Source organism: Nuphar pumila, chromosome 9 (assembly GCF_984573655.1).
Source record: "Nuphar pumila chromosome 9, dmNupPumi1.hap1.1, whole genome shotgun sequence".
Classification (NCBI taxonomy): domain Eukaryota; kingdom Viridiplantae; phylum Streptophyta; class Magnoliopsida; order Nymphaeales; family Nymphaeaceae; genus Nuphar; species Nuphar pumila.
In genome coordinates, this window is record NC_143257.1 from 65,838,071 (window position 1) to 65,910,159 (window position 72,089).

The following is a 72,089-nucleotide window of genomic DNA, read 5'->3' on the forward strand; positions in this document are numbered from 1 at the left end:
GACTTCATGCACAAGATTCAAAAGAAAGAAATTGCAGAGGCTTTAAAGAAAATGAAATCAAGAAGGGCAGTTGGCCCAGATGGTATTCCTATTGAGGCTTGGAAATGCTTGGGAGAGAAAGGTTTAGAATGGTTGACAAATCTTTTTAACAAGATTTGGCGGACAAATAAGATGCCTAATGAGTGGAGGAAGAGTACTTTGGTGCCTCTATATAAAAATAAGGGTGATATACAAGATTGCATAAACTATTGTGGTATAAAACGCATGAGTCATACTATGAAACTTTGGGAGAGGGTGATTGAGTCTAGGTTGAGGAAGGTTGTCATGATATCGGAGAATCAATTTGGTTTTATGCCTGGAAGATCAACTATGGAAGCTATACATCTTCTTAGACAACTTATCGAGAGAAATAGAGAGAGGAATAAAGATTTGCATATGGTTTTTATTGATTTAGAGAAGGCATACGATAGAGTACCTAGGGACATTCTCTGGTGGACAATGATGAAGAAAGGTGTTTCTCTCAAGTACATTAAAATAATTAAAGATATGTATGAAGGAGTAGTAACCAATGTCCGCACTTGTGGAGGGGTGACAACCAATTTTCCTATAACGGTTGGGTTACATCAAGGATCTGCTTTAAGCCCTTTCCTATTTGCTATAGTGATGGATGAGCTTACGAGATCAATTCAAAAAAATGTGTCGTGGTGTATGTTGTTTGTTGATGATATTGTTTTGATTGATGAGTCTAGAGTTGGGGTTAATGCTAAGTTAGAATTATGGAGACAGACATTGGAAGCAAGAGGTTTTAAGTTGAGTAAGAGTAAGACAGAATACATGGAATGTCGGTTTAGTAAGCAACAAAGTAATGATGAGAGTGTAGTGAAGCTTGGTGAGCAAGAAATATCGGTGGATGATTGTTTCAAATATTTGAGATCTATCATTCAAAAGTATGGAGAAATTGATGGAGATGTAAATCATAGGATAAAGGTTGGGTGGATGAAATGGAAAAGTGCAACTGGAGTGTTGTGCGATCGTAGAATGCCATTGCGGTTGAAGGAAAAGTTTTATAGGACGACTATTAGGCCTGCTTTACTATATGGTACGGAATGTTGGGTTGCCAAGAGACATCATATTCAAAAAATGAGTGTAGCTGAGATGCGTATGCTGAGATGGATGTGTGGAAATACAACAAAAGATAAGATTCGGAACGAGGAGATACATAAGAAGGTAGGCGTTGCACCCATTGAAAATAAGATGAGAGAGAATCGTTTACGGTGGTTTGGACATATTCAGCGAAGGCCTAATGATGCTCCAGTTAGAAGGATGGAGAAATGGGAAAATATATTAGTTAAAAGAGGTCGGGGTAGGCCTAGGAAGACATGGATGGAGGTGATAGGAAAGGATATGAATGCTTTGAACCTCACCAAGGACATGGCATTGGATAGAAATGATTGGAGGAGAAGGATTCATGTGAAAGACCCATAATGATTTTCTTTTTTGGTTCATATCGCCGACCCCAGATATTTTGGGATGAAGGCATAGTTGTTGTTGTTGTTGTTGTGTGTGTGTGTGTATATATATATATATATATATATATATTAATGAGTTGCCATTTTCTTCTGGTGGCTCTCAAAAGTCCTAGATCCACCTGCGTGTAGATGGGCATCGGGCATCTTCGCTCGGTTTGTGCAGCCTTTGCTGAGCGATTTCGAAATTTATTGCTCGCCCACTTGTCGCACATGCCCTCTCAATAATCTCTCCTGATAGTAGAAGGCCCATGGCTCTTCTACTGCAGTGGATCATCTATCCCATCAGCTACTTTTTTTGTTGCAGTCTTCATATTATAAAACATGTTGGCAAATCGATTGGCAGTCACCTTATGCCACACTACCCTAGCATCTTTCTCCTCGTTCACAGTCGCAAAGCGATGAAAAACCTACAAATGCTTTCAAAAAGTTAGCACACATGAGTATAACAAAAAATTAAATATGAAACATATTAGTTATGATAAACGATTGCATACCATGAATGAGGACATTAATCTATTCAACGCCTTTGTCGGGTACTCTTTCCATTGCGCAATCGGACCTGGAAGATGATGTAGTAGTGACTTTTTAATTTTTCATATTACTTCTTGTTGCTCGAACCTCACACTGCACATGAATTGATACACATTAACAATGGACTGTCGATATACATTATTTATAAGATAAATATTTGATAAGTGACAATGAAATACTTACGGTCTACTATCAATATACACTACTTGAATGAGTCATCGTGTATCACACTGAGAAGACCATGCATCCGGCGTTGTCTCGTGATGTGTATGAGTAGTTGGTGTAGGTGGGTCATGTGTAGGCAAAACATCACCTACAGAACAATGAGTTAGAAATTTACACAATGCATATTTAAACTAATCAAGTATATAGTTATTTAAATGATATACCTATTGAAACATTGTGTGAAGACGAAGGCTGAGTCTGCCTATCACTGAGCTGAGATCCTATAAAAATGATTAACAAGTAACAATGTTTATATCAATATATAAGCAAAAATATAATGAATGCCTATATTTAAATATAACACAAAGATGCCCCACAGCCTCCACTTGGTCCTCGACCACTGTGACCTGCACGAACCATATTCTAACAAATAAAAATGTTATTTAGATCAGTTACATGATATGCAATTTCATGGATACATATTCAAATCTAAAATAACTTTATACAAGCATGGATACAGTCACATCAAATGTGACAATACATTCAAATCATTCATAGCATATCAATGTCAAACATGTACCTGCAGCAAACACACTCCAATATTCTGCTAACTACTACCTCATAACTACTACCTTATCAAACATGGCAGTACATTCAAATCCTTCATAGCACTTAAACATGTATTTCACTTGATCGAGTATGCTTCATCATCATTTGCTTCACTTTCATATTCTTCTTCTTCATCCTCCTCTTTGTCATCTTCGTCTTTTTCTACATTGTGTGCCCATCCACTTGGTATATCATTTGAATCACATTCTTCCATTGATATGCTATCGGATAATGGAGATGTGACATACAAACCATGTGTGACATCCTGACCATAAGAGAAGTCATATATATCATCTGATTGATAGTAATCACTCTCTTCAGTTAACTTATCTTCCTGTAACTAATCATACTTGGGGTATAGTTTAGACTTTACCTTACAAACTGCCCACCATTCATTTTTATCTGACTTTCTTATACTCGAATATGAAGTATAGTAAACTTGTTGAGCTTGCGAGACTAATATGAATGGTTTATATGTTCAAAACCTTGATTTATGATTCACCTCAACAATGTCTAAGGCTTTGTCAACTCTTGTTGCTATGGGATCAAACCAATGACACTTGAATAAAGTTACACTACTATTTGTACCTAAGTAAGTCAACTCCATTATTTCTTCTAGAACACCATAGTAGTCATGTTCATTTTCACCGTAACTGCTACCCTTAACACACACGCCACTATTCATCATTGACTTGTTGACACCGTAGTCTTTTATATGGAATCGATAACCATTTACAATGTACTCGTTGTAACATTACACAACTTTGGTCGGACCACTTTATAAATCACATATTCCTTAATCTTTAACATCACCATGGCAGACCTACAAGTATAAACAATAACTGTGATCATGACCAATTAAGTAACTTATTATTGTTTACATGGAAAGAATGTATGTCATCGTTCTTACCAACTCTTTCAACCATGCCACAAACTTATTTTCACGCTCTTTTTGTACTTCTCCCTCAGTGAGATGTGGAAGTTTTCTTCGCAACTCCAGATCAAATCGTCTGCACTTAACAAATACTTATATTACTGAACCATGTACGCACGTATTTAATGTTACATATTAAGTATACTTACTCGATGTATGGGTCGATTGCTGAGCAATTAAAAAGGATATAGATTTGTGTTGTGTCTTACTCTCGATCTTTCAAGAGTCTTGACCGGCAACTGTCAAATGCATGCCCAAGTGGTTGAAATATCGATAATTTGTCAGCTACAATAAATTGTTCTCCATCATCATTACGAGGTGAGCATGTGTAACATGTTGGAATGTGAGGTTCAAAGTACATAGATGAGAAATTTGAAATTTCTTCTTAAGTGTATGCTTCACAAATAGCGCCCTCTACTCTTGCTTTATGAGGTCAAACATGCATTTGTCAACAATATACATCTCGGATTATAATAAATTTCTCAATAGCATTGAAGAGAAAAATATAAAAAAATATATACCATTCAAATGAGTACATCCACCGATATTGCACAGGACCACCAACCCTTAGTTCATATGGCAAATGTATGATCATATGTTCCATAACATTGAAAAATGTTGGCGGAAAAAACTTCTCTAGATGACAAATAGTAGTGACGACAGAATCCTTGAGATTCTTTACCTCAGATACTACGACTTTTGATGCACACAATATTCTAAAAAATTTATTCAACTCAGACAATACCCCCCATATAGGTTTGTCTAACATATCATGGAATGCTATGGGCATCAACCATTGCATAATGACATAACAATCATGGCTTTTCAACCCATATAATTGTCACTCGTCTATCTTCACAGCCTAAGCAATGTTAGAGACGTATCCATCTGGAAGTCTCAACCATTGACATACCTGCTTTACTTGATCTGGTTCAAGCATGTACCTTGCCTTTGGTTTCAGTACTTTACCATTGTACTCTTTGAGTTCCAATTTTGGTCTTTTACATATTACTTTTAAATCCATACGGGCCTTCAGATTATCCTTCATTTTCTCTTTCACATTCATTACCATATTGAACACATTATCAAACACATTTTTCTCCACATGAATCATATCCAAATTATGTCGTATCAATAAGGTCGACCAATATGATAGTTACCAAAATACATATTTCTTTGTCCAATTGTGATCCTTCCCAAATCCAAGGAAGGGTGTCGGGCTACGAGCATCTGTTAGTCTACATGGAAAGTATCACAATCTTCTTAAAATCTCTATGCTAGACAACCCTGTGGGTGGACCTTTCATTTCAGTTGTGCCTGCTCGAAACACAAAACGGTTGGTCGCTGGGTAGAAATCGACGGTGACAATTAAACCAGCACGACTTCTTTCTATGCGTCAATCTAAAAGATTTTGTATCCTCCATGCAATACAGACATGTCAACCTCCCATGTGTGCTCCAACCAGATAACATACCATATGCAGAGAAGTCATTGATTGTCCATAGAACAACATCCTTCATATTGAAGTTTTATTTTTTGTGAGCATTGTACGTTTGAACACTGTCATCCCCAGTATTTTCAGTTCATCAATCAATGGCCTTAAATATACATCAAGATTTTGGCCCGGAGAAGTCGGACCAGGGATCAATAGAGACAAAAAAAGATTTTGATGCTTCATACACAACCTTGGAGGAAGATTGTATGGGGTGACAAATACCGACCAACACGAGTATGGGGTTGATCTACCCCCAAATGAATTAAATCCATCTATACATAAACCTAGCCTAACATTTCTCACTTCCATTATGAAATTCTGATGAGTACGATCAAAGTGCCTCAAAGCTTTCGCGTCAACAGGATGTGTGATCTTGTCTTCATCATGTCAAACTTTATTTGCATGCCATATTATTTGTTTGGCTGTCCTCACATATATATACAGTCGTTGCAATCTAGGGGTGAGAGGGAAGTAGCAGAGTGACTTGTATGACACTTTTTTTGACCTCGTGCTACCATTTTCTCTTGTCTTTGGCTTGAATCGAGGATGTCTATATGATGAACATGATTTGCTATTTTCTTGATCTTTGAAATACAACATGCAGTGATTTGGACAAGCATCTATCTTTTGATACCCCATACCTAGAGAATTGACCATAACCTTCGCACAGTAGAAATTTTCTGACAATTTCTCATCTTTGGGCAACATACTCTTCACAATAGAGCACAAACAATCAAAACATGATTGGCTCAAATTATACTTTGACTTCAAATTCAGTAGTTGAAGAACTGCAGACAAGATAGTGTGACTATTGCAACCATTCTACAATGGCTCATCAGCATCTCTAAGTAAGTCATAAAATCTACTAGTTGCATTGTTTGTTGCTTATTCCTCTACCCCAGCTGATGCATCACTATGTCCCATAGTAGAACCTATTTTTGGTCCTGCGACATCAAATATCAAATCCACATATGGATTATCGTGCATTATATCCACCAGTGCATCAAAATTATTTCAAAATTCTTTACCATGAAGCATCCAATTCTAATAATCACTAACAAAACCATTCCTGTATAGGTGATATCTAACACCATGAGGTTCTACAAATTGATTATTCTTACACATCATGTAGGGGCATCTGATCCGACCGGTGAGATCCACTGTACTGACACTTGCCGTTGCGAATTCAATAAAACTGTCAGCACCATCCATATATTCATGCAATACCTCATTATCAACTATCTTACGATACATTCATTCACGGTTTGCAGTCATTTTGTCCTATAATGTTACGGATATTATCAACACCAGTTAAAAAAGAATCATAATAATGCTATGATTAAAAAAAATATCTAATTAATCTATTAATTTTATTTGGTGATTGTTTGTGAGCATTTTTTTATTTTAGTTAATGCGTAAATTTTCTTCTCCTTTATACCACAAACATGCTTAACATAAAATGCAATTCCATGAACTATTATGCATGCATTGATAATTCAATATTTTTGTGTGTAAGACCATCACATCATATTTATACACATCACGAGGATATTTAGAAATATGAAATTACATTCCATAAAACGATACATTAATTTGAAGCATGTTTTCATGATACAATTTCACATGAAAGACATAATCAAATGGAAAATAACTTCATGCAAGCATGAATACAGACACATCAAACATTGCAATATATTCAAATCCTTTATATCAAAACAATGGCAAACATGTACTTGCAGTAAACACACTCCAATATCCCACTAACTACTATCATGCCTAGTATGAAATCCGGATTCCAAAAATAAGAACACTTCTATTTTCATACATTAAAATCATGCTCAACATGATCTCCAAACTCTATCAAAGCAGTCCTAGATATCCACAACTAAGTAAGTGTGTGAACAGAAAAGTGTTTCATCCAAGAAATTAAATAACATGTGATGCGCTTACATCACTTACTCACCACGGGTATTTACCCGATTTGCATTGCTTTTGCCTATGCATTTTTTTCTTATTTCTTTTTGCATTGCATTTTTAGTCGCATGCGATGCTTAGCACTAAGCATCACGCATTTAGCTCATCAACATACCTAAAAAGCATAAATATACAAAACAATACAGGGAAAATGCTCGACCCCTCGGCGAAAAAAGAAACATGGAGGGGTCAGAGTCCCTCCCTCGCATCTTGTAAGATAGGGAGGGGGCTTGGCCCCTCTCTGGCGAAAAAAAACCCAGGGAGGGGGCTCGACCACTCCCTCTCATCTTGTAAGACAGGGAGACAAAGAAGGGCACAACCCCTCCCTGGCGAAAAAAAGCAACGGGCAGCAGGCGATGGGTGGCGAGTGACTAGCAATGAGCAGTAGAGACGAAACAAAAAGGAAAAGAAAGGGACTCGAATTAGGGATTTACAGGAAAATTAGCGACGGATTCGCGAGGGAAAAATTTCGTCGCTACTTGGCGACGGAATAGCGACGAAAAATTTCTACCGTTGATCCATCGCTAAGTTGCGACAGAATAAATTCCATCGCTAATCTGTTGCTAATTAGTGACGAATTACCGATAGAATGGTTTTCATCGCTAATTTCGCAAATAGGTGAAATTTTAGCAATAAATAGCTTTTTCTCGCTAATTCGTCACAAATTTACGACAGAAAAAATTCATCACAAATTTCTGTCGCTAATTAACATTTTTCTTGTAGTGGGATAAGTTTTTTCAATCAAGTAAGGTGACATAGACATGTTTGGATCTAGTAATACATATTAGATATGCTTAAACCTGAATAGATCTGAATAAATCCAATTGAATGTTTTTTGGATCCAGGAAATACCATTGAACATGTTTGCACTATTATAGTATTTCAATAGGCCATCTTATGAGTTTTAAGGTTTTTTGGATGTTGAGTAAAATAACTCAACATGGATCAAAGAATTAAGCTCCAGTCTTAGAACTATTTTATGACTCAAAACTTATGGTGTGAAATTTATACATGATACAGGTAAGTTGGATCCACATGAGATCTGAGAACGGTTTATATAATTGCATTCCATGTGCTCATGGATATGCTTATCTGTTTTATTATATATGGATCTATTGTGGTTCCAAATTAGTATAATGACACTCAAGTTTATTTAACTTGATTATGTAGAATTGTATATGGTTTGATGTCTATATAATTTGGATAGTTTTTTATTGGGTCATCTAATTAGATAGATCTAGTGATGGATCCAAAAAAATATAATGTTGGATATGTTGTATGGATCCATATTTGATTCAGGTTTTATGATGGATCTAGATAATATCAAGCCTGGTATTTAGACCTAATAATACATTATGTATGGGTCCTGGTTTGACCCAGATAGATCTAGATAAGTATAATGTTGGATGTATGGTGTGGATCCATTTGAATTTGAAACCTAAAGATAAGGATTTGGACAATGGTCAAATATTCTATGATGCATGATTTTGCATAAGTTATTTAAACTTACATGAGATCAATTTTTCTTATAGATTATGTTGGACTTTATGACATTTCAAGTCGATTTTGGATATGGACTCATATAAATCCAATGGATTTATATATAGTTGTTTTGTTTGGATATGTTAATTGATCTGAATTTTATATGGTGACATAGTTATGGTCTGAGTGCTTATCATCATATTTGATATGATTAAAGCCTTGGAATTATTTTATCGAGTTTGACATATTCAAATGATAATGTAATAACTTACATTGAATATGGATCTGGTGTATATCCAAAATAGATTTGGATATGAGAACTTAAGTTTTATTACTTGTGCATATTGCTTTTAGTTTGTGATGGCTTAATGCACATATTGCTTAAATGCAATGCATTGGAAAAGTGAGAGTTGAATTATAATTTTACGCATAAATATGAATATATTTTATTTGCGTATAATGATAAATGATCATCACAAGTCATGCTTCTTATGATTTGTTGTATGAATACATGAAGAAATATTTTTCATGTGTTAGAAGCTTATGCATGGTATGCCACATGGCATTATTCATGTTTTAGTAATATTTATGATTATTTGGATATGGATCTCTCTCTCTCTCTCTCTCTCTCTATATATATATATATATATATATATATTGGATTCAAAATGATCATATGGTGGTTAACGATGATAATTTAAGGATGTTGCATGTAATAATTATGCATATACATAGTGAGAATATTAACTATAGTGAATGATTAAAAAAATAAGTATTTGTTATGTTTGACAAATCATATTTTATTATGGATCCATGAGTTGATGAAAATTTATAGTACTCTACTAGTGTGCACGTGGACATGATGTCTAATGATATGGTCATGAAAGAACCATAAGAACCTCATGACTAACTAAGAAAATGAGACCCACAATATAGTCTATTTATTTGAATGTGGTATTGTACACTAAAGGTTATAATTTAAATTATGACATGATGAGAAACTTATATGGTTATGTAAAATTAGTGTATGCAAGGATAATGTCATGGTTAAACTCATATCATATGTAAAAAAAATCATGACTCATATGATGATAGAAATATTATGTGATTATGTAGGAAATAACCTATAGCATGTGTGAAAAACATTATATTTAAAAATGAAATGGCTATGTGAAAAATAACCTATAACTTGTGTGAAAACCTCATACTTGAAGACTGAATGATGAAAAAGTTTATATGATCATGTGAAAAAAATATCATATTTAAATATTGATATAACCCAAGGAATTGTGTAAGTTTATTTGGTGCATGTTTTTGTGATGAAGTGTTATATACAATATATGATACACCGTTTGGGATACAATGTGGGTGTTAGCCCCATATGATCAAATGGGAGATGTCGGATCCTGGTATTGGATTCAGTGTGATCGTAAGGTCTCACATATGAAACCTATATTAGAAACGTATTTTAAATCTAGGTACTGAATCCAAAGTATAGATCTATGTATTGGATCCAGAGTTAATCATTAGATCTCACAAGACAATCTAATGATCCAAAATAGTGAGCCCTTGAAATGTAAGCCATAACTAAAATGGTGGGCCCACATCTCATTGGATTCTCAACATGTTCGAGAATCTAAGGAGACAATTATAGCAGGGTAAAAAAACAACTATACCGAGGAAGGCTTTAAGAGCCCAACACCTATGCACAGGAGATGTAGAATCTAAGTGTGAACCTCCCTTGACGTAGGCCGTTTTCTCTAATCTCCATCTTTTTCCCTCCTCCCTCACTGCTCACACCTAGATCCGAGAAACCCAACAAACAATAGATGTTTGGAAGGTCCCTCGTCATGACCACGTGACGACTGTATTTATTGGTTAGAGCTTCTTGACAGGTGCTTAATACATTGTGTCCCAAGAGAGTTCAATGCCTTGGCTAAAACCCTAGCCACTTTAGCCACCACCGAGTGGGACATGCTGTGGTGTAACTTGAACCCTGATTGGGTCCCTCCTATATCATTTTGTAAATTTTAGTCAAATATCAATAAACAGGTAGTGGTCCTCCTAACCCCAGCTTTCTATGTCGGAAAAAATAAAAAATAAAAAATAAAATAAAAAATACTAAGAAATAAATATCACCATTTTACACAGTTAAGTAACCGCTACATAGGCAAATCTAGTATCATAATAAAATAACAACTTTTTATGCAAACAATGATATCAGGATATTTTGAAATATCATTATATTCTGCTTGTCAAAAAAATCCAACCCAAATAGCATTTTTTCATGATATCTTCAAAATATCGCGATATATTTGAGTGATATTTCATAATCTGTCAGATTGGATAATCGAATGGGATTGAGTTCACATGAAATCTGCATATCCAATCCGAATCCAGTTATTATATTTGGTATATATCAGAACCAAAACCCGATCCTATTTTTTTTAGGAACAATCCGATCCTATTGACAGACAAGAGAGAGAGAGAGAGAGAGAGAGAGAGAGAGAGAGAGAGAATGACGCCCATACTCCATTCTCCACTCTGTTCCTTCAGTTGGGCACCTGCCCAACAAGCAACTTACCCTTCCCTTCTTCATCCTCCCAGAATTTCTTCTAAACCACCGTGGAAACAACGAACACCATTTCCATTGCGCGCTTCTCAAGCAACCCACATGCTCGAAAGTTCAGAAAAGAGGGTGACCTTCAAAGAGCTCTGCAGCGGCCGGGTCCCACAACACATCTTGCAGAGGTAACTCCTCTGTCCCCTGGCCCTTCTTTATCACAGTCGATGCTAAAGCCGGAAATCTGAAATGGGTGTTTCATTGCTTATGTTTTCTCCTACGTGTTATTGAAAACCATCAAACATAAGTGAGAGAAAACCTGAAAATTTGAAGAAAAGAGAAAATATTTTAGAACTGGAAATGCCACTCACCATAATCAGTAATTATGATAGTTTTAAGTTCTTCATAATCAGTTAATCTTTCTGTGTAAGGTTTTAGTTTGAATTTCCTGAAGACCAATATCTTATTCTTTCATAGTCATTCGAAGTGAGCTTTTAAGAATTAGGCCTATTAGTAAAAACTATACTTGATGCACCATCATGAATAGGTCAAAGAACTAGTTGGTTTGGTGCTAAGTTGAACATCGAGTATATATTTGTGGTGAAGAGTTCAATTCGGTACATGCTAATTATGCAGAGTCTTCTGGATGTCATGATTCAAAAACCATGCTAACACATTATCATTGAATTTGGGGAAAATTACCATGCATCAATCCTTGGTAAACAAATGCACTAGGTGACACCTGGGCGTTGGTTCTCCTAAGAAGTTTAAGAAACTTTAATATTCAAAGTAGCATTACTAAGACAGGTTTAGCATGTTTTAGAAAAATAAGAAACACATATAAAAAGGCCATTGTAGGTGCTTCCCAGCTATGCGTTCTTCTGGGCATCTAGGTGCTACTGGGCGTGTAGCCTGCACTAGGTCACCAATGATCTAGGTGTGATTTTAACTACTAAGCGTCCTTCATGACCACCGTGTTTAGAAATAATGGTCCACTGACTGGGTCATGGATTTAATGATTTGAGAATTTAGAAATTTTCATATGATGGATTAGGGAAACAGGGAGTAATTGGAAGTCTTTGAAAATAGTGAACAGAATAAATTATTGGAGAAAAGAGCAGAAATAAGAGAAAAAAAGGAGAGGATAATGTGATCAAGATGCATTAACAATGAGTTTGTCTTTATGTGAAGAATCACACTGGTTTGATAAATATGATGATAAATATGGATTTGAACTGATAAAAGCAGGAAACGTTTGAGCATACCGGTGTTTTCAGTCAATACAGTCATAACTACTGAGTTGCCCAAACTTTTGAATTGAATGTCCTTCACATTAGCCTATTAGAATACAGAGCCTGAAAAATGCCGTGTAGATAGCATTCAGTTTCATTGATGAGGTTATAACCATGCCTTTCTGTGTTACCTCTATGTTTTTCTTGTGTTATTCACGATCCCAGGAATGCTGATTTTAGAGTGATAACTCTTATCTGTTATGCTTGATTTAGCTAGTGACATCAATTGTTCAGAATGGTCTTTCTGGGTTATGCATTTAGCATTTTCTAAATGTATCTGTAGTCTTTTCCATGTTATTTTCTTGCCGTTCAATGGCGGCATGATATATTAAATTGGATAAATGATTCATAGAGTCAGTTCGCTTATTACAGGGCAGAGGAGATTGGATATGCTATTCCTACAGATATACAAGAACAAGCTTTACCAACACTCCTCTCTGGACGAGATTGCATACTTCATGCTCAGGTTGCTGTTAGTATTTTTCATGCTGGATCTATGTCTTTTAGTGATTCGAGTCGTAAATATCACCAATATACCTTCATCTGCGTATTTGTCTGTGCACGTATGTGTCTGTCTTTTTTCAAGCCAACTGAAGATTTTTAAGAAACAGTAGAAAAGAAAGAGTGAGGTTGATAGGGAAACCATTCAGGACCAAGATCTATGCAAATCTTCATCATAGAATAATTATGCCCTAGTCCAATATGTGAGACCTGGACGAACTGATGAACTCCTCCTTGTCTGTGATGGAGTGCTACAAGGAGACATTGACATGTAAACAACATGCATGTCTTTCAAGAAAAATGTATCACTGACTGGCAAGCCATCATCTTGAAAACTTCATCGGGTTTTCACTTACCTGCTAGTTGAGTGCTCCAAACGGAGGTCTGTAAAAGACCAATTCCATCATTAGAACCTGATATCTTCTAGCCAAGCGTCTGAAAAGATGAACTTCAATGTATCATGATTTCTGAAAGGTTAGCTTTGATAATTGGCCTACTGCAAGTTTTAGTCTGTTGGCTTCTTCTATTGCCAAATGGCTTTATATGGTATCACCTATACGAGGATCGAGAAGGGCAGGGGTAGGGTTGTATTGGTTTGGTACCTCTTATGTTACAAGACATCTATGTCTTTATTGACTTTGAGAGTTTTCATGCAACTAACAAGGTCTGGCATTTTCTAAATCCAGAAGTATGATAATTCCAAAAAGGTATTTGAGAACAAAAGAAAATTTCTAGATGTGGACTTATATATCTTTCCTAATCCTAACCATGAGAAGAAGATAGAGAAAGGGCAGGATAAGCTTATTTGAGTAACTAAGTAACATGAATGGGATGGCAGAAAACTATTATTAACCAGATCAAAAGTGTTTGTCATTAAAATAGAACCTGACAGACTGATTTTGCCAGTGCAGATGAGTACTATGTAACTAAGTTCCTTGCATTATATCACAGATGTGATATACAATAGAAGCTTGTTAAGATGCACATTTGCAACTGCCGACTAAATTTTGTCTCCAAACAAGTTGTTCATCTGTCTGCATCTTGTCAGTTGTCACCACTTATCTAATCAATATAGCATAAAAGCATCATTTGTAATGCACACTGATATATTAAAGCCCTTCAGACAGGCTCAGGGAAGACGTTGACATACTTATTGGGAATATTTTCGACTATTGATTTTCATAGATCAGCTGTGCAAGCACTTATTGTGGTGCCAACCAGAGAACTTGGTATACAAGTAAGATAATTGTGTTTGAATGAGATAATTAGTGGAGTTTCTAGATTGATACATGAAATTATTGGTTTATTCCTAACCATTGCACTTTTGGGTTAGGTTACTAAAGTTGCTCGAATTTTAGCGTCCAAACCATTGGATCGTGGATTGGAAGAGAAAAGTTGTACTGTCATGGCTCTTTTGGATGGGGGTACGTTGAGAAGGCATCAGAGTTGGTTAAAGGTTTTGTACGCAATGACTTCTGTACTTGAAAATCATCTGATCATTGAAATTTTAATTTGATCAGAAATTTATAGTTTTTGCTGACACAAAATATTTACTTTTAAGCCTTTGATTTCGTTGTCCTGCATTATACATAAATATACTCTAGAATGCGCTTAAATTTGTCATCAATCTTATAGGCAGAGCCTCCTCAAATAGTGGTTGCAACAATTGGAAGCTTATCCCAAATGCTTGAAAAGAAAATTTTTAAGCTTGAAGCATTACAAATTCTAGTTGTTGACGAGGTAATTGATTTGACATTACCTTCTCCCTTGCTAAGTATGGTTTACTCTGATTTTTTGGATGTAATTTCTCCTTTTTTTAAGAATATTTTATGTTTACTTAAATGAATTCATGAAACCACTTATAAATTTTTTATAGATGCTTGGTCTTTTTCTTCTATTTCATTTTTCTGAGGCTTGATTATTTTCCGGTGTGTAGGAGAAAAAGGAAAGGTGGGGATGAAAAATGGTTCTGAATAGCTGAGTAACTCATTTTAGTACTTAGCAGCAGTCTTTATCTGTGCTTGTTTGGTAGTTCTAGGTGACTCCTTACCATTTAGATTGATAAGATGGGACCCTGATTAGACTTGGTATTTTCTGAGCCCAGCTTGCTGTTAACTTATAGCTTGAGAAATTATACAATATTAGACCAACTTTTTTTGAGACTAGAAAAATTATTCACCAACAAAACTAAAATGGAAGTCATAGCTCTTTCTTCTTGTAATGAATAGAACACCAGCACCAATAGCAAGAGCTCAACAAGCACAATTAATCACCAAATCAGCCACCAAAGGTCACAAGCACAAGGGCCACTAAGGGCACAATCACAATAGCCCCTAATGGCGCCATAGAAACACTCCAAAGAGAGCATTCAATATAAAAGAATATTTTTTTATTACTAGCTGAACAATGCACAAAAAATGCACAACCTTTCAAGGGGGAAGAACCTCTATATATGCATATATACAAAAGATGGGTGCCATATAGCCGTTAGACTAGATCTAATAGTTAATCAACACAATGTTCACTACACCAAAAACAAAAATTTACAAAAAAATAAAGAGTACAAAAAAACAAAAAAAGAAATATATATACATGTATATACATATATACATACATGAGTATGTATACACACACACACACACACACACACATATATATATATATATATATATATATATATATATATATATATATATATATATATATATATATATATAACTTAACACTCCCCCTCAAACTTACGATATAATAACCGAAAATTTGCCAAGAAGTGAAACGTAGGAGCCGGGAGAGATTTGGTGAAGAAGTCTGCCAACTGGTATTCTGATGTGACATAGGGCATATCAATGTTCCCTTGAAGATACTCCTCTTGCATGTAGTGACAATCCATTTCGATGTGCTTTGTCCTTTCGTGAAAGATATAGTTGATGAAGATGTAAATAATACTTTTGTTGTCACAACACATCTTTGAAGCTCCTTTCACACGAACTCTCATGTGAGGCAGCAATATTCTTATCCAGACAATCTCCATCGTGGTGGTATCCATGACTTGGTATTCTGCTTCAGTTGATGAGAGCTAAACCTTTTGTTGCTTCTTGCATCTTCATGAGATCAATGATTCACCTAAAAAAACACAAAAACCTGTGGTTGAGTGCCTATTGTTGGGATCATCTCCCTAATCAACATCGATATAAGCAATTAAATCTAACATATAAGAAAAAGACAAGACAAGACCTCTAGAAATAGAGCATTTAATGTATCTAATAATTCGTAAAACGACTCCCATATGCACTGATGTAGGAGCATATAGAAATTCGTTGACGATATGAACAACATAAGCTATATCCGGTTTGGTGACAGATAAATAGAAAAGAGCTCCAATCAACTGTCGATAAGGTGTGTGATTCTCAAGAGGCTCCCCATCATCGATCCTTCTACTCTCTTATCATAAGAAATCCCTGACTTGGAAACAATACCAGAAGGAAATTCAGATTAGGACAAGTAACCTCTAAGTGAATAAACAACTTTTATTCCTAAAAAATATCTTAGAAAACCTAAATAAGTCATTTCAAAATTATTTTTAAGAAGCATTTTAATATGACCAACTCCCTGTTTGTCTCTGTCAGTAATGATCATGTCGTCCACGTGTAGAAGTAAGATAACAATATTTGCATCAATTTTCTTGACAAGTAGGACTGTGTCAATTAAACATAATCTAAATCCAATATCAAGCATAACAAAGCTAAACTCGTCATGCCAGGCTTTTGGTGCTTGCTTCAGACCATAAAGAGCCTTATACAGACGAAGAGTTTTCCCCCCGATGATGCTCATACTAGGAGGAGCCTCTATGTACACTTCTTTAATTAATTCTCCATTAAGAAAAGCATTCTTATTTTTTTTTACATATGGCTCAACTGTCATTGCTTTCTCAGGCTGCTTAATTGTTCTTAGCAATCTCGGCCCCATCTTACTAATGCTGCATTTTTTGTGAATTACATAAGAAACCCATGCTCTTGTCCATGTAGCAGGTTCCCTGTTGATTAAAAAATGAACCTTCTACCGTACAACAATGTATGAACCATAAACCATTGGGTATTTTTTATGAAAAAATCAATATTCAAGAGAGAGCCACTTTAGTATAGTGCACAAGGTTTATGGTAGAAAGAGCAATTTCAATCAGCCTTTTTATAGCCTAACTGTGGTTACTCTCGCAACAAATGCAAAGGTTTTTTCATAGTCTACCCTACACACTTGCAAGTATCCCTTGGCCACTAATCTAGCTTTATATCGCTCAAGGGTTCAATCACTTTTGGTCTTTACCAAGGTTGTACCTATCGTACTATATCGTACGATACAATATGATACATATCGTTACTATAAAGAAAATCGATATGATATCAGTATCATATCGTATCGTATGATACGTGCACGTATCGTATTGTATCGTACGATACAGGACTGTCACACTTAAAAAGGGTCAAATAGGGTTTTAAAACTCGCCGAGTCAACTCAGTGACTCAGCTGACTCGGCTCGGCTCGGCCCTTCAACGAGTCAACCCGGCAAGACTTGGCATGACTCGGCCTGACTCGGGCGAGTTTTGGGCACTTTTTTCTTTTTTCATTTTTCAAAGGCTATGGGCAATTTTTTCATATGTAAGTGTTCATTTTTCAAAGAACAAATAACATAATAACAATAGGCTTACCAACTTAATATAAAATCACAAAATTAGTAAAAGTCTATCAAATTTCACATGTCCATCATTCATTCCTTTTGGTAGCTCCAGGTAAGGAATCAAACCCAGTACCCTTCAATGAACATAGAGTGAATCCACTAATCCAGCTAACATAACTGATCCCTCATGCAACCATCTCTGCAACACTGACTTTGTGTGCATATTGATACTGCATACCAGGTAGTTGAAACTTGAAACACAAGATGAAAGTCATCGTTATTCTTCTATATCCTCCATCAGATCCCACTTGAAGTGGCTCCTGTCAAAACTCCAAATCCTCCTCCTAAAGGGTTTGAGTTTATTTCTTTCATTAAAAGTTCACCACGCCACTACTTACAAAGAACTATATAAGTACATAGGTATATAGAGCAAATGTCCATAAGGAAACTTTGTTGCTGTGAGACCTACACAATAGTTGGGAGCCTGTCAGCCTGTTCAAAACCAACAGCATAAAATGCCCACATTTATCATTATAATATATATACATCACAACATTCTCATTATCCAAAGCTTATATGCATTTATGTGCAGATATATAAGGCATGGTCCAATCAACTCTACATCAGACAAATGCTTACAAATATCAAGATAAAGTTCAATGCTCCCAAAATTTTGCATGGATTTTCTGAGGCCCTGCAATACAACAGCTATGTCCATATATTCAGGATGTAAACCATGATCGAGCATGGCTATTAAAGTTCTTGAAGCTAGTAATTAAGTCATTCTTTATATATTGTCTTGAAAGACTTGTTCCTGCTTGTGTAGTTTCTTTAGTAAATGTGAGATTTGAATTAAGAGCAGTTTTACTTGATGTTATTTTACTTATTAATCAATTAAACTAGTAATTAAGTCATTCTACAAACCTTTATATGTTTAAATGACAATTTATATATTGTCTTTCTTTTAAAATAAAAAATTAACAAAACCCGGTCCGAGTCACCGAGTTGACCCGCCGAGTCACGAGTCAATAAAGAACGAGTCGAGTCTCGAGTCACGGGTTTTAAAACCTTGGGGTCAAATCGTAAATTTTCAGTTTTGGATTTTAAAGACCGCTTGAAGGCCGACTCTGTCATTTGTGTAGAAGCAATTAGAGAGGTATCCACACATCCTAAGACTCGTGAGAACGATTTGGGGGCCGATCCATGCACAAGAGAGAGGGCTTTTGCGGTTTGTTAAAGAGTGCATTTTCACCATTTTTCTACTCAAGGAAGTGTGTTAAAGTAAAAAACCCTATTCTTTGCTTCTTATTGAGCTTTTTGGGAGAAAATGATATCAAATGATTCGGCATGACAATGGTACACGTTTAGTCAGGACACTATTGCCATACTGTTTTTTCTGGTGGTATCTCTCGATTAAAGCATCATTTAGTCGGGACACATTTAAATGTTGCGGCCTACATGTCAAGAAATTTGTCAAATGTCGTGAAGTGACAATGGCCACAATTACTTACTTTTTTGAGAGAAAAAAGACAAGAAAAAGAGATGAGTGAGGAAGAAATAAGGTATGCGCAATCCTGAGAGGATGAAGATGAACTCCTTACTTCTGATTCTATAATCCCTAGTATAGCATCAAAAGTAGGAAATTTTACAGCGAAAGAGAAAGGTGTGGCTGGTGCTAGTAGTAGTAGTGCTGCAGGCACAAAAATAAGAGTAGGAGAGAATTCTTTGAGAGGAGTTAGAGCTAAAGGCTCTATTAGGAGCTACTTCCCTCCTAGTATTGCTCTTTCCTTTCAATGCGGCAAATTATTTTCATTTTCAGGCCATGACAGATGTCATAACCAGTATCAGGCCTGAATATAAAATGCCTTTATATCATGCTTTGAGAGAACAAATTTTAGATACTAATGTGAATAAAGTGAAGGCATATTATGATGAGATGAGACAGTCATGGAGAGAAACTGGGTGTAGCATCATGGCAGATGGATGGACGGACAGAAAGTCAAGGACCTTGATAAATTTCTTTGTCTATTGCTCTAAAGAAATTATGTTTTTGAAGTCAATTGATTTGTCTGATATGCCCAAGACAACAGATGTATTGCTCAGGTTATTCGATCAGGTTGTGGAAGAGGTTCAACCTCAAAATATTGTTCAATTCATTACTGATAATGCATCAAATTATAGGGTTGCAAGTAAAAAATTAGCAAAAAATTATGGGTCATTTTTTTGGACCCTGTGTGCTGCCCATTGCATAGACCTCATGCTTGAGAACATCGACAACATGGATGAGATAAAGCACACAGTTGAATGTTGCCAAGAAATTACTAAATTTATTTACAATCATGCATGAATTTTGAACTTGACGAGAAAGTACACTAGTGGTGTTGAGTTGATTCATAGTATAATTACTAGATTTGTTACAATTTTTTTAACACTGCAAAGTCTAGTAAAGAATATATACTACACTAAAAAAATGTTTTCATCAGATGAGTAGAATGCATATCCCCCCGTGCACAAAAAAGAAAGCCAAGAAAAATTATAGATATTGTATTCAAAAGTGAATTATAGAATTCATGCATGAATTTGTTGAGAATAACTATACCTTTGGTAAATGTGCTTCAATTAGTTGACAATGAAGACAAACCAACTATGGGTTATCTCTATGAGGTCATGGATAAGACAAAAGTGACCATTAAAGATAATTTGAATGAGAAGAAAAAATTGTGTATCCCTATATGAAACATCATTGAGCATAGGTGGACTGGGCAAATTCATCAACCTCTTTATGTTGCACCGTATTATTTAAATTCTGCATATAGATACTCTCCTACATTTAAAATGGACAGGGAAGTCAACAAGGGACTTTTGGATTGCATTGAAAGGTTGAAAGGGATTATGACTTTCAAGATCAAATTCATAAGAAAATGAAGATTTATGATAATGCATTATATGATATGGGGAGACTTGCAGCAGTGTGCTGTGCCACGATACATCCAGGTAATTTATTTTATCTATTTTAATTTTAATTTCATATTGTTATTTAGTTATAATGTTTTATATGATTGTATCTATTATTGTCTTACTGATTTTTCATTTTTTTTCCAGATATGTGGTGGACCAGGTTTGGAAGTGATGTTTCAAACTTGAGAGTTTTTGCCATTCACATTCTTAGCTAAATGTGTAGTGCAAGTGGATGCGAGAGAAATTGGAATGTCTTTGAGTAAATACACACAAAACGAAGAAATAGATTGAAGCACAAAAGGCTCAATGACCTCATGTATGTTCGCTACAACTTACGACTGAGGCAAAGGTATATAAATTTATAAAGTTTATTTGTCATTTTCATGTGTTTATTTAAATTTTTTTATATCATGCAAAACCCAAATAATTTTAATTTTTTCATGTCATCTTTTTAGGCAAATAGAAAAGTTATCATTAGGGAGGCACAAAGACCAATTTGATCCCATTAGTTTGAAATTTTTTGATGTATTCGATGCATGGGTTTAAGAAGAAACAAACATTTCGAATAAAGAAGACATTCAGTGGATAAACGTGGAAGGAGCTCAGGACATAAATGATGAAAAGACCACGTATATTGGAGATGATGTGAATGTTGAAGGAGGAGAAGAAGAAGAAGATTATGATGATGATGATTGATGGTATATTTTTAAAGGACTTTGTTATTGTTTTATACAATATTATAAGTATTGTACCATATCGTACGATACAGTACGATACATATTGTTACTTTTGGGTTTTGCGATACGATATATACTCGTATCGCGATACGAGTATAGATCATATCTGTATCGGGTGTATTGTACGCTATACCCTTGTATCATGCCGTATCGTACGATACACCTTCAACACACTTTAAAAAGGTCGAAAGTTATTTTTTTCTTTTTTCATTTTGGGTTTTAAATACCTTTTGAGGGCCGACTTCTCCATTTGTTTAGAGGTCATTAGAAGTGCATTTCCACCGTTTTTCACCCAAAGAAGTGAGTTAAGGTAAAAAAAAATGCATTTCCACCATTTTTCCACTCAAGAAAATGAGTTAAGGTAAAAACTCTTTGTTATGAGCAAAATTACAAAGCTACTCTCCAAAATTTTTTTGCCTCGGGGGCACTGCCCCATTACAACCCCCGCCAACTTATCGCAAAGTTGGATCCGCAAAAATTAAAGATTTATATCAAGGTAGAAATCCGACTTCACACGCCTCCAACAAAGATGACATAAGATGATCCAGCATAGCAATGGGGCACTCAAGTAATAAGTGAAAATCGATTGAAAATAGAGTGTAACTATTGCCATAATATTTTTGTTTATGTAATATGAAAGTATGAGTCTTGTGGCATGTTCTTAATTGCAAGATATTTAATATTTTGCATTGTTCTTGTGAGATATGCATGCAATATTATATATGATTCAATATTAGTTGATGTTTGATGATGTCTTATGTGGCTCATAGAGACATAAATGCTTCATATGTGATTTTAGGGTTGTATTTTGAGCAATTCATCACTGTTTCATGTGATATGAGTTTTTTAGAATTTTTGCTATTTTTTTTCTGATTTTCTTGATTTTTTTTTTGGTTTTTTATTTTTTTTTATTAAAAATTTATGATATGATACAGTGTTACTTTCGGCTCGACCGATATGGGTAACGATATAATACTTACATCCTTGGTTTCATGTGTTATTTTTAGAAACTTGGTTATGAAGTCTTATGCAACTCATAGATATATAAATGGTTCATATGTGATTTTATGGTTGTAGTTTGTGCAATTCATCATTGTTTTATGTGTTATGATTTTTTTAGATTTTTTACAAAATTTTTCTGATTTTTCATGATTTTTTAGAATTTTTGAAATTTTTTTATTAAAAATTTACGATTTCTTACGATACGATACAATACGTATCTTATTTAGGACCTGACCAATATGGGTAACAATACGATGCCTAAAACCTTGGTCTTTATCTTATACACCCATCTACAACCTACAAGTTTCTTTCCTTAAGGTAGGTATTGAATCTTCTAAGTTTTTGCCTTTTATGAAGCTTCTAACTCTACTCTCGTGGCTTCTACCCACACTGGATGATCTTTGGCTTGCATATAAGTTGTGAGTTCTAAATGTGATTGAATAAGAGCAAAGCATGCCTTGTGATTAGGTGAGGACTCAAAAAGTTTTTTGGTGGCTTGGATACTCTAGATGATTGTCTAGTAGGTTTGTTACCTATAGTATCTTTGCTTAAATATTTTTTCATCCTTACGTCTAGAATATTGTAAGTCTTGTCACTACTAGGTTGGACCTCATTGTGTAGATCATCAACCTCATCACTGGAATGCTTAACATTATCAACATCATCATCATCAACATCATCATCATTATCATGCATCTCACAATCACATTTATCAATATATCATTTTTTGAAAGAAAATCAATCAAGAAAGAATATTTAGTAACTTCCTTAGGCTTATCCAAAATAAAGAAATTCTCATTTTCAAGAAAAGATACATTTTGGGAAATATATAGTTTGTCTTCTTGAGGATCAAAACATTTATATCAATTTTGGTTATCACCATATCCCCAAAAAACACGTATAGAGTTTGCCACCTTTTTTGGATAAAACAAAACACTTCATCCAAAGGTTCTAAGTCTTGAGTAATCGGGTGTCATTTTGAAAAGTTTTTCAACAGGGGTGACATTTTGTAAAGGGGATGAATGCATGTAGTTTATCAAATATACGATTGTTAATGCGGCTTCCGCCTAAAAACTTTTGGGAACATCACTCGAAATCAATAGGGTCATAGTGGTTTCTATGATATGTCTATGTTTTCTTTCCACTAGGCCATTTTGTTGAGGGGTGTGAAGACACGATTTTTAATGAGAATTTTCATGCAAATTGAGGTATCCTTTGAATTCATTTGATAAAAGTTCTTTACCTAAATTGGTAAAAAAAATAAATATTGCTATCAAACCTATTTTTGGCCATTTTATGAAAATGTTAAAAATTCATAAAGACTTTGGATTTATGCTTAAGTAAATCCAAGTATATCTAGAAAAATCATCAACAAATATAACATAGTAATGCATATCCTCCATTTGTTATGATCGATGTGAGACCCTAAACATATGATTGAACCAATTCAAAGAGTCTAGTAGAAACAAAAGTTCTTTCATTAAGGGGTACAATTTTCATTTACAATCACTACAATCAAAGTTTTCAATGTTGCAATTTTTTTTCAACATGAAAAAATAAGATAATTTTAAAATACTAGGATGTCCTAATCTTTTGTGCTATAAATTTACATCCATTTTTTTAACATTACACTAAAAAGTATCCTTAGAAATTTTCAAAAAATTCATGTAGTATAAGTTTCCTTCCCTAAGGCCATCTCCAATCAGCTTCCTTGACTGACGATCCTGCACCCAACAACCATTTAATGAGAAGAAAATATTACAACCATAGTTAAAAATTTGAGAAATGGATAAAAGATTTAAATTCAATTTTGGAATATATCTAACTTTAGGAATAATTTTTTTTTTGAATTTTCAAAGTTTTTCTCAAAAATGACCTATGCCTTTAATTTCAAGAAAGGTACCATCAACGGTAAAAAGCTTAGACACATTTGAGTTTTATTCACATTCAGATAATATGTCACAATTTGAGGTCATATGAAAAGATGTATCAGAATCTAAGAACCAAGGAGACATACCAGGATCCAAGAAAGAAGAAATTACAGCTCTGGTTTACGATGACACTCCTTTGAGAAGAGGTTGGAGAGCTTCCATTAGTTGCGATGAAAACAAATTTCCCATGAAAGTTTTTCCATTGCTTTCCACGTTTTTGGCTTCTTGAGGTGTCCCAACAAATGCTACATTCTTATCTTCCTTTCTCTTCAACTTAGAACACAAGGGTTTAACGTGTCCTGGTTTATTACAATGGTGACAAATTATTTTTCTTCTATTCCCATAATTACCTTTTTGTCTTGTGAAGTAGGGTGGTTTATATGTACGTATGTTGATTCCCGGCCTAAATACGACCAAAACTTACTCCTCTTCACTCTTAGCTCGTTGCCTCTTAAGTTTATTTTCTTCCATACTTAGTTCTTCAATAGTTTCAACAATGAAGGGTATCTTTCCCGTATGAAGGAGGGCCGATTTAGTTGCTTTAAATTGGGGTCTCAACTTGTTGACAAATTAGTAGAAGTGCTTGACCTATATTTGTTTTCGGCGAAGCTCTATATCCAAAGGGCAATGCCACTTTGGTTCCAAAATGGCAAACTTATCCCACAACTCGATTATAGCATTGTAGTATCTCTAATGCTCATTTCTCTTTGTTTCATGGTTCTTGTTTTATATTATAAATTGCACGTATGTGCAATATCTTTAAGGGAATACATGTGCTTGAGGTAATTTCAAGCGTCATGTGCATTCTCAAACTTAGCCAAACTAGAGCATTTTTTATTGTCAACGCTATTAATAAGCTGTGACATTATTTTTGAATGCTCGATCCTCCATTCTTTCCACTTTCTCTCATACTCGACTATTGCCTTGGTTTTCTCTTCTCTTAAAAGCTCAACACTCTTCCCATTTCCATTTTGGTAAGAATAAGCTTTGGCTCTACATCGATACCATCTACCAAGCCCCATAGGCGTTTTCTCCATATGTGGTGCTTCATGATTGACCACCACATTAAATAGTTTGTGTCATTAAGCTTGATGGGTACATTAGTGATGATATTTTTATTATCCATAATGGAGATTAGACGATAGAATATATATATATATATATATATATATATATATATATATATATATATATATATATATATATATATATATATATGAGAGAGAGAGAGAGAGAGACTCTTGAGTCACAAACACTTGGAGCACACAAACCACAACCTCTTCACTTGAGCCACTTAAGATCTTCAATTTCAAGGATCAAGAATTGATGGCTCTGAAACCATGTAATGAATAAAACACCCACAAGTGTAAATCCACTAGCACCAATAGCACGAGCGTAACATGCACAATCAATCACCAAATTAGCCACCAAAGATCACGAGCACAAGGGCCACTAAGGGCATAATAGAAACACTCCAAAGAGAGCACTCAATATAAAAAAAATATTATTTGGTTAATGGCTGAACAATGCACAAATAATGCATAATGTTACAAGGGGGAAAGAACTAGAGTTTCCAGTTGAAGAATCGGGAGCAGAAAGTGAGGCACTTCTAAAATTTTAAGAAGTGGTAAGCGCAAAACGACTTAAAAGGTAACCAGAATTCGTCTTGGAAATGAGAAGAGAAGCGAACCGAAAGTGACCTAGGAATCGAACCGGAAGCAAATCAGGATTCGAAGGGGAAACGAAGATGGAACGATGTAGGATTCGAGTGGGAAGCGAATATAAATTGAAAGGGAAGTGAAAATGTAATTATATTTTTTCTAATTTACTAAAATATAATATTTATATTATCATTGACAAAATAAAATATGAGTTAATAACATTAAAGCTGATCTATTAATCTCAAAACTGAATTATATATGCAAGTGAAACCATTTAACAATTTCATCCTGTTGCAAGCATTTAATAAATAATACATCAAGAAAAAATCATAATTCATATTCATATTGCAACCATTTAACAAATGCATCTTATTGCAATCATTTAATAAATAATTCATCAAGAAAAAATCATAATTCATATTCCTGTTGCAACCATTGAACAAATGCATCATGTTGCAATCATTTAATAAATAATACATCAAGATGACATTGTTCCTTTTCATAAGAAACTAATAGCATAAATGAACAAATATCGTATTTTTTTCTGTCAAAAAGAGAACACAATAATGATTATATGACAGTTCAAAATACAAGCAAATAACTATATAAGTTAAATATTTGTTTTTTAACTATAAATGCACAATGATATTTAACAATTCTTTTTGAAAAAATGATTTAATTTTCAAGCATAAATGTATTATGCAAATTGAAAGAAATGAGTAGCCACTGAAGAATACATGGAGACAACCACATAATTGAGAGAGAGAGAGAGTAGGGTTTGGCAATCGAAAACCCCAAACCTTATTCATTTTCGTTTTTCTTATTTCACGAGATTTTAAAATGACTATTTTACCCTTAAAAAAACAAAGTTTCATTTATTTTTAGGTAATTTTTTTTGCTAAAGGCTAAAACTGTCCAAGCCTCCTTCCCAGTAATGGGAAACATGCTTCCCATTTAAAAGGGTTGCTTCCCTGCGCGTTTCGGAAGCACCAGGTTTTGCACTTCCGAAATGCATTTCGGGGAAGCACGCTTCCCTCGCTTCCCTGAGTCATATAGCATTTTCGGTAACCCTGAGAAGAACCCCTATATATATATACAAAAGATAGAGGCCATATAACCGTTAGACTAGTCGACACAATGTTGGTTACACACAAAAAAAAAGAATAAAAAATAAAGAATACAAAAAATAAATATATATACATACATGAGTATGTACACACACACACACACACACACACACACACACACACACACATATATATATATATATATATATATATATACAACTTAACACTTTTTTTCATTTTTTTTGAGATAATTGACATTGCCTGGAAGATCTACTAAATCTATAGTTTTCATTGAATGAAACTCAAGTATGAAAAGGTCCTTGTTTTATCTTTCCCAAAGGAAGACTTCATGGTTGGTGGCAACACTGTTCAAAATGGTGGGCACATGTGTAATATAATCAATCACCACCTAGCAGTCAAATGAACTCAGTTTCCAAGAAGAGAAACAACTATTCTATAATTTTCAACATGTGAAGTCTTAAGAATTTAATGGTCCTTGTTTTGTCTTCCCCAAACTAAGGTTGCATGGTAGCTTGGAGCATTGCTCGAAAATGTTGCACACATGCGCTTGGTTAATTTAAACAATCACCACCTAGCAACCACAGGAACTCAATTTTCAAGAAGGGAAACAAAGATGTCTATGTACAGAATGAACACTATAGTTATTCCTTTTCTTCCTGTGTAACTAGTACTTTTCTGGTCTGCTTCCTGAAAATGGTATTTTGGTTTTCTTTGGATATATTTCAATGCTGTTGCATTCATGTTTTTCCTTGCTCTTGTTTCATGCAAAGCCACAAACTAAAATACAATGTTTAACTGGTAAATGCCCTTGTCCTGGAATCTCATGCGATCTGATAATCGGGTTTTTCTTAAAGTTTTAAATCTCATTCAATATTATATCTGCTATCTTTCAATTTTGCCAACCTGGGTCAACAGTCTCTCATAAGTTCAGAACCATTTCTCTCAACTTGTTAAATGATATATTTTCTATTTTGATAGGTTGATTTCATGTTTAATTCATCAAAACAAGTATTTTCTCTTCGAAAGCTCTTGACATCATACTCAACAATCTACAATCGTCAGACTATCTTTGCAAGTGCATCTATTCCCCAACATAATCATTTTTTGTCTGAATGTATTCAGCAAAAGTGGACCAAGGTTTGTTAAGAAATTTTATTGCTTCTCATCTCAATGCTAACTGTTTATCTAAGAATCTTTATATTGATATCCGAGTATTTTTTGGTTGTGGCAGTGTGATGTGGTCCACGTGCATGTGCATCCTGTTGAGCCCATGCCTTTACGTATCTGTCATAGATTTGTGGTGAGCAAAAATTAGAAAACACAAGCTGCGAAATTTTCCCATCTTAAATGGTTCCTTTTGATTTTCCTTCTGTAAATTTTGGTGGGTAGACATTTTTTTGAATTCTTAGGATACTTTTACAGATGATCTGCTAATACTTTGTTTTATTGTTTAGTGTTGTGGGAAGGATGCCAGGCTTCATATATTGCTACTCTTGTTAAAGGCTGACACACCCAGATCTTGCATCATCTTCGTTGCTGAGCAGGTAGATGCCTCACATTTTTTTATTGAGGCAAGTGATTTACAAGTTTATTTTGCAAACACATTTATATGTTCATGTTCCAGACTTTTTAACATTCAAGAGTTGTATGCTTGATCTTGAATTATGTGCTTACCTTTTTCTCATACCACATTGGGAGATAGCCATTGTAGTATTCATGTCATCTCCACCCTCACATACACACTTGCACTCATTCTTTTAAAGGTGTTCCTAGTGTTTCCATCAGAATGCTGGCTTGATTTTAGATTCTAACAGTGGTTGGCTTACCTCTGCTTTAGTTTTATATGATACAGAATGTAATGAAGTACGCGGAAATAGATATAAGGAATGCTAAAGCATACACCAATGTCCTATAACGGACAACCACAAGTGCAATCACAATGAACAAGTCCACAAGGGACAAATACGAAAGCCAACAAAGGGCTTACAATTAAAAAGAGAATGTTATTGAGCATAATTGCTTGGAAGAGCCTATTTTACAAAGGGGTGAACACCCCTATTTATACAACTAAGAAGGGAGGCCATTGGGGGGCTCCCACTAAGAGTCGTTGGGAGCCCCCCACTACTCTTAGTTGGGACCCCCAATGCAATCCAATAAATATAAAAGAAAAAAGGAAAAAGTACAAGAAAAATAAAAATAAAAAAGAAAAAGAAAAGGAAAAAGAGAAAGAAACTAAGAAAAATGCCCATATTGGGCAGAAATACAATAATACCCTTTATCGGTTATGACATGTTTCAACACCCTCCCTCAAGCTTTACGGGGAGATGACCGAAAGCTTGTTAAGTAGAAAGATAAAGCGAGGAGCAGCAAGAGCTTTGGTGAAGAAGTCTGTCAACTGGTACTCGGATGTAACGTATGGCAATGTAATAGTCCCTCTTAGATATTCATCACGTACATAGTGACAGTCCATCTCAATGTGTTTAGTACGCTCGTGAAAGGTGTGGTTGCTTGCGATATAAATGACGCTTTTATTGTCACAACACATCTTCGAAGGTGTAGAGATGACTATGCTCATATCGCTAAGAAGGCTGCGAAACCATACTAGCTCCATGGTTGTAGTGGCCATTGCACGATATTCAGCTTCTATTGAGGACAAAGATACTCTGTGCTGCTTCTTGCATCTCCAGGAAATCAGTCACCTAAAAACACACAGAACCCTGTAGTTGAGACTTTATTATTGGGATTTCCTCCCCAATCAACATCAGTATAAACAATTAAATTAAATGACGAAGATGAGGAAAGAAAAACTCCTTTGGTTATAGTGTTTTTAATGTATCTGATGATTCTTAAGACTGCACTCATGTGTACCGATGTAGGTGCATATTGAAACTGACTGAATGAACTGCATAAGCAATGTCTGGCCGAGTGATGGATAAGTATGTCAGAGACTCAACAAGTTGACGATAGGGAGTAGGATCTTTAAGAAGAGTTTCATCTTCCAATCTTAATTTGGCATTGATAACTTCAGGGGTTTCTGTCTTCTTGTCGTCGGAAATGCCGGACTTTGAACAAATGTCAGCTGCAAGTTTCATTTGAGAAAGAATGTACCCTCTGGGGGAGTAAGCCACTTCAATACCTAAAAAATATCTTAAGAATCCAAGATCAGATATGTCAAAATTTTCTTTTAAAACTTTCTTGATATCATTAATTCCCTGCTTATCACTTCGAGTGATAATCATTGAAAAGAAGTCATCACGGTGTAAATGTCTGACCCGATCCATTTATATATTGGATCGGGTCCAGACCCAATTAGTGTATATGTATATTAACATGTTCAAAGGGGTATTTTCGTACCCTAGTTTTTATTTTCTTAATACATTAAATAGATCGATAGGGTCAGCCGATGATCGACTGAACCCCTTTCTCTAAAACCTCTCTCTTCTCTCTCTCTCTCTCCCTCTCTCTCCTCTCTCTCTTTCTCTGTGACAGGCAAGGTGAGATCGAAGGCTCCTCGAAGGCTCTTTTCTTTCATGGTATCAGAGCGGCGTGACGACTGTGCCTGAAGAACTGTTTCCGTTTCTCGGTGGCTCGATCTCATGGTAAAAGACAAAAGCTTTTTTCAAGGTGAGTTCGTGATATCGACCCTCTTCATGGTGAGTTCGTGATATCGACCCTCTTCACGGTGAGTTCGTGATTTTAAATTGATCCTCTCTGGAAATATTCACGGTGAGTTCGTGATTCTGAAATATACATCTCCGAGTTCGTGATTCTGAAACTGCTGTTTCGTGGGTTCTGGAAATCGACCCTTTTTGGAAGTACTCACGCCGAGTTCGTGATTCTGAAAAAGGATATTTCTGAGTTCGTGATTCTGAAATTGCTGTTTCGTGACTTCTGGAAGTATTTCTGCTGTGTGAAAATTTTTGTTTTCTCTGAGTTCGTGATTCTGAAATATATGTCTCTGAGTTCGTGATTCTGAAAAGTTTGTGGCTTCTGGGAATCGACCTTTTCTGGAAGTATTCACGCCGAGTGCCCTGTCAACCGAGATCTCGGCTGTGGTTATTATAAAAAAAAAAAAAACTGCTCGTGATTCTGAAACTGGTGTTTTCGTGGGTTTTGGAACTGCTGTATCTCCCATTTCTGCTGATCTATACCTAAGTGTCAGACCAAGTTTTCCATGGATTCCTCTTATGGACAGTCATGCCTGTCCTCAAGCTTTCTCGGTCAGCTAGTCTCTGAAAAATTGAATAACTCCAATTTCTTAACCTGGAAAAGACAGATCATTCCATTTATAAAGAGTCAGGACCTCTCTGGTCATCTGGATGGATCTGTTCCACCGCCTCCGGAATTCCTCTCACAGGAAAAGGCGGACGATAAAGGAGAACAATCTGTTGTTCTTCTTAAGAACCCATCATATGTTACTTGGATGAAGAGGGATCAATCGTTAGTGGCCTACATCACTTCAACTCTCTCACAGGAAGTCCTCATTGCTCTTCCTGATGATTGTTCGGCCAATGAACTGTGGGATGAGTTAGTTCGGACGTATTCACAAATTTCTGAGGCAAGAATTATGTATCTTAAGCGAGAGTTCCAAATGCTGAAGAAAGATTCCATGTCTGTTATGGAATACTTAAACAAAATGAAAGGCATCACGGACCAGCTGGCTGTTGTTGGGTGTCTTGTCAGTGAAAAGGATAAAGTACAACAAACCTTGAGTGGATTGGGGTCACACTATCATGTTATGACGACTACCTTATTATGTTTACCAGAACTTCCAAAGTTTGAAGATCTTCGTGCGAAATTATTGCAATATGAGATGACTCTGAAAGGATCTTCTGAAGATTCTCATGGGAATTCAGGAACACAAGATGTGCTGGCCATGGGAATGAATTATGGCCGAGGAAGAGGAAGTTCTTTTCGAGGAAAAGGAGGCCAAGGGAGAAACACCTATGGAGGTCGTGGCATACTTCCGACACCCAATATACAAGGACAAAGACCCATTCCCACTTGTTTTCTATGCAACAAGAAAGGACACATTAAAGCAAATTGTTGGTTTAATCCTCAAAACAAAGGGAAAACTCCACAAGCAGAGTCTAGGAAGGATGGCGAAGTAAAGGAGTTGCTGCTGGCAGCCTTGGCAGGATTGAATATGAAGCAAAATGATAAAGGAATTTGGTATGTCGACTCTGGAGCAGCTACTTATGTCACAGGTGATGCAGGTAAACTCTTGACTCTTACACCTTATGTTGGTAAGAATAACATAGTCACAGGAGATGGATCTCATCACTCAATCTCACATACTGGAAATGCCATTATACCAATGTCAAAGTCGTCTCTTAAACTTCCAAGTGTCATCCATGCACCTAATATTCAAAAGAACATTGTTTCTGTCTCAAAACTTGTTGATGATGCCAATGCTTCAGTTGAATTTACTCCCTCTTCTGTTTATGTCAAGGATCTTTGCACGAGGAAGACATTTGCTGAAGGAAAACGATGGGGCAACATGTATATCTTTCAAGAAGATCCTTCCTCCATTCATTCCGACTATTCATCCTTGAAGCCTCACCAACGTGAATTTTTTTATTCTGATTTCATATTTAATATTTCTGAATGTAATAAGCCAAGACTTTGGCATAGTCGTCTTGGCCATTGTGGTCGTCATTTTATTGAAAAACTTGTCTTGAATAATTTTATTCCTAAGTTCAGTCTCAGTTCAGAGGTCGTTGACACAAAGTGTTCTAGTTGTCTTTTATGTAAGAGTCATGTCTTACCATTTGCTTCCATCAATAAAAGAGCTTCAAGGCCATTTGAGGTCATTTGTTCAGATGTCTGGGGTTCTGCCCCAGTTACTTCCCTTTCTGGCAGTAAATACTATCTTATTTTCATTGATAGTTACTCACGTTATACTTGGATATTTTTTATGAAGCACAAATTAGAAGTTTTTGGATTGTTCCAAAGATTTCATTCTTTTGTTCAAAATCATTTCTCTACCAACATTCTCAATTTCCAGTGTGATGGAGGAGGTGAATTCTCCTCGAATGACTTTGTTGGTTTCCTTCAACATAATGGGATAAAGAGAAGAGTGTCTTGCCCGCATACACCTCAAAAAAATGGGATTGCTGAGAGGAAGCATCGACATATTATAGAGACTGCAATGAGCATGATGCACGGGAGCAATCTTCCTGTATCATTATGGACTGAGGCCTTTCACTCCACAGTCCATGTGATAAATCGATTGCCCATGAGTATCTTAGAAAATAAGTCACCATATTTCTCTCTTTTTGGCATACAACCTGATTACCATGCATTACGTGTGTTTGGGTCTGTTTGCTATGTTCACATTGACAGCTCACTCAGACACAAGTTCCAAGATAAAGCCTTAAAATGCAGGTTTATAGGATATGCAGAAGACTACAAAGGGTACAGGTGCTATGATCCTCTGAGTAGGCGTGTCAAGGTATCAAGGAATGTAATTTTCGATGAGATGAACTTTGATGCTCAGGATGCTAATTCAACCCTTCATACTGATAACTCAAGCCCCAACATTGAGATATACTACCCATGGTTAAGCTCAGAACTCTTTTCAAATGGTAAAGTAGACTGTCCAGAAAATTGCAGTCAGAAGGAAACCCATGAGGAATCAGCAAATGGAACTCAAACGGAAGAAACTGTTCCACATGTCTTGGAACCAACAAGGTATAAAGGTATTGTGTACACCCGGCGAGAGAAAGAGCCCTCATTCTGTTAAAATATGATGTATATTTATATATATATCTATATATATCGATTACGACACATATACATATATATGATATATATATATATGTCTACGTGTCTATCTATATATATAAATATATATATATATATATATATATATATATATATATATATATATATATATATATATATATATATATATATATATATATATATTGTAAAACCCCACAGGGGTATTTCTGTCATTTCACCTGTACACGCATATCCTTGATATGCTTTTTCCTTTCTTTCTTTTTCCTTTTTTCTTTTTCCTTTTTGTATTTTTTACTTTTTCCTTTTTTACATTAGAGAGGGGTCCACATAGAGTCGTTGGACCCCTCCAACGGTCATAAATATGACCGTTGGAGGGGCTCCAACGACTCTATGGGAGCCCCTCCTTGGGTCCCTTGCTGTGTATAAATAAGGGGCTCAGCCCCATGTATTCCTTAAGCTTCTTTTGAAGCATTCTATGAAGTGAGATATATTTTTTTATCTTCTTTTTGTGCTTGACCACTTTTGTGGTTTATTTTGCCCTTTAGTGGCATCTTGTGTATGTGCGTGCTTCCGTGCTTTCACTTGGAGACGTTGCTCTTTTCATTTGGCACTTCATTACATGGTATCAGAGCATTGGCTAAGAAGGCTTCATTGGATCCTCCATTGACAAGTAATACCTCTCCTCTCTCTTGTCTTATAAATTTTTCTTCTAATGGCCAACAAAGATGCAAAAATCGATCTCTCATTCAAATTGGATGGGACCAATTATCGTATGTGGGCGGCCGCTATGGAGAATAATCTCAAAGGTAAAAGGCTTTGGGGTTATGTATGTGGAACCATTCCGGAACCACAACTTAAGTTAACTAAATTTGAAGGAGGTGAAGAAAAGGCCTTAATTGAAGAAGAAAAAGAAAAGGCTATTCTTGATTACTCTTCTAAAATGGAAGATTGGGAAAGTGAACATGCTAAAATCTTAGCGTGGTTCATGAATAACGTCGAATTGAAGATTTGTGCAAATCTTGCTAAATTCAAGAAGGCTAATGAAGCATGGTTTTTCATGAAAGGTATGTACACTCAAAGAGACCTTGCTAGGCATTTTTTTCTTCAAGAAAAGGTAAGAGCTACCAAGCAAGGTGATATGAGCATTAGAGACTACTATAGTGCTCTATCCTCTTTATGGGATGAACTTGTCCTTCTCGAACCTCAATGGGAAGGAAGTGCTATTGCTATGAGACAAGAGCAAATGGAAAAAGAGAGGTTCTTTCAATTTATTCATGGGCTTCGTCCCGAATTTGAACAACTTAGAGGATCTCTACTTCATAGAGCCTCTACTCCTCTAAGTGATATTTTGGCCGATTTATGTCAAGAAGAAACCCGTTTGGCCTTAAAAAGGGATGTTGATGAAGTACATGCCGTGTCTAGACCCGGCAACAATGTAAGATCATATAAACCACCACATTTTTGGAAGAACAATGGTGGAGGAAGGAAAATCATTTGTCATAATTGTAATGAACCGGGCCACATTCGTCCCGATTGCCCTAAATTCAAGAAGAAGGTAGCTTCTGTGGGAGAAACTCCTTCAAACATCAATGAAGATTCAAAGAAGGATGGTGACATAAAGGATTCCATCGCTCATCTAACCGAAACTCTCCAACAATTTATGAAGATGAACGCCTCTACATCATCATCCTCACCTTCCACTTCCGGTGCCGCCATCTCTTCATTCCCAGGTATGTCTTCTTGGATTCTTGATTCGGGTGCCTCTTTCCATATGACTCCAAATGCATCACTTTTGTCAAAACCAAGTCTCAATAAGTTTAAATCATATGTATCCACCGCCGATGGAACTTCTTTAAATGTTGAGGGTATTGGAAACCTTGAGAAAATTTATGACCAAAACAAAGAATTTTTTGTTCCCAAAATCCGAATCATCCCAAAACTTAATCTAAATCTTTTCTCCGTCTCTCAAATCACCGATTTTGAGTGTAATGTCTCTTTTTCACCAACCCATTGCTATGTGCAGGATCTCCGGTCCGGGAAGCGGATTGGGCAAGGCCATAGAAGAGGGGACCTTTACTATATGGATTTTTTGTCTTTGCCATCCAAATCATTTTGTAATCATGTTCAATCCAAAGATATTGAGACTTGGCATAAGAGACTTGGGCACCCTAGTATTTCCAAATTGTACCTTTTTCCATTTTTGGAAAAATTTTGTAATACAAATACAATTACATGCAATGATTGTATTCTTGGGAAAATTCACTCTCTTCCATATTCTCATAGCAATTTTGTGTCAAAAAGGCCTTTTGAACTTGTGCATTCTGATGTATGGGGACCGGCACCCATTATGTCCAAATGAGGCTTCTCTTATTATGTTTCTTTTATTGATGATTTTACTAGATACACATGGGTTTATATTATCAAGAATAAATCTGATGTCTTCACTAATTTTAAAGAGTTTCACGCTCTTGTTCAAAATCAATTCCAACACAATATAGCCATTTTTAGATCCGACTCAGGAGGAGAATACATGTCTAAAGACTTCCAAAATTATTTTAAAACAAATGGAATTTTGCACCAAAGATCTTGTCCTAAAACTCCGCAACAAAATGGTTTTGCGGAAAGGAAACATAGGCATTTAATTGAAACCACAAGAACTCTTCTTGTGTCTAAATGTGTTCCTAAAAACTTTTGGGCCGAAGCTCTTCTTACCGCAACATATCTTGTGAATCGTATGCCCTCTTCCTCTTTGAAAAATGTTTCGCCCTTTGAAAAATTATTTAAAATTACTCCCGATTTTAATAGATTAAGAATCTTTGGATGCAAATGTTTTGTACTTAGTTTAGGACAAGATAAGTTGTCACCTAAAGCTATTGAATGTGTATTCATTGGCTATGGTGAGAATAAAAAAGGCTATAGATGTTTTGATATTCGAAACAATAAATTATATGTGTCGAGAAATGTAAACTTTATTGAAGAACAAAATGGTTTCGATATCCACACATCTAAGGAAGACATCGATTATTCTTTTCTATTTGACTTAGCTCCTAGATTTGAGTCTCCTGAGGCTATTTCTTGTGATACTAGTTGTGATGGAATTTCACATTATAATATACAACAACATGACAATACCTCCCAAAATGAAAACCTTAATGATATAAATGTTTATACCCGACGGATAGGAAATGAACATCAACCTGCTATTGACAGATACTCTCAAGACTTCTCTTTAGAAGAATCTACTAACAACAATCTACCTAGGAGATCTTCTCGTACCAGTAGGCCACCACAAAAGTTTGTGTCCTATGAATCTTTTTCTCCAAATTATAGGGCCTGTCTTATGTTAATACATTCGTATCACGAACCTACATCTTTCAAGGAAGCTAAAGATCACCCACATTGGATTGAAGCCATGAAAATCGAATTAGAGGCTCTTAACAAGGCCCAAACCTGGAGCATTATTCCTCAACCTTTAGGGAAGAAGGCAATTGGGTGTAGATGGGTATATAAAGTCAAAACTAAAAGTGATGGGTCTCTTGAAAGATACAAAGCTCGTTTGGTAGCAAAAGGCTATGCCCAAGAATATGAGATTGATTATGAAGAAACTTTTGCTCCCGTGGCCAGAATGACTAGTGTACGAACCTTAATTGCTTTAGCATCCATCAAACAATGGCCTATATACCAACTTGATGTTAAAAATGCTTTCTTAAATGGAACTTTATGTGAAGAAGTTCTTATGGATCCTCCGCCGGGTCTTGAAATTGGGAAAGGCAATATTCTAAAATTAAACAAAGCCCTTTATGGGTTAAAACAAGCGCCAAAAGCGTGGTATGATCTCTTTAGCAAAGTAGTTCTTGATAATGGTTTTTCCTCATGTTACACTGATACTGCTTTGTTTGTTAAATCCTCTAATGAATACATAACCATTTTGTTATTATATGTTGATGATATGATTATCACAGGTAATGATAAGAAAGGTATTGATCTTATTAAAAATATTCTTAAGAAAAATTTTGATATGTCTGATCTGGGTTTTTTGAGGTATTTCTTAGGAATTGAAGTTGCATACTCACCCAAGGGGTATGTCCTATCTCAGATGAAGCTTGCCTCTGATATTATTGCTAGGTCTGGGCTAACAGATGACAAAAGGGTGGAGACTCCAGAAGTGATCAATGCCAAGATGAGAGCCAATGATGGCACTCCTTTAGCAGATCCCACGCCTTATCGTCAATTGATTGGATCATTAACATATTTATCTATTACCAGGCCTGACATTTCCCATGCAGTTCATAGTGCAAGCCAATTTCAGACTGCTCCTACCACCACTCACATGGCAGCAGTGATGAGGATTATCAGATATCTAAAAGATTCCATAACTAAGGGAGTATTCTTATCCTCTTCTTCACCTCTTACTTTACTTGCGTATACTGACTCTGATTGGGGGGGTAACCCCGATGATCGTATTTCTACCACAGGTTATTGTGTGTTTCTTGGGGAGTCACTTATCTCCTGGAGGTGTAAAAAGCAGCGTAAAGTTTCTCTCTCATCTACTGAAGCTGAATATCGTGCGATGGCCACCACCACAACTGAGATTATATGGTTAAGAAGCTTACTTAAAGATATGGGTGTCTCATTCTCAACTCCCTCAAAGCTATGCTGTGACAACAAGAGCTCCATTTATATCGCTAGCAATCACACTTTTCACGAACGAACGAAGCATATTGAGATGGACTGTCATTATGTTCGAGATGAGTTCCTACGTGGCACCATTCAACTCCCATATGTTCCTACCGAATATCAGTTGGCGGACTTCTTCACCAAAGCCTTGCCTTCGCCTCGCTTCTATTTCCTCCTTAGCAAACTCTCGGTGATTTCACCGTGTGTTTGAGGGGGGGTGTTAAAATATGATGTATATTTATATATATATATATCTATATATATCGATTACGACACATATACATATATATGATATATATATATGTCTACGTGTCTATCTATATATATAAATATATATATATATATATATATATATATATATATATATATATTGTAAAACCCCACAGGGGTATTTCTGTCATTTCACCTGTACACGCATATCCTTGATATGCTTTTTCCTTTCTTTCTTTTTCCTTTTTTCTTTTTCCTTTTTGTATTTTTTACTTTTTCCTTTTTTACATTAGAGAGGGGTCCACATAGAGTCGTTGGACCCCTCCAACGGTCATAAATATGACCGTTGGAGGGGCTCCAACGACTCTACGGGAGCCCCTCCTTGGGTCCCTTGCTGTGTATAAATAAGGGGCTCAGCCCCATGTATTCCTTAAGCTTCTTTTGAAGCATTCTATGAAGTGAGATATATTTTTTTATCTTCTTTTTGTGCTTGACCACTTTTGTGGTTTATTTTGCCCTTTAGTGGCATCTTGTGTATGTGCGTGCTTCCGTGCTTTCACTTGGAGACGTTGCTCTTTTCATTTGGCACTTCATTACACATTCGTCTCTTGTACGAGTACAGATCCATCTTCAGAGACAATGGATATCAGAAGATCCTTACGGATTCGACATCCACTTGACAGGTGGATAAGTTATAAAAAATTTTCATTGGATTTTCAGTTGTTCTTGACATCCATAAGTAAAGAGGAAGAGCCCCTCATGTTCTATCAAGCTGCAAGTTCTAGAAGATGGGTAGAAGCCATGAATGAAGAAATGGAAGCTCTACATGAATGTGGAACATGGGAGATTGTACCCAGGCCACAAAACAGAAATGTTGTTGGGTCAAAATGGGTGTACAAGATAAAGTATAAGCCAGACGGGAGCATTGAAAGATACAAGGCTAGACTTGTAGCCAAGGGATTTACACAAGAGGAAGGCCAAGACTTCGATGAAACTTTCAGTCCTGTAGTTAAAATGGGGACCATTCGCATTGTGTTGGGTCTAGCCATTAAATATGGATGGACCTTGAGCCAACTGGATGTAAAAAATGCTTTTCTGCATGGGGATTTAAAAGAAGAAGTTTACATGGAACAACCCACTGGATATGCAGAACGAGAAGCCAAAGAATACATATGCAAGTTAAAGAGAGCACTCTATGGTTTGAAACAAGCCTCTCGTTCCTGGTTCGACAGTTTTTCTCTAGAGATACAACGACATGGCTTCTCTCGGTCCCTTCTGGATCACTCATTATTTATTCACAATGAACAAGGAGTCACTACTTTACTATTAATATATGTTGATGATATCATCATCACAGGGAACTGTAAAAGTCACATTGAGAAGGTGAAGAAGTTATTAAATCAGAGATTTAAGATGAAGGATTTGGGAGAGCTGCGATATTTTCTTGGGGTAGAAGTTGATAAAAGAAATGATACACTCACCCTTACTCAGCACAAATACACGTTGGACATTCTCAGCAGAGCAGGCATGACGGATTGTAAGCCGTTGACAACTCCAAGTGTCATTCATCAGAAACTGAGTTCAAAAGAAGGGGACATATATGAAGATCCCACTAAGTATCGCAGCTTAGTTGGCATGTTGCAATATCTGACTTTTACTAGACCTGATATAGTATATTCGGTTAATCAGGTATCCCAGTTTATGCATGAACCTCATATGCCACATATGGAGGCAGTCAAACGTATACTTCGTTACCTGAAGGGCACAATTGGTGATGGGCTGGTATACAAGAAAAGGGAATTAGATCCAGGCGGGGGCCATGAGGGCCATGAGATCGTCACCTATGCTGATGCTGATTGGGCGGGTGATCCAGACGAACGACGATCAGTATCCGGTTATTGCAGCTTCATTGGGCCAAACTTGATATCCTGGAGCAGTAGAAAACAAAAGGCGGTTGCTAGATTGAGCACTGAGGCTGAATACAGATCCATGGCCACTGCCTCGGCCGAGGCTACATGGATAAGACATCTCCTGACAGAAATGGGAGAACCGATTGCTCGGTCACTGTTGTTGTGTGACAATCAAAGTGCCATCAACATGTCCTTCAATCCCATCCACCATAGTCGAGCAAAGCACATTGAAGTAGATCAACATTTTATTAGAAAAAAGGTTGAAGATAAAGAGATTGAGCCTATGTATGTGCCAACTGAAAAACAAGTTGCTAACATTCTCACTAAAGGGTTGACGAAGGACAAATTTTGGTTTCTGAAAAGCAAGTTGTACATGGTTCAGCACCATGCACAACTTGAGGGAGGCTGAAAAGAAGTCATCATGGTGTAAATGTCTGACCCGATCCATTTATATATTGGATCGGGTCCAGACCCAATTAGTGTATATGTATATTAACATGTTCAAAGGGGTATTTTCGTACCCTAGTTTTTATTTTCTTAATACATTAAATAGATCGATAGGGTCAGCCGATGATCGACTGAACCCCTTTCTCTAAAACCTCTCTCTTCTCTCTCTCTCTCTCCTCTCTCTCTTTCTCTGTGACAGGCAAGGTGAGATCGAAGGCTCTCTCTCTTCTCTCTCTCTCTCCTCTCTCTCTTTCTCTGTGACAGGCAAGGTGAGATCGAAGGCTCCTCAAAGGCTCTTTTCTTTCAATCATATCATCTACGTAAAGCAGGAGAATAACCACCAAAGACCCTGTACTTTTCACAAAAAGAGTAGTATCAGTATAGTATGAACGAAAACCCAAATGTGTCATTACATTGCTAAATTTATCATGCCAAGCTTTTGGGGCTTGTTTTAATCCATATAAAGCTTTACTGAGTTTAAGAATTTTGTCATTGCCAATAGATACCCCTGGCGGTGGATCCATGTAAACCTTTTCATTTAGTTCACCATTTAAAAATGCATTTTTAACGTCTAATTGATAAATAGGCCATTTTCTAATAGAAGCAACAACAATAAGAGTCCTAACACTGGTCATTCTAGCAACCGGGGCGAAGGTTTTCTCATAATCAATACCGTATTCTTGAGAGTATCTTTTAGCTGCTAACCTAGCTTTGTAGCGTTCTAAGGACCAATCGTTCTTAGTTTTGACTTTATAGACCCATCTACGTCCTATACATTTCTTTTTCATAGGTAATAAAGTTATTTCCCAAGTTTTTGTTTTTTCAAGGGCACTAAGTTCTAAGTTCATAGCTTCAAACCATTGGGGAAAATTCTTAGCCTCATTATAGTGGGATGGTTTATGGAATGAGTGTAACGCAATTTGGCATGACTTATATTGTGGTGTTAATGAATCATATGAAACAAACCTGTTAGGGGGATTGGAGATACGACTGGATCTTCTAAGTGAAGTTTCTTCGATGCTAGAATTTTGGGAGTATTTTTCCAATGCATTCATGGGAACTTGTTGACCACGCCGAATATAGGTTTGAATTAGTCTACTATCAATGATATCGTTTTCATCAACATTTTCATTTTCAATATTGTTAAGAGTGTCCTCTTGGTCATTCACCGAATTTTCATTAGGAATCACTTCTTCTTGAGAAAAAAGATCAAACAAGAAAGCATATTCACTTTCATCAATGTCTTAAGTTTTCTCAAAACCATTTTCATTTTTCAAAAAGGTTACATCTTTAGATACATACAATTTGTTATTTTTGGAGTCGAAGCATCTAAATCCTTTTTTATTTTCTCCATAACCTAAGAATACACATTTAATAGCTTTTGGTGATAATTTATCTCTTTTGTGTGAAAGAACAAAACATTTACAACAAAAAATTCTTAACCTATTGAAGTCGAGTATTCTTTCAAATAGTTTTTCATAGGGAGATATATTTTGCAAAGATGATGATATCATTCTATTTATCAAATAAATTGATGTTAGAGCGGCTTCGGCACAAAAACTTTTTAGAATTTCTCTTGAAATAAGAAGAGTCCTACTAGTTTCCAAAATGTGTCTATGTTTTCTTTCGGCTAAACCATTTTGTTGAGGAATTCTAGGACAAGATTTTTGATGGCAAATTCCATTGGTTTCAAGATAATTTTGAAATTCTTTTGACAAGTATTCTCCACCCGAATCGGACCTAAGGATAGAGATATTACTTTAAAATTAATTTTTGACAATCATATGAAATTTCTTAAAGAATGAGAAGACATCAGATTTTAAGTTAAGAAAATAAATCTATACATATCTAGTAAAGTCATCAATAAAAGTAACATAATATGAGTATCCTCCTTTTAATATGACCGGAAAAGGCCCCCGTACATCTGAATGAACTAATTCAAAAGGCCTCTTAAACACAAAAGTTCTATTTGGAAAAGGAGTGGATTTCATTTTTCCAAAAATACAATCCATACAAACAAAATTTTTCTCGTTACAAAATTTTTTTCTAAAGGGAAAATAATATATTTTTGAGAAACTTGGATGTCCAAGTCTCAAAATCTTTGTCTTGGACATACAACAACAACAACTACGCCTTCATCCCAAAACAATCTTTGTCTTGGACATAATTGCAAAAATAGTTGGTGGGGAGTTTCAAGTAGTTCATGTAATAGAGATCCCTTCTCCTATGACCTTGCCCAATCTGCTTCCCGGACTGGAGATCCTGCACAGAGCAACCCTTATTTGAAAATGAGATTTCACATCCATGATCTAAAATTTGAGAAATGGAGAGAAGGTTTAAATTTAGTTGTGGAACAACTCTAACATTTGGCACAAGAAATTTTTTAAAAGAGCTTAATGTTCCAACTGTAACGCCCGTGAAAAAAAAAATATCGCGTCCGACTCGTGTTAGACACGTGCCCTGCACGTGTCAGACACGTGCCCTGCACGTGTCAGACACCTGCACGTGTCAGACACGTGTCGGGGTCTGGACCGCTGTGTCGGGCCCGGATCTGGGTCCGAACCGGACCCGACCCTGGTTTCTCGAACCTTCGAGCGACTGCATCTTTAAAAAGATGCAGGCTCAGTCGGGCGAGGGGTAAAACCCCTCTCGCCACTCTCTCTCCTCTCCCGTCTCCGTTCCTCCCTGCGGCCACCGCCGTCGGCCACCACCCTTGTCTCGGCTGCTGCAGGCATCGACGGCAGCGGTCGACCATCTCCCCCTTCGATCTGACATCGGTGACTCGCTGTCGGCCATCACCTTCATCCCGATTGCGGCAGACATCGACGACGACCTTTGACAGCCGACAACCTCAACCACCGATGACCTCTAAGCTTCGGTCTCCCTTCTCTCCTCATAGCCTCACACGCTCTGAGCGAGTGTCGGTGATCGAAGTCACCGACCACCACTGTCTCCCCTCCTGCCGGCCTTCGACGTCGCCACCCTTGCCGAGGCAACTCTGCCGACAGTGGCCCTCGACCCTCGGCGACCTCCGACTGTCGGTGATCGTCACCATCTTCTCCTCTCAGCGATCGTCGCCACTCTCCTCTAGCCATCGACCTGCTGTTGCCGCTTCCGGCCTCCAGTGTGCTAACGACCTCGTTCCCCGACGACTCCTCCGTTGCGGTCTTCCGAGGTATAAACCTCTTCTCCCCTCTCCTTCTCTTCAGTGTTGGGTTGGTCGACAGGGGGGCTGAGCCCCCTGTCGTCACCTCTTGTCGGCAGGGGGTTACCCCCCTGCCTTCCTTTTGGGGTTGATCGACAGGGGGGCTGAGCCCCCTGTCGTCACTTCTTGTCGGCAGATGGTTAACCTCCCCTGCCTTCCTTTTTGGGAGTCTGTCGGCAGGGGGCTCCACCCCCTGCCTCTTTCTGTCTCGGTAGGGGGCTCTGTCCCCTTGTCCTTGTGCCTGTCGGCAGGGGGCGAGCCCCCCTGTCTTTGCTCTTGTTTTTCAGCAGGGGGCTTCGCCCCCTACCTTATGTTGTTTTCCCGGCAGGGGGCGGAGCCCCCCTACTCTCCTGTTGTTTCTCGGTAGGGGGCGAGGTCCCCTGCCTTTGTGTTGCTTCTCGGCAGGGGGCTTCTCCCCCCTGCCTTCTTTTGTTTGTCGGCAGGGGGCTAGGCCCCCCTGCCTTCAGTTGTTTCTCCTGTAGGGGGCGGAGCCCCCCTGCACCCTCTGTTGCTCCTCGGTAGGGGGTTCTGTCCCCCTGCCTCTTGCGTTTTGCCGGCAGGGGGCGAAGCCCCCCCTGCTTTCCTATTTTCGAGCAGGGGCTTGCCCCCTGCGTTTCATTGTTCTTCGGCAAGGGGCTTTGCCCCCTTGCCTTGTTCTTGTTGCCGGCAGGGGCAGAACCCCTGCCTGTTTCGTTCCCAGCAGGGGGCTGCGCCCCTATCTCGTGTTCTGACAGGGGGTGTTCCCCCCCTGCCTTGTTGCGGCAGGCGTGGCAGGGAGCCTCTGCTCCCTCCCCTGCCTTTCTTTGTGCCGGCAGACAGGGAGCTTCTGCTCCCTGTATCTGCTGCTGTTGCCAGGCAGGGCTGAGGTCCCTGCCTCTGGCACCCTTGTCTTCAGGATGCAGAGTTCTTGCATCTGCCTCCTGCAGGTAGGAGGCCTTGCTGCGTCTGTTGCTTCTCGTTTATATTACAGCATATTCTAACGATCTAAGCTCTCCAGGTTGAACGGTGGATCTAGCTCGCTCTCTGTGGCTTGAGCTCTTGTTTGCCTACGCCGTTGGCGTACGAGGACCCGCAACCTCTTAAGGTAGGGGATTCTTGCGTGAAAGGACAATGAACTGATAAATGCTAAAATAAGGAAGATAACTAAAAAATGATGATATATGTATACGTATAATATATATACGTATGTCTTTACCTTCAAGGACGCGGTTTCGCGATCCTTGTCCTCTTTACTTTCTCACACTTTCCTTTCTGTTGCCGCCGCGCTATATGTGCCTAGGCTTTTCATTCCTGTCTTTACATTTCATGTTTTTTAACTCAAGGACGCGGTTTCGCGATCATTGTCCTCTTTACTTTTTCGTATTTTACTTTCCTGCTGCCTCGCGCTTTGCGCCCTAGCATTTACTTGCTTATGTCTGCCTTGTTCTCCAGGCTGCAATCTTGGTCCTCCTTTACGTTCATGCACTTTACTTTCTTGCATTTACTTGTTGCCCCGCGCTTTATGCGCCATGGCCTTGCTTCTTGCTTTACTCTTCGTACTTTACTTTCCTATGCTGTCGTGCTTGCTCTTGCACTTACCTTTTGCATGTGTTCGTCCTTACCTTGCTGTTGCCCTTCGTGCATGTATTCTTATCTCTGTCGTATACTTTTTTTCTTGCTTACGCTTATCGTTTAATCGAGCTGCAACCCCATGCCTCGTGAGTCGTCCTTTACACTTGCGTAGTCAGTGTAGGATCTCATACCTCGTATAGAGATCTAGCGTTCTACCTTCGCGGTGTAGCTTCGCCCATCGAGTCTTGCCCCTCGATTTACCATTGTATTAGTATGTGTACGAGTTTGCCCTTTGTCAGCTTGCACTCCCTGAGTGCAGCTTCGAGTGTATAGTGTATATTGTTTCACTGGTCTTAAAGGGCACGACGCACACACTTATGCACTTCGGTTCTCCACAGATGATGGTCTTAGGTGCAAACCTATTTTCAAGGATGTATAGCTTTCTAAAGCAGAGATAGCAGCCGGATCTTCCAAATCTATGTATTTGGGAGAGGTGTGTTACAACCTTAGTTCGCCTATCTGTTACGACTCAGATAACCTTGTTTAGGGGCCTGTGCATGAGTAGGGCGGGAATCCTTTTGAGGTACTTGCACCATCACTAGATCGGCGTTACATCACTTCTGATGCGAGACCTAGTTTCTAGGCTTTCTGGTTCAACCAAGATTGTAGCGCCTTCCTTCCTTCGTGAATGTATTGTTGGATTTCTTACGAGAAATCCATGTTTCTCCTCTTGTAGTTGCACTCTTAGTCATGTACGATATGTTTGGGCTACGAAGAACAGGACGAGAGGTCTATAGTAACCTCTAAACGTGTATTGCCACATTAAGCTAAATCCTATTATGTTGTTTTTGCCTAATAGGCAGAATGCTTGCGATTGTCTAAAGGACCTGAGCACGATGAGTTGGAACTCGAATGAGTTCACTGTGGACTTCTGTAAAGTAGAAGTGTTGGGATTTCCTGCGAGAGATCCTTGCCCCTTTCATCCTAGTTGTACTTTTGAACAGGTACACTGCATACTACGATGAGTAGGATGAGAGGTCTATGTCTACCTCGAACATGCAATGACATGTGTTTGAAATCACAAGAGTGATGTTTCTACCCTCACTACGGGTTGACCCCTCTTATCATGGTTGTACTTTTGAACATGTACGTTGCGTACTGCGGTGAGTAGGATGAGAGGTGTGTGGTTGCCTCGAACGTGCAATGGCGCGTATAATTCACCTAAATAATAATGGTCATGCGCCTTCACAGGCAAGATGCTCGATTGGGTTGAAAGACCAGAGCATGTAGAATGAGACGACAGTTAAGAAAACCCTCTGTCGTGCTCATTCGAACTGGTTCATCAAGAGAGAGGATGAATGATACAAAACTCCGATGGACAGTCATTAATGGTAATCTCGGGCAAAGATCCGACTTCCCCAGTCATCGGAGGTTAGGGGAAATCCTTCAGGCCACTTCTGTAGAAGTACAGATGCGCATCCATTGGGCCTTTGTTTGCCTTTGGGGATTTACTCTCTTGGTCATTGGACGTCCTCTTAGGAGCGGACTCAGTCAGTCATTCGGGGTATAATAAAATACATAGCATAATGGACCCCCAAATTGATCTCAGCTGTTTCTACGTTTTGCCTTGTGCGTACCCACAACGGCCTGCTCATAATGAGACAAGATATAACTTATACACATGATCATGAGATATGTGTGTTGTGACGTGAATTGATTGCTTGCTTGTTAGCTCGGTAGTTTGGTGCGCTACTCATTGAGCTATGTACGCCTGTCGAGGCGTTACCCTTGTGGTTGAACTGCTTGCGCAGTTCTGCTAAGTAATCACTAGCTTCTCATACTAGTCCATTGCTTATAACACTAGCATTTTGCTAGTTACATATTGTGATATAACTACTATCGTATGATTGCTTATCATGTGTAGCTTATGAATTGCTTGTGATGCAATAGCTTGTGCCTTACAATTAATGTAGCTACTTGCCGATGGACTGATCCATCCAATGATACTTGTATACATATTACGAGCATTGTTATGAATGCTTGTCTTATGCAATTGCTTTGCTTGACTGTGGGATAGAGTTAGTTACTCTGCACCTATAACATCTGTGGGATCACTATAGTTGCTTGTTTAGCACTATGATTCTTACTGCTCTTGTATTTAGCTGTTTGCTTTACTAGAGTCTTGCTTACTCCACAATACGTTTGGTTAGATCTGATAGCCTTACTTTTTCTGCTTGATCTAGCGATTATCTTACTTATTGTAGCTTTTGTTTTTTCTTGTCTTTTGCACCCCTACTAGTCTGTTGTGAGACTGACCCATTTCATGGGCAGATGGTGAACAGGTTGAGACAGCTTGCGATGGCACGATGACGCGATGCATTCAAGGCAACGCCCTTTCTTGACGTTGCGCTCCTGGGGTCACTTTTGATAGATGTGATATAAAGTTTCTTTGCAAGCATCTCTTTTGATTAGAACTCTGGATTTCTAAAACTGTATTACCAAAACTTGGTTCTTCATTTTATTTCAATAAAATATATATTTGGACTGCAAATCAGTTTGTAAGGGGAAGATTGCTTTTGCGTTGTAATGCGCCCAAAGTCTAGGAATTGCTGTTTTGAACCTGATCTTCCGCTGAACTTCTGTTTTAAACTCTGATAAATGATTGATTTCAAAGCTTTCAACCTTTTTCATAAAAGGTTTCAAGTCCACGATTTTGGGGCGTTGCACCAACACTTTTGATTGGTAAAGATGTTCCATCGGCAGTTGAAACATAGGAGGTTTTTGAATTAAAACATAAGTCGGATAACCTATTTTCAACCAATGTCATATGAAAAGAAGCTCCTGAGTTAAGGATCCAAGAAGACATACTTGGAGAAGAGGAAGAGGCAATGGCGACATCGGATGTAGACGGAGATTTGAGTAGAATTTGAAGCGCCTCCGATAATCGAGCAAGAGAAAATGAATCTTTTCCTTTGGTAAAATCTTCCTTCCTTGGTGTGGTTTCTTCAACGGAAGCAACTCTAGGTTTGAGAGCTTCATTTATCTTGGGACAATTTGGTCTTATGTGTTTCGGTTCTTGACAATGCTGTCATATGGCCTTCTTATAGTTACCATTGTAACCATTTTGCCTCCAAAAATGTGGAGGCTTGTAGGTCTTAACATGGTTGCCGGATTTGGATACGGCTAAGACTTCATCTCATCCTTTTATCATGCCAAGACGGGTTTCTTCTTGGCGTATTTCGGCAACCGCGTCTTGTAAGGGAAGAGGCTTAGATCTATGGAGAGAAGATCTAACTTGCTCATAATCGGGCTTAAGCCCATGTAAAAATTGGAAAAAATGTTCTTTTTCCATTTGTTCTCTTCTAAGCTCTACATTTTCACTAGCCACGCACTCGGGTTCTAGGAGAGAGAGCTCATCCCATAAGGGATTAAGAGAGCTAAAATAGTCACGGACACACATGTCCCCTTGCTTAATGGTGCAAATCTTTTCTTGATATAAGAATTGTCTAGCTAGGTCTTTTTGAGTGTACATACCTTTAATGAAGAACCTGTAAAAGTATCTCCAATAAGATACTAAGATCAAGACCTTAATATTCTTGATAATAAACCCGGCACGAATGCACAATAAGAACACTTTAGAACACTTGTGCACAAAAGCACAACTCACAAATAACTCACAAATGCGCAAAGGCATAAAAATAATGGAATCAATTTATTGAGCACTTGGGCTTTAACTCAAAGCCACGAAGAAATACAAAGGGGAGAACCCCTATTTATAACAACACAAGAGGGGCCTTGGAGGAGCTCCACTCATAGACGTTGGAGCCCCTCCAACGGTCACAAATGTGACCGTTGGAGAGGGCCCAACGTCTATGTTAGTGGCCCCCCCAAGGTACCTTTTGGTACTTTACATAAAAGAAATAAAAAAACAAAAAGAAAGAAAATAAAAATAAATTTACAATCACATACATAAAGTGAATGTGCTTAAAACAGAGGAAAAGACTAAACTACCCCTACGGCTAAACAAATAGAAATATATATTTTATATATATAATAAGTAGATACATATACATATATATATTACCATATATATATAAATATATATATTACATTATATGATTATGTACATAATTTAACACCCCCCCTCAAACTTAGGGCATGATGACTGAGAGTTTGCTAAGAAGGAAGTTGAAACGTGGAGCGCACAAGGCTTTAGTGAAAAAATCCGCCAACTGATACTCGGACGTGACATATGGAAGGTCAATGATTCCTTGGAGGTACGCCTCCCGAACATAGTGACAATCCATCTCTATATGTTTGGTCCGCTCATGAAAAGTGTGATTTTTAGCAATATAAATCGCACTTTTGTTGTCACAACATAGCTTGGTAGGCCCTTCAATTGTGATTCCCATGTCTTCCAGCAACTGATGAATCCAAACAATTTCCATGGTAGTAGTCGCCATGGCACGATATTCAGCTTCAGTTGATGATAGAGACACCCTTTGCTGCTTCTTGCATCTCCATGAGATCAATGAGTCTCCTAAGAATACACAAAAACCAGTGGTGTAGTGACGGTTATTTGGGTCACCTCCCCAATCGGAGTCAGTATAAGCAATTAATTTTAACTCAGAAGAGGAAGACATAAAAACTCCCTTATTAATAGTGTGCTTTAGGTATCTCACGACACGTAAGATAGCACTCATGTGAACAGAAGTTGTTGCATGCTGAAACTGACTTGCCGTATGCACCGCATGTGAGATATCTGGTTTGGTGATATTTAGGTACATCAACGATCCTACTAGTTGCCTGTAGGGAGTAGGATCGGAGAGAGGAACACCATCATCAATCTTCATTTTAGCTCCTACTATAGCAGGAGTTTCACAAATTTTATCGTCCGTAATACCTGACCTGTCAATAATCTCAGATGCCAGCTTAGTTTGAGACAAAAAATATCCTCTATGAGAGTATGCTACCTCAATACCCAAAAAATAAGTTAAGAAACCCAAGTCAGACATTTCAAACTTATCCTTTAAAATGGATTTTATGCTTTTAATCCCTTTAGAATCGCTCCCAGTTATAAGCATATCATCCACATATAGTAGCAAAATAACAATCCCTGCATTAGATTTTCTAACAAACAAAGCAGTATCAGTAAAGCAGGATGAAAAACCATTATTTAACATTACAGAGTTAAACCTATCATACCAAGCCTTGGGAGCTTGTTTTAAACCATAAAGTGCTTTCCGAAGGCGAAACACTTTTCCTTTAGGAGACTCCATTCCAGGATGAGCATCCATATATACTTCTTCGTTTAGATCTCCGTTTAAAAAAACATTCTTAACATCCATCTGATAGATGTTCAATTTATTGATTGAGGCAACGATTATAAGACATCGGACGGTGACCATCCGAGCTACCGGGGCAAAGGTCTCCTCATAATCAATCCCATATTTTTGACCATATCCTTTTGCAACTAAGCGAGCCTTATATCTCTCAAGGGACCCATCACTCTTAGTCTTGACCTTAAATACCCATCTACACCCTATTGCTTTCTTGTCTTTAGGGAGGTCTTGAAACAACCATGTCTTTGCTTTCTTTAGAGCTTCAAGTTCATTATTCATAGCGACTATCCATTCCGGACATTTTCGTGCTTCCTCGAAGTTCCTAGGTTCTATGTAAGAGTGAATGACGCTTAGACAGGCTCTATATTTAGGCGAAAAAGACTCATATGAGATGAACCTAGAAGGGGGTCTTCTTAGTCTTTCGGTCCTACGAAGGTTTTCTTCACTCGAAGGAGTAGACTCATTATCATATCTTTCTAGGGCACTTCTGAAAGTATTCCTATCTCTATGAGAGTAGGTTATGGGATCTCTATGTGGTTCTTCACTGATATGTTGATGAAGTATTGAGGACTCAGAATGGGTTTCATTATTTCTTAAGTCATTTTGATTTGATTCATCATCACTAGTATCATCATCATCAGTCAATAAATCAAACAGAAATGAATAGTCAATATTCTCGTCATTAGTTTCAAGTTTTTCGAAACCACTAATATTTTCCAAGAAGCTTACATTTCTGGAAACATATAGTTTATCACTTTTAATATCATAACAGCGAAAGCCTTTTTGAGTTTCAGAATAACCAAGAAAGGCACAAGAAATGGCCTTAGGAGAGAGTTTGTCATTTTTATCAGTAAGGACAAAACATTTGCATCCAAAAACCCTTAACCTGCTGTAATCAGGTTCTTTTTCATATAATTTTTCAAATGGGGAAATCTTGTTCAAGTTTTTAGATGGAAGTCTATTTATGAGATAGACAGATAAGGGCTGCCTCAGCCCAAAGTTTTTTCGGAATATTTTGTAAGACTTTTGATGGAGAATTCCATAATTTTCGAGATAACTTTTGAATTCATTGGAAAGATATTCGCCACCCGAATCGGTTCTAAGAATTTTTAAATTTCCATTGAATTGATTTAAAACCATCATATGAAATGTTTTAAAAGTTAAGAAAACTTTATGTTTATGTTTAAGAAAATATATCCAACTAAACCTAGTGAAATCGTCCACAAAGATAACATAGTATGAGAAACCTCCCTTAGATATCACCGGAGCCGGACCCCATACATCGGAGTGAACAATTTCAAAAGGTTTTGTTATAAACATGGATCTTTGAGGAAAAGGAAAACTTCTCATTTTTCCAAGAATACATTCATTACAAACAAAATTTTCATTACAAAGATGCTTAATAAAAGGCAAATAAGAGATTTTAACAATGTTGGGATGACCCAATCTCTTATGCCATACATGAATATCTTTGTTTTGAGCAACATTACAAAATTGATTCTTGGGAATTTTAAGAAAATCAACATAGTAGAGGTTTCCTCTCCTAGAGCCTTCCCCAATCAACTTCCCGGACTGGCGATCCTGTATCCAACATTTATCAGAAGAAAACTTTATATCGCAACCATAGTCCGAGAGTTGAGAAACAGAAAGTAAGTTTAAGTTTAGTTTTGGTATAAGACGAATTTTTGGGATAAAGAAGTCTTGTTTTTCAAAATTGCCCATTCCTTTAATTTCAAGAGGTGTTCCATCCGCCGTTGAGACAAAAGATGGAAGAAAATTTTTAGAATAATCAGAAAGAAAACAAGGACTTGGAGTCATATGAAATGAAGCACCGGAATCAAGGAGCCAAGATGTCTTACCGAGAGAGGATGAGGATGACATAGCGGCTCCAGAAATGCCTCCTTTGAGAATAGGTTGAAGAGCATCTATAATTTGTTGAAGCGAAAGAGACTCATTTGATGACGAAGGTCGTTCCTCTGATTGGGATGCTAAAGCCGCGGCAAAAAATTTCTTCCATTTGGGACAAATGGGTTTGATATGCCCCGGTTCTTTACAAAAATGGCAAGTTAATTTGCTATAGTCTCTCTTGCCATATCGATCATTTCCTCCTTGCCCTTGATTTTTGAAATGGGGCGGTTTGTAGGTTTTCAAATTATTTCCGGGTCTTGACACGACATTAACCACTTCATAATCACTTTGAGAAGGTGTAGCAAGGATACTCGGGTTATTTTTACTAATCCCCATACGTGTTTCCTCACCACTTAGCTTGGTGATGACATCTTCAATAGAGGGAGATGTGAAAGCGGATAGGAGAGGACCAAATTTGCTCAAATTCGGGTCTAAGACCATTTAAAAAGTTGAAGAATCGATCTTCCTCTAGTTGCTTGTGTCTTAATTCAATAGCTTCTCCGCTCCATTTTGGTTCGAGCGTAGCAAACTCGTCCCAAATAGATGATAGTTCGGCAAAATATTCCCGAATGAACAAATCGTTTTGTTGAAGAGTCAAAGCTTTCTTTTGGAGATAATATTTGTGAGACAAGTCCCTTGAAGTATACATTTTTTCAAGGTACAACCAAGTTTCGGAGGCCCTTTTAAACTTAATGATGTTGGCATTGATCTTGGTTTCAACGGATGAAAAAATCCAAGATAATATTTTGAAGTTCTTCATTTCCCACTCATCATGCTTTTTTGAATATTCTTCTAGGGCCTTTTGTCTATCTTCACCTTCAAGAATCTTAATATCCCCTTTCTCTATGATAGAAAGTTTGGGTTCGGGTTCCGATATGGAACCTTGAACGTATCCTCAAAGGCCTTTCCCTTTGATATGGGCTTCCATATTGCCGGCCCAAACATGGTAGTTTGAACCACTAAGTTTAAACCCAAGGGAGAAGTGGGAGTCTTTTTCACCCATTAGAGAGGAAAGACGATAGAAAATAATGCGTACCTTAAAAGTTTTTCAAACTTTTCTTGACAAAAGTTGCTTCTAAAATATTGCCCGAAGTAGATGATTTACTCCAAAACTTCACTAACTTGAGGGCACGATTTTTGAGGTACTCCACAAGTGGCGATATGCACGATCCTCCTTCAACGAGGCTTTGATACCATGTAAAAGTATCTCCAATAAGATACTAAGATCAAGACCTTAATATTCTTGATAATAAACCCGGCACGAATGCACAATAAGAACACTTTAGAACACTTGTGCACAAAAGCACAACTCACAAATAACTCACAAATGCGCAAAGGCATAAAAATAATGGAATCAATTTATTGAGCACTTGGGCTTTGACTCAAAGCCATGAAGAAATACAAAGGGGAGAACCCCTATTTATAACAACACAAGAGGGGCCTTGGAGGGGCTCCACTCATAGACGTTGGAGCCCCTCCAACGGTCACAAATGTGACCGTTGGAGAGGGCCCAACGTCTATGTTAGTGGGCCCCCCAAGGTACCTTTTGGTACTTTACATAAAAGAAATAAAAAAACAAAAAGAAAGAAAATAAAAATAAATTTACAATCACATCCATAAAGTGAATGTGCGTAAAACAGAGGAAAAGACTAAATTACCCCTATGGCTAAACAAATAGAAATATATATTTTATATATATAATAAGTAGATACATATACATATATATTAATATATGTATTACCATATATATATAAAATATATATATTACATTATATGATTATGTACATAATTTAACAGAACCATGCCTCGTTAGCTTTACGGAATTTGGCAATGCTTGCACAAATTTTTAACTCCACATTGTTTATAAACCATGCAAGTATCTTTGCATGTCTACTCTCCCAATCCTCAATCTTGGATTGATATTCTTCAATCGCCTTGATTCGTGCACCTCCTTCCAAAGCCTTTTCTTGATCTCCTTCCATTTTGGTAAGTTGAAGTTGAGGTTCCGGAATGGTGCCCATCACATAACCCCAAAGTTTTTTGCCTTTGAGGTTGTTCTCCATAGCGGATGCCCATACTAAATAGCTTGAACCATTTAGCTTAAAAGAAATATCAATCTTTTGTTCACCTTCCATGGTGATTAATAGAGAGGAGCAAGAAGAGAGATACAAGAAAAACAAATACAACTTCAACAAGAATCAAGAACACAACCTTGCTTTGATACCATGTAACGAAGTACGTGGAAATAGATATAAGGAACGCTAAAACATACACCAATGTCCTATAACGGACAATCACAATGAACAAGTCCACAAGGGACAAATACTAAAGCCAACAAAGGGCTTACAATTAAAAAGAGAATGTTATTGAGCATAAGGGCTTGGAAGAGCCTATTTTACAAAGGGGTGAACACCCCTATTTATACAACTAAAAAGGGAGGCCATTGGGGGCCTCCCACTAAGAGTCGTTGGGGGTCGTTGGGAGCCCCCAACGGTCATATTAATGACTGCTGGGGGGCCCAACGACTCTTAGTTGGGACCCCCAATGCAATCCAATAAATATAAAATAAAAAGGAAAAAGTACAAGAAAAATAAAAATAAAGAAGAAAAAGAAACTAAGAAAAATGACTGAAATGCCCCTATTGGGCAGAAATACAAGAATACCCTTTATCGGGTATGACATGTTTTAACACAGAACTCTATAACCTGCAATATATTCTTCTGCTGATATAGCACTAGTGGCATATTTTCACTGCAAAACCTTCTGCTGTAAATCATGTTTCATCATTTTTCAGTCCCAGAAGTCAAAGAAGGCAGGAAAACCCCCCACAGCAACTTGCATCATTGAGTTCCTCAGAAGTACATATACTGAATGTACAGGCATTCATCTCCTTGATGAGGAAACAAATTTTAATGCACGGGCAGCTTCACTATCTGTACGTATGCTTATGCTTCTTATATTTTGATGAATAGCTGTGGGCCTTTGTATATGGACACAGATCAAGAATATCTTTGGAAAGCTGGAAATATCGTGGTTTTAGATATTTTTGTAAAATGATAAGGTATTCTATTCTCATAGTTTGCAAAATTTCAGTAATTTTGAATCAGATTATCACATAACTTCCTGTTTAATTTTGATTTCTTTCTATTTGTACTATTCTTGCAAATACAACCACATTTTCCTTTTTTTTTTTCAAAATCTCCAAAAGAATTTCCCGCCCCAGAAATTGCCAGTACTAATAATACTGGTTATGATGGAGAGCACGTTATTGTCTTTAAATCCTGAGCTTTAGGTTGCTTAACTTGAGACTTTCACCAAAAAGGATGACGTGTTTCAGAATTTGGGTTTTTGGACAATCAAGGGTCCCACTCGAGTCGGGAGGCTTAAACTTAGTATCTCGTGTTTCTTGATTTGTTTTCGTCACCTGAAAGATTTCGTAGATGACTTCCTGAGATTTATGAGTCCTAAATAAAGCTCCTTTCCCTTTTCTTTGGGCTACTTAAGAATTTATTGGAGTCAGGCAATTTAGGTTGGGTCAATTGATAGATCTTGATGTTAACCTATAATTTATTCTCAACACATGCAATTTATAGCTGATGGAGGTTAACATGATCGTTAAATCTGTGTCCAAGTTACTACAGATGGACTTCTAGCAAACCCTGGTAATCTTGAGTGCCATGGTCTTTTTTGTTAGTCTTCATTACATGATTTACTAAATTGCCATAGCGTGCAGTCCACACACAAGGGCTCAGGCTGAGTTTAGTTTGATTCCAACAAGTTGATGGCTATCTTGCTAAATCTGTCCAATACTGTTAATGGCTTGATTGCTGATTCAGGATGCAAGACAAGGAGGCTGTTTGCTAGTTGCAACAGATTTAGCTAGCAGAGGTGTTGACCTGCCAGAAACTTCCCACATTTACAATTTTGATCTACCGAAAACAGCAATTGATTATCTGCACAGGGCTGGAAGGACTGGCCGAAGACCATTTTCTGATGAAAAAAGCATTGTCACAACTATTATAGCACCAGAGGAGCGATTTGTGTTGCAGAGATATAAAAATGAATTGAAGTTTAAATGCGAAGAACTACAATTGGACTAAAAGGTTTCATTCTCGGCTGGCATTATGTTCTTTTGTTAGTAACGGTTATAAATACATGTCATTTTACAACCATCTAATGGATTATAGGCTGTGTTACATGGACACTTCTAGGCACTTAGACTGTTGGTGTTGGACACAGTTGGTCACCGACCGACACAGACACGGCTGGACACGACTTTTTTGAGGTGCAAGTGTCCAGAAAAAGTGGACACGGTGTTGTGACCAGAAAAAGTCGACACCTGTGTTGTGTGTTTGACATGTGGACAGGAGTTGGATTTCTTGGCGAGTCAACTTGTGATTCAGCTGTCATCTAAGATCAGCTCAGTATCGATCCAGAATAAGGGTTAGACTCTTATTAGCCAAAACTCACCTGAGTCGGTCGCAAACTTGGATATTTTGTCCGATTCACGAAACATTCATGACTCATCCAAATTCAGACCAAAGAAAACCATCGGGAAATGGGTCCAAAAAGTGTTGAGATGGAACTGGATCAGTCGATTCAGTCACTACCTAAGTTTAAAAGAAAAAAGACGAAACAAATGAGGTTAGGGTTTAGACTCAGAACCCTCTCCCCTCTCCCATCCTCACTCAACCTTCTGCATTGCTGCCCCCTCAATCCCTCAACTCGCCACTGCATCACCAGTAAGATTTTTCGGCTAGTCAACAGAGTGGGCAGCCAACAAGACCAACACTAGCAGTGGTGCAGCAACTCTCTCTCTCTCTCTGAAAAGCAATGGGAGGAAGGAGGAGAGCTGTTACTCTTCTTGTGGTGGCTTGGTGATGGTGTCGCCATCTTCGATCCCAGGCAGCTGCATCGACCGCTCCGACATTCACCCAGGCATCGCAGAGCATGGTTCACCGAGTTGACTCATCAGAATCACCGTATCGCAAACGGGTGATCAGATACCGGGTTCCAATAATGCCAACCATGAGCGTCACTTTTGGATAAGGGGCTTTCGACATTTGAACACGAAATGTCTAGCTCATGAATTGTAGTGTTTGACAGTTGGACACAAAATCTCCATATCTTGACATGAAGTGTCCAGTTTATGACACGTGGTGTTATGATAATTGGACACAGTTTTCTGTTTATAACACAATGTCCGAAACTTGGATACAAAGTGTTCAATTAACAGAGAAGATGAAGGTAAATGGAGCCAACAAAACCAATGCCGTCCATCTCATAGATGGTAGACAGCAATTGACTTCTCTTAGGCAAATTTTGGTGGTTGTTTTCACTACGGAATTCCCAAACTCTCTTGGCTCTATGCTCATGCTTTCTGCGTTCCGGCTGATGATGCTTCCAGTGCCTTGGAGACAAAAAAGTGTCTAGTTTAGGACACGTGACAACTCCCACAACTTCCAATTGATCCTAGTAAAAATAGTGAAAATTATTTTATATATTTTTTTAAATAATTGCATAAACTAATTCAAGGATTCGGAGCTTCATAGATTTAATATACTAAACCACAAATGAAACTGTGCATTGAATCAAGAGAAGATTAAATCAAACTTTATTAATTTAATAAAAATATAAAATAGTCTAGGACATACAAAATCGTTCATCTCAGTAGAGCCACCCTGTCAGAACCCAGAAATCAGTCATAAGGCTCAGAGTCTCCAGCCAGCTAGTCAGAACATCACTTAGCATCCAAGCCTATAAACAATTTTAAGAAAATGGGTAACAACCAAAGTTCTTTGTACAAATTTCTTTAAAAATTAAAACGATAAAGAAAATAACATAAACCAAATTCATGAATAAGTTTTAGAGAAATATCATAAGCAAACACTTACCACAATCAACCTACTATTCAAGCATTTAACTAAATATCATGCAAAACCAAACAAGTATAAATGCATGAACTAATGTTGAACAATAAAATATGCATGATTCCATATACATGAATGAATAACTTATTAAGTTAATTATCATAGTTGTTTTTGCATGCATGCCCCTATTAAATGCATATAAGTTTAATTTTTACTTTTTCTTAAACCCGCGGATACTCAAAACGTACATAAAATTTTGAAATTCAAGTTAGGTTTTCAGTTGTAGCTTAACACAAAATTTATATTTTATTACTGGGTTCCATACTTGTTCTTCAACCGATATCAGGAATCCTCATCTTCCATCGAAACATTAAGAATCCTCACTTAATATCGGGACATAAATGAAAATCCTCAACCATTGACGCCACTTTCTTAGTATACCAAAACTACAGATGAGTCAACAACAACACCCCCAGGAAAAGTGACTAAAATCTCCCTGAAACCGTGGCCGAAAGGTGAACTACCATATTGGGTTCATGAACACAATCACACACAAAGTTTTAGTATTCTCACGGTCCCCCATGACTACCATCCAAGATTCTCACACTGTGTAAAAGATATTAAGGAAGAGATTAATTAAATTGTTTGGTCTCTTTTACAATTTTCAAATAATTTCAAGTTCTTTACCAAAGAACCGTTTTGCAAATCTATATGCAAAACACACAAATTCGAGCCTTGGCCCATCACAATTTAACAATGTAATTAAATTTTGAAAAACCAATAAATTTTTAGAAATAAGTTTTGCAATGCATAAATAAAACTAACAACAATTGGAGCAACACATGCTCCTAGCCTACACGGCCTGCAGTGGTTCACATATAACCATAAACTTATCTCAAATGTAGTTTATGTATCTTTGCAAAATTTCAGTAAATATGCAACACACTCATTGTTTCAAAACATATTCACAATGCACATTCAAACACACAAAATGAATGCACATGAAGCCAAACACACACATGCGAATAGATGCTTGCAAACACATTATCATGATCTGTAAAATGAAGGAAAAAATAGGTCAGACCTGGGTCGGATTTGGACCCGACCCGGACCCAAACTGGATACCCCCCCCCCCCCGTGCTTTTATAAAGCATCAGAGGGGTTAGGGTTTTCTCATTTTGAGAAAACCCTCCCCGCCTCCGTTGCTTGCCCAGGTCTCCCCTCCCATTCGACCTTTAGCTGCTGGTCGATGGCTCACTGGAGCGTCGATCGGTTGCCCTTCCCCACCCCTGTGCCACAACGTGCCTCTCACCCCCAGATCTTCCTCCCTCAGCTCGCCGACAGGGTCCTTTCCAGAGCCCTCTTTCACCGACGATCTCAAGCGACACCACCGCCCGACGTCTCTCTCATCTTCCTTGAGCTCGCCGGCAACCCACGATCGGGCTTCACTGTCGCCCGACTCTGGTAGCGCCGACAACCTCGGTCTCCTCTGGTAAGCCCCAACCTCACCCTCTCTCTCCCTACGTGCGTCAATGACTCCCAGCCACCGCTCCTCGCTCTTGCGCACACCATGTTCTGGCAAACCCCGTCTAGCTACCCCTTCTCAGGTAATCTCTCTCTCACCTCCTGCGTTGTCTTCTTCCTCGTCATCTTCTTCTTCATCTTCGACTTCTTCATCTTCTTCTATTTTTTGGTTGGCAGGCAGAGCCTGCCTGTCCTCTTTTTTCGGTTGGCAAGCAGGGGCTTCGAACCTGCTTGTCTCCCTGTCCCGACCGGCAAACAGGGGCACCCCTGCCCGCTTCCTCTTTGGTCTTTGTTAGGCAGGGGCTTCGCCCCTGCCTGTTCGTGTTTTTTTTTTTCCGTCAGGTAGAGGCAAAGCCCCCTACCATTTCTAGTTTCTGAAAGGCAGGCTGCCTCTCTGCTTTCAGTCAGGCAGGGGCTTTGCCCCTGCTGCTTTAGCCATCCGACAGGCAGGGGCTTGCCCCTGCTTGCTCTTGCTTTTTCGGTAGGCAGGGGCGTCACCCCTTCCTCTTCCCGACTTCTCGTCAGGCAGTGGCGTCACCCCTGCCTCCTCCTGTTTTCAGGCAAGTTGGGGTAGAGCCTCGGCCTCCCTCCATGCCTTTTCTTGTCAGGTCAGGATCGGGCTCAGCTTGGCTGTGAGCCCACCTCTCGCCCCTCCTCTGTTGTGATCGAGGGTTGGGCATGACAGCCAAGCTCACCCCTCTCTTCCCCGGCAGCTTCAGCAGGTCGGTAGGGGCGAAGCCCCTGCCTTTGCCTCCCTTATTTAATGCCAGGTTGGGTCGGGCTCACAATCAAGTCCTCCTTGCCCCTCTCACTTCTTTACAAATTGCTAACTATTTACCTTTTTCAGCTTGCGCAACAAAGCCCGCTCACACCCTGCGACCCGGGCGATCATCACCTACGCTCAGTGCCGATCACAATCTTGCAACTTCCAAAGGTGGGGGAAAGTTGCACAAAAAGGGTAGTAGATGAACTAAATTAAGTTAAAATAATTAAAATGGCCATGCTAGATATGCCAAGATTTACATTATTTTTTTCTTGCACTTAATTGCCTTGCGTTCACGTTTGTTGGTTGAAGTATGATTTCATACCTCGTGCATTATTTGCATATTTACTTGCTTGCATAAGTATTTGGCCAAGGTACGATTTTGTACCTCGTGCATTACTTACACATTTACTTGCTTGCTCATCTTTTTGGTCGAGGTACAGTTTCATACCTCATGCATTTTGCTTATGCATTTTATGCTCGGTGTACGATTTTGCACATTGAGTATTGCTTGTACTTTGCTGTCACACTATAATATGCACATGCTCGCAGTTGTGGTATACAAGTAAATGCAACCTTGTACATATCCTGTTTTCACTCATTTTCAAAGGATGCGAGTTGCGCTTGTGCGCAACAGTTCTTTTTTTAAAGGAGATTCCTTATGCGAATCCAGTTTTCAAATGCACAATTTTGCAAAAGCAAAGATTGGAAGTCTTGCAGGTTGCAAAAGCGCAACAAAGTTTCCCCAATTCAGCATTTTGAGAGGAATGCTTTACTATTTATTGAACGATGTGTGCATGTTGTAACATTACTCTTTCTAGTTTAACTGCTTACGCAATTCTTTGTTTGTGGAAACTAGTTTACTCATGCTAGTTAAATGCTTGAAATAATTATAGCATTATGTTCATGATAGTTTGCAATATAACACTTGTAATATTAAACGGTTTATCCTAGATTTAGTTATTTATTTGCTTATATGCTTGTCGTGTTAAATTATTTTGCTTAATTCTATTCTATATTGTCTTGTATGTGCACCTACCAGTTTTTTATGAAACTGACCCATTTCATGGGCAGGTGATGTATAGGTCAATGCGGCTTGCGATGGCACGATGATGTGATGAGATCAAGATGAAACTCTTTTTCTGGCGTTTTGCTCCTGAGGACATTTCGATAAATTTGCATAAAGGTTTTGTTGAAAATCTATTCTTTGTATGTCTTAAACTATTAAAAATTGCATTTTCAAAATCTATTTGGGTTTCTTAAAAGTATGGAGTTTCAAATCTGTTTGTGAAGGAAAGTTTGTGTTGTAATGCGTTCAAGGTCCATTGACTTGTTATTTCAAATCATTATTTTCCGCAGAATTACTATTTAAAAACTTTGATAAATAAATGATTACAAAGCTTTCAAACTTTTCATAAAAAGTTACAAGTCTTAGATTTTGGGGCGTTATAACTTGGTATCAGAGCGACAGAGAAAATAGTGAATCTTGATCATTCGGCATCTGCATCACACTATAACTATTATTATTTACATTATTTTATATTTATTTTAATTAAAGAAATGTGTTTCGGTTTAGATGTCATTCAATGAATTGATTAAGTCAATAAATGCATTGACTGGAGCAGTTGAACAACTCCAAGCAACGGTCCAGAACCGGGATCATAGGGTGGATGGGTTGGTTTGCAAAAGCACCAACCTTGGATGATGTGATAACCTTTCAAACTCTCTCAGAACAAATGTGTTACGACAATGAAGCCATACATGATACTTTAAGTACAAGGTTTTGATGATGAGCAAGTGAAATCAACTGTATTTCAGCTAATGCTATGAAGAAATTAAAGAATTCGATGAAGAATCTTTGAAGACTAGTGTGCAAATGTTTAATTCATTAAAAGTCTTAGATTCTTATAAGAGCCTTACTTACAGTGCATATTTAGGTTGCATTTTACCTAAAAGTCTTTAAAAAAACTTTTCTAAAAGAACCCCTCATGAAAAACTTTAGAAAACTCTTTTCTTAAATTTTCGTGTTTATTAGTCGACCAATAGACTTACCAGTCGACTAATCCTTTCGCGCCATATTTTCTAAAAAATCATTTTTGTCAAATTAGTCGACCGAAGGTTTTATCAGTCGACTGAACAGAATGTCTGTTTTCTGGAAAATTAGCAGCAGTCGACTAACGGTTTTATCAGTCGACTGAACAGAACATGTGTTTTCTGAAAAATTTAGCAGCAGTCGACTAATGTTTTTATCAGTCGACCGGACATAATGTTTGTTTTTCAGAAGATTTTAGTAGCAGTCGACTGAAAGGTTTTTCAGTCTACTGATGATATTATCAGTCGACTAATTTTTCTCTAGTCGACTAAGTTTTAAAAATTCAGATTTTCAAATGAATCGATAAACAGATCAGTCGACGAACGATAACTGTCAGTCTACTAATAACTAACTACTGTTCCAGTCGACTAATTTTGTCGTTTTCCTGAAACTTCAAAAAAGGCGTGTCTTTTCATTTTTCAAACGTTTTGATCGTTCAAAATGGACTGTTTTGACACCCTTTCATACTTTCAACGTATGAAATTTTTTAACTATAAATATGAGTGCATTTTACACTAAAAAACAACTTGAATTCAATCAATTTGAATCATTTACTTCTTGATTTTCATTCCTATTCATTCAAGTATTTGTTTTCTCACTCACTTGATATTTTCACTTCAGTTTTTCACTCAAATCCTTTTGAGAGATAGTGAATTCGTGAGTAGAGTATTTCAACAACCTCAAAAGCCAATTGCATCTCATTTGCATTCAAAAGAAAGGCTCATAGGTTGTATTGTAAGTTGTTACTTATTTTCTGTAAAAAGGACTCCTTGGTTTAAAGGAGTTGTTTGCTTTCAGTAGGGTTGTTACTGAAAGTGGGACCGGTTTTGGTCTGTGTGATCTTGTAGTTAACAAGGTTTATAGTGGAAATCTCAAGCGAGTTTTGCTTGGGGACTGGATGTAGGTCGGGTTAGACCGAACCAGGATAAAATCTTGTGTTCTTTGTGTGATTGCTTTTCGATTTGCAAAATCCTTCTATATTCCGCAGACATTTTTTTAAAGACAGACAAGAAGAAGAGCCCAAGAAGAAATCTCTTGCTTTTAAGGCTACTTCTGACTCAGAAAATTCAGAAGAAGATGAAGATGAAGATATTGCCCTCATCACAAGACAATTCAGAAGATTCATCAAAAAGGGAAGATTTTAAAGAAAGGTAAAGAAAGCAAATTCTTCCAATCCCAATGAAGTCAAGTGCTTTAACTGCAAAAAGGCAGGACATATCAAGAAAGATTATCCTCTTCTCAAAATCAAGCCCAAGGACCAATTCAAGAATAAAAAGGCATTTCAAGCATGTTGGGATGATAGTGACTCCTCTTCCGATGAAGAATCAAATGAAGAAGTTGCTAACATGTGTTTTGTAGCACAAGAAGATTCGGTAAGTCAATTTGACTATGATGATTTGTTAGAAGAATTCAATGATTTATATGCTAAATTTAAGAGTCTAAGTTCTAAAAATAAAGAGTTAAAAACTGAAAATTTAACTCTTGACTCTCAAAATAAAGTGTTACTTCAAGAGATAGAAGATCTCAAGAAGGAAAACTCTTACCAAGCATTTGAGATAAAAGAAATTGGAGTTAGAACCAATCTCTTATAAAAAGAAATATCTAGTCTAAAAGAAAAATCAAACGAGCTTCTTTCCATAGTGACCAAATTCACAAATGGTCAAGAGAATCTAGAAAAACTTCTTGGTTCTCAAAGATGCTCGGTTAATAAAACCGGATTGAGATATAGCTTCTTTGATATTCAAAATATACCAAACTATGTAGTGAAAAATCAAAGACATTATTCTCAACCATTTGTTTATAGAACTAAACTTTCTAGTTCTAATAGAAATGCATCTAATCATGGAAACTATAATACTTATAAGCCTAGACATGATTATTTTAGACATGATAAATTCTTTTATAGAAAGAATATTTATTATCAAAGGAAACCAAAATCCAAATGGATATGGGTTCCTAAGACTAACTCTCATGGACCCGAAAATAGAAAGAGGTCAAATGCTCTGTTTTCTAATTTTGTTGTAAGTACACAACATAAGGAGCAAATGGATATTGGACAGCGGTTGTTTCAAACATATGACTGGAAGGCCGGAGTTATTTTCCACCCTCCAAAATAAGGATGGAGGAACCGTCACCTTTGGGTGACAATAACAAGAGAAAAGTAATAGGTATTGGTAATATTCGTAATCCAAAATTTCCCTTGATAGAAAATGTTCTTTTAGTAGATGGTTTAATGCATAATTTATTATCTATTAGTCAATTATGTGATAAAGGTTTTCATGTTTCTTTTGAAAATGATTTATGCTTAATTTCTGATTTTCAATCTAAAAAGATCATTTTTAAAAGGTAAAAGAAGGAACAATGTGTATGAACTATATCTAGATGAATTACCCATTTTTTAATGAAAAATGTCTTATTGTTTCAAATGAATTTCAATGGTTATGGCACAAGAGACTTGGACATGTTAACTTTAAAATTATTTCAAAGTTATCCAAGAATGATCTTGTAAGAGGCCTACCTAGAATACCATATAAAAAAGATCACTTATGTGATGCTTGCCAAAGGGGTAAACAAATCAAGAGTTCTTTTAAAGCAAAAGATATAGTTTCAACAAAACGTCCTCTTGAACTTTTACATTTAGATCTATTTGGACCATCTAGAATTCAAAGTTTGAATGGTAGCAAGTATGCTTTTGTTATAGTAGATGATTATTCTCGGTTTACATGGGTGATTTTTTCTAAAAAACAAAAATGATGTTTTTTTGGATTTTTCTAAACTTTGTAGAAGAATTACAAATGAAAAATCTACATCTATAATTAAAATTCGGAGTGATCATGGTGGTGAATTTGAAAATGAATCTTTTCTAAAGTTTTGTGATTTACATGGTATATCTCACAACTTTGCTTTTCCTAGAGCGGCTCCACAAAATGGAGTTGTTGAAAGAAAGAATAGAACTTTACAAGAATGTGCTAAAACCATGCTTCAAGATAAAAATTTACCAAAATACTTTTGGGCTGAAGCAATAAATACAACATGTTATGTTTTAAACCATGTTCTTATTCGACCAATTTTACATAAAACATGTTTTGAATTGTATTATGATCGTATACCAAAGATCTCATATTTCAAAATTTTTGGTAGTAAATGTTTCTTGTTAAATACCAAAGATAATCTTGATAAGTTTGATTCAAAATCAGATGAATCAATATTTCTTGGATATTCTTCTAGAAGTAAAGCTTATTGTATTTTCAATAAAAGAACATCTTGTATTGAAGAATCTTTACATGTTGCATTTGATGAGAATTGTGAGCAGATTATACCTCTAAGCGAAGGAGAAGAAGTAATACTTCAAGAAGAACCCTTGATAGAGAGTACTTCTCAAGAAAATATTCCTCTTCAACCGGTTTGGAAAGAAGTTCCTAATCATCCACATGAACAAGTTATTGGTGAAATAAAGAGTGGTGTCCAAACTAGAAGGCAATTAGAAAAATATATTGCAAATGTTGCTTTCATATCTAAATTAGAACCAAAGAATATCAATGAGGCTTGTGATGATGAATTTTGGCTTTTGGCCATGTCTGAAGAACTTAACCAATTTACTAGGAATGATGTTTGGGATCTAGTTGATAGACCAAAGGATCATCCAGTAATTGGAACAAGATGGGTCTTCCGAAATAAGCTGGACGAAAATGGTGAAGTCATTCGTAACAAAGCAAGGCTAGTAGCACAAGGCTATAATCAAGAAAAGGGCATAAATTTTGATGAAACCTATGCACCAATGGCTCGATTAGAGTCAATTCGAATGATGCTTGCTTTTGCTAGTTACATGAACTTCAAGTTATATCAAATTGATGTTAAGAGTGCATTCTTAAATGAACACATCAATGAAGAAGTTTATGTAGAGCAACCTCCAGGCTTTGAAAATGAGAAAAATCCAGAAAAAGTCTACAAATTGAAAAGAGCTTTGTATGGACTCAAAAAAGCACCAAGAGCGTGATATAAAAGACTAAGAAATTTTCTAGAATAATCTGATTTTTTCATTGGTCGGGTAGACTCCACTTTATTTAATAAAAATCTTAATTCAGATATTCTTATTGTGCAAATTTATGTTAATGACATAATATTTGGTTCTACTAATGATTCTCTTTGTAAAGAATTTGCTAAAGCTATGCAGGAAGAGTTTGAAATAAGCTTGATGGGCGAATTAAACTACTTCATTGGACTTCAAATAAAGCAAACTGAAGAAGGAATCTTCATCAATCAGGCTAAGTATACAAAAGAACTTCTCAAGAGATTTGGGATGGACTCATCAAAATCAAGAAGGAATCCTATGAGTACAACTACTTCTCTTGATAAAGATGAAAATGGTAACAATGTAGATACTAATCTCTACAGAGGTATGATCGGATCTCTATTATACTTAACTGCTAGTCGACCTGATATTATGTTTAGTGTTTGTATGTGTGCAAGATTTCAAGCTAATCCAAAGGAATCTCATTTAACTGCCGTAAAACAAATTCTTCGTTATTTGAAAGATACTTCAGATTTCGGTTTGTTTTACCCAAAATCATCTTCCTTTGATTTAGTTTCATTAGTGATGCAGATTTTGCAGGAAGTAAATCTGATCGCAAGAGTACTAGTGAAACTTGTCATTTCTTAGGAAATTCTTTAGTCTCTTGGTTTAGTAAAAAGCAAAATTCAGTGTCACTCTCAACAACTGAAGCAGAATATATAGCGGCTAGTTTAGCATGTTCACAAGTACTATGGATGAAACAGACTTTAAAAGATTTTGGTTTGAATTACTCCACAACAACTATTTATTGTGATAACACTAGTGCTATAAATCTTTCGAAAAATCCTGTTCAACACTCAAGAACTAAGCATATTGAAGTTAGACATCATTTCTTAAGAGATCATGTGTTAAAAGGAGATATTTCATTAAATTTTATTTCCACTAAAGAACAACATGCCAATATCTTCACTAAACCTCTTAAAAATGAAGATTTTATGAGAATTAGGAGAGAACTAGGTATTTGCTCATTTTTGGATTTATAAAAATGCTAATTTTTGAACAAAATCTCAAAATCGCACTATATTAGTCGACCGATAAAAATTTAGTCGACTGATGCTTTAAAATTTTTAGAATGTATCACACCATATTAGTCGACCGATATATTTCTAGTCGACTGATGTTTTTAGAATGAGTCGCACATTCTTAGTCGACCGTTAAAGTTTTAGTCGACTAAATTTTTTTTAAAAACTTTAAATGAAGGGACCTGATACTCCTTAGATTTTTTTAACACCCGTTTTTTTTAAATAGGCATCGTTTCATTTTCACACCTTTTCGTTTTTATTTTAAAGGAACGAAACCCTTAAAACGAAAACCCTTTTTGGTCTCTTTCCTCTCTCTCTTCCGAAAAACCCTCGGAGTGCCGTTCGATCTTCGCCAGGATTTTCTTGTCGTGATAGGGAGACGCTGGAATCTTCTGGTCGTGATCTTAAAACGCCGAAATCCTCTTGCAGTAACTGGCGCATCTTCAAAAGACGCTGGAACACTCTTGCCGTGACGGTGTATCTTTAGCCATTGTCGGAATCCCCTTGTGGCAGCCTTCATACTCGCCGTCAGCCATCGTATCTTCCTTAGTTTCTGAACGCCGGACAACATTTTCCTCTTGACGGACATCATTTGGAAGCTGACATTTTTGGTAAATCTGTTTTTAATCATGCCTCGTAGGAAGTCTGCATCTGCAAAAGGTTTAGGTTCTCCTCCTCCTACACCTTCTTCAAGACATATTTTTTCACTCAAATTACTCCGAAATCCTCTTTTATATGATACTTTTGGATCAATTTCTACACTACCTATTTTACCAGGACGAAATGTACTGTTTCACCTGTTTTCTCGTTACAAAATAAGAGAATTATTTGCTGGAATTTCACATCTTTTTGGCGCCTGTGCAGATACCCTTCACTATCCTTTTCTGATTCACTTGTTTTACACAAATTTACAAATTGATCATGAAACTGGAGTTCTTTCTTCTCTTGTTCGTGATGTTGAAATCAAGTTTGATTCTAAACTGCTTGGAGAAATTCCAAAAATTCCACCTTCAGACACTCCTTTCAACACTGTTGAACTAAATGATGAAAGAATTTTTGAACAAATTCTTCTTCCAGATACACCTCACTGCCCTCCTTTCAAAAATACTAATCTTCAAACTCGTGCACGCATTGCTGGACGAATCCTTGCCCACAATGTTCTACCTAAAACTGGTTCTTTTGATTACTATTCCACATATCTATCTACGACTCTTTATGTTTTATTTGGAAATATTTCTGTAAATTGGGCCAATGTGTATTTTACAAATTTGTGGAAACAAAAACCATTTCTTCCTTATGGTTGTCTTCTAACTCGTATTTTTAGACATTTCAAAGTTCCCTTAAAAATATATTGAGCAAAAAAGAGTTTGTTGATCAAACAATTTTGAAAAGAATTAAAATTAAATATCTGCCTCCTTTAAATGTTTATCAAACTGAACCATCAATTTCTAAACCTTCACCTTCTATGACACCTTCATCTCATGCAAAAAGAAAGAAATTTTCTACAAGTTAAGACAATGATGAAGTTATGCAGAGACTGGAAGCTTTGGAGCTGCATCAACACAAATTTTGTGAAGATGTGACTCAACAACTATCTTCGATTCAGAAAGAGATTACTTCAATCAAGGATTTGCTCAACTCACTTTTCTGATCTTTGTTGTCTAAACTTTCATACTTTATGGGTTGTAATATTTTAAACTTGTATCTCTATTTTGCTTATGCTATTTCTGCCCATACTCTTTTTGATTCTGACAAAGGGGGAGAAAAAGATAAAAGATAGCATTAAATTGAAATTGCAGGAGATCTTGCAAGAGAAATGCGAAATTAAGAGAAAAAGTAAGCTTTGAATGAATGCATTTATAAATGCATGAAGTAATGATGAATGAAAATGCAAACCAATCAATATGTGATATATGTGCTTTGAAAGTACTAACTTTTTAATGTTTTGCAGCATATTGATAGGGGGAGTAAAATCTTCATCTATGCATCTAAAATGCTCCATCTTTGATTAAGTTTGTCATCATCAAAAAGGGGGAGATTGTTACGACAATGAAGCCATACATGATACTTCAAGTACAAGGTTTTGATGATGAGCAAGTGAAATCAATTGTATTTCAGCTAAGGCTATGAAGAAATTGAAGAATTCGATGAAGAATCTTTGAAGACTAGTGTGCAAATGTTTAATTCATTAAAAGTCTTAGATTCTTGTAAGAGCCTTACTCAGAGTGCATATTTAGGTTGTGTTTTACCTAAATGTCTTTAGAAAAACTTTTCTAAAAGAACCCCTCATGAAAAACTTTTTAGAAAACTCTTTTCTTAAATTTTCGTGTTTATTAGTCGACCAATAGACTTACCAGTCAACTAATCCTTTGGCGCCATATTTTTTAAAAAGTCATTTTTGTCAAATTAGTCGACCAAAGGTTTTATCAGTCGACTGAACAGAATGTCTGTTTTCTAGAAAATTAGCAGCAGTCGACTAACAATTTTATCAGTCGACTGAACAGAACATGTGTTTTCTGAAAAATTTAGCAGCAGTCGACTAATGCTTTTATCAGTCGACCAGACAAAATGTTTGTTTTTCAGAAGATTTTAGCAGCAGTCGACTGAAAGGTTTTTCAGTCTACTGATGATATTACCAGTCGACTAATTTTTCTCTAGTCGACTAAGTTTCAAAAATTCAGATTTTTAAACGGCTCGATAAACAGATCAGTCGACCTACGATAATTGTCAGTCTACTAATAACTAACTATTAGTCGACTAACTACTGTTTTAGTCGACTAATTTTGCCGTTTTCTTGAAACTTCAAAAAAGGCGTGTCTTTTTATTTTTCAAATGTTTTGATCGTTCAAAATGGACTGTTTTGACACCCTTTCATACTCTTAACGTATGAAATTTTTTAACTATAAACATGAGTGTATTTTACACTAAAAAACAACTTGAATTCAATCAATTTGAATAATTTACTTCTTGCTTTTCATTCATATTCATTCAAGTATTTGTTTTCTCACTCACTTGATATTTTCACTTCAGTTTTTCACTCAAATCCCTTTGAGAGATAGTGAATTCGTGAGTAGTGTATTTCAACAACCTCAAAAGCCAATTGCATTTCATTTGCATTCAAAAGAAAGGCTCATAGGTTGTTTTGTAAGTTGTTACTTATTTTCTGTAAAAAGAACTCCTTGGTTTAAAGGAGTTGTTTGCTTTCAGTAGGGTTGCTACTGAAAGTGGGACTGGTTTTGGTCTGTGTGATCTTGTAGTTAACAAGGTTGATAGTGGAAATCTCAAGCGGGTTTTGCTTGGGGACTGGATGTAGGTCGGGATAAACCGAACCAGGATAAAATCTTGTGTTCTTTGTGTGTTTGCTTTTCAAATTGAAAAATCCTTTAATATTCCGCAGATTATTTTTAAAAGCACTATTCACCCCCCCTCTAGTGCTCGTTGCCTCGATCCTAGTACACGTTCAAAATGTGCCCCCGAGATTCTTATACTTATGTCAGTGTAGAAGTGGATAGCATATCACGCCTACAAATGATTAGTTCTGACTTATAATTGATGACACATCACACCTATAAATGATTAGTTTTGACTTATTAGGTGGATGACATATCACGTCTACAAAGGATTA

The 72,089-nt window shown here is 37.1% G+C and overlaps 1 protein-coding gene across 3 annotated transcripts; it reads left to right on the forward strand.

The window, feature by feature from the left end:
• Positions 1–11,193: 11,193 nt before the first annotated feature.
• On the forward strand, positions 11,194–57,319 carry LOC149828619 (DEAD-box ATP-dependent RNA helicase 58, chloroplastic-like). Of its 3 annotated transcripts, XM_090016911.1 has the most exons (10): positions 11,195–11,470; positions 12,947–13,040; positions 14,199–14,312; positions 14,409–14,531; positions 14,711–14,815; positions 28,103–28,261; positions 28,356–28,424; positions 28,579–28,668; positions 55,916–56,056; positions 56,958–57,319. In XM_090016911.1, the coding sequence occupies exons 1-10, from the start codon at positions 11,238–11,240 to the stop codon at positions 57,219–57,221; spliced, it is 1,392 nt and encodes a 463-aa protein (XP_089873037.1). In that variant the 5' UTR covers positions 11,195–11,237; the 3' UTR covers positions 57,222–57,319. The 3 variants fall into 3 exon arrangements, with proteins under 3 accessions (XP_089873038.1, XP_089873037.1, XP_089873039.1); XM_090016912.1 differs by lacking the exon at positions 14,711–14,815 and having other exon boundaries at positions 11,194–11,470; XM_090016913.1 differs by lacking the exon at positions 55,916–56,056 and having other exon boundaries at positions 11,198–11,470.
• The last annotated feature ends 14,770 nt before the right edge of the window (positions 57,320–72,089 follow it).

Excerpts from the sequence above, each read along its gene's own strand:
- LOC149828619 (XM_090016911.1), top strand. The coding sequence starts at position 11,238 with ATGACGCCCATACTCCATTCTCCACTCTGTTCCTTCAGTTGGGCACCT. Across the intron at positions 14,532-14,710 it reads GGCATCAGAGTTGGTTAAAG|GCAGAGCCTCCTCAAATAGT; the intron begins GTTTTGTACGCA and ends TCAATCTTATAG. Across the intron at positions 28,425-28,578 it reads GTATCTGTCATAGATTTGTG|TGTTGTGGGAAGGATGCCAG; the intron begins GTGAGCAAAAAT and ends TTTATTGTTTAG.